Below are 72089 nucleotides of genomic sequence, written 5' to 3'. Positions count from 1 at the left end.
AGACCAGATGACCATGGTGAGGCAGGACAGGTGGAGACATCCCGTCTCTTGGTGAGGACGGGCTGGTGGGCATGTTCCATCCCTTGGTGAGGCAGACTGGGTGAGAGAGGGCTGACAAGCACTCCTTCCCTGCACCTCCAGCTCATGCCCACCCCTCTTTTTGGGCTGGGATGTCCCTAGAGGTGGGTGGCCCTAGTGAGGGGGGCAGTCACCCAGGCCATCACCCCACAGGGATTGTTCCCTGTGGCCTTAATGGTCTATCAACCCCTGAATACATTGAACAACATTAGTTTTTTGGGATACTCTGCAGGGCACCTGGAAAATTCCAGTAAATTACTTTTTTCACCACACAAATATGGAGGGGCAGGATCAGCTTACTTGCAGATCAGGCTAGTGCTTCCCTCTTTAGGTCTTTGCTAAAGGGCTTTACTAAAAGACCAAAGGCCTTTACATGGAGCCTTTTGTGCACCCCCACAAGGGTGCAAATGGAAATAATGGCTGAGGAGCATCTCCTCACTTAAAATGTTTTACGTGGGAGGACAAAAACACTTTTTAGAAGGGAGAAAATACTTTGTAACACTTTTGGGCAGGGGGTCAAACCATCAAAATTGGGTTCAATTCAAAGATATCAGTACACTAACTTTAAAAAAGTAGTTCAGTAACTGATACTGACACTTTGAACTGATTTTGAATTGGTTTAGATATATTTCATGAACAACATCACACTGTTGGCTTGCATTGAAACTCTATAGTAATACTTAACTTGAAGAAACTATTTTTAACTTTTTTAAAATGTTTAGCTATTTCTAGATTTTTCATTTTATATACATAGCACAATAAGCAGCATATTCTAATCCACTACAGAATACAGTTGGGGGCTGGTTGTATAGTGTGTCCCGAGGGTCCATTTTATCCCAAATTCTCTTTGTATGTAGGGATTCCAACCTCCAGGTAATAAGTGGAGATCTCCAGCTATTACAACTGATCTCCAGCCGGCAGAGATCAATTCACCTGGAGAAAATGGCTGCTTTAGCAATTCGACTCTATGGCATTGAAGTCCCTCCCCTTCCCAAACCGTCTGCCTCAAAAACCTCCCACCGGTGGCGAAGAGGGACCTGGCAACCGTTTCTGTATGCAAAACCATTGGGTAGGATCATCTGGAGTTTCAGAGCAGGCTGTCACCAATTTGTGGATGACACCCAGCTTTATATATCATTTTCTAAGCCTCCTGAAGTAGTTGTGGTGCTGAGCCAGTGTCTTGAGGCTATGGTCAAGTGGCTGAGGGTGAACAAACTGAAACTTAATCCAGACAAGATGAAGGCAATGCTGGCTGGGCAAGCAGAGTGCTTAACTGGGATCCTTAAACGGAGTCCACCTTTCTCTAGTAGATCAAGTCATGGGCCCGGAGCTTCTCCCAGACCCAACTTTTCCAATGGATAAGCAGGTCAATATTGTTTCTCCGTGTGCTTGGTTTCAGTGACATCTGGCTGTTGCTTGGAGTGCCTTGTTTCAATGACATCTTACTCTACTTACCTTGCCACACTGATCTACCCTACTGTAACCTCCAGACTGAATTACTGTAGCATATTGTATTTGGGGCTGCCTTTGAAGACGTCTTGTAAGCTTCAATTAGAACACATAATATCAGTGCTGCATTAACTGCATGGGTTGCCAATCTGGTTCCAGGTTCAATTCAAAGTTCTGATTATGGCCTTTAAAGCCCTTCAGTGCATCTCCCGGTATACTCCAGTTTGCCAGCTGCACTCCTCAGTTAGTCTTCTCTTAGTGGTAACCTACCCAGGAATGTCTGTTTGCTCATGGGCATGGTTAGTGAATATTTATTAATCTGGCCCTGAGCTGGATGATCAGGGGCTATGTGGTAGTGATTGTCATTTCCCAGAGTGCCCACATCCACATGTGAACAAGCAATTACAAATATCATTTGGAAGTACAATTAGAGATAAATACATGCATTTTAAATTATTACAGTGATGAAGAGCCAAACAGATCACTGGATAATTAATATAATCATCACCTCAACTCAATGTCTCTAGCAGATATCGTAACGGATTTTTTTTCTTTTCGCTCTTATTATTTCTATCCTATTGAATTCTGATGAATGTAAAACCAACTGGGATTAATTAACCACAAGCGCAGCTCTGCAAGCTGAGCACACTATTAAAAGTGGCTGCATATTGCTTTGATTCTTCTCGATAACAAGAAAGGTGTCAAATGATTTGAGACAAATGTATTTAAATGTATTCATGAACTCCTTATCAAATCTGTGGGTAAAAGGTTTATTAAAAGTCAGAGTCAATTAAACAAATGTGTGTGATTGCCAGATGTGTATGTCCTCAGGTACTTAGTAATATGTGTGAGACAGAGGACAACATGATGTGCTGAGTTGTTATCAGTGCTGAACGGACTAATACACAGGTCAATCATCTGAGCAATGAAAAAAGACCAATATGTTGGAAACAATTGCATTTTTTCTCACTGCAAATAGAAATATGATGATGCCAAGTGTAGAGGTATAACAAGGGCTAAAATAGACACACTGAAACAAGTTATAAATTGCAAATATAAGTATACAGTTCAATATTTCACAAAAGGGAACCTACAATGAATATATCAACTAAAAATGTAAAATTGACTATAAAATGTTTAAAATCTGTACACTTTCCATTTTGACTCTCAAAACAGAAAAAAAATCTGAGTGAAATGGTTTTTTTAAAAAAATCATTATTGTGTATGTGTGTTGGAGGAGTCCAAAAATGCAATTCAAAATATTAACTTCAGATATAAAGGATACAGTTTATGTGGCTATTTAAAACATTTAGTTTGTCTTCTGTCTTTTGTGCATCATGGGGAACCTTCCATTGGCGTGACTGGCCTGCACACGTGCCATTGTATTAAGTTTTGTGCATGCTCAAAAAGTTTTGGATTTTTTTTAAATATATTTTTTATTTTAATGAGGGGATACAGAAGGAAAAAAAAGGGAAGGAGGGAAAGAAAATCATCCAATATAGAAAAAGCATTTTTCCAAATATATAAATACATAAACTGCGTCGGATTTGAAGAATTATTAAACAAGCAAACGTAACAGTCCAATATGTTTATGGTTAACTAAATAAATGTTTATACTTCTTAAGATATATATGTTGATCATTTTATCATCCTATATATATTAAATGATTAGCTTTTCTTAGGAAAACAATTCACCATAGAAATCAACCAATTATCATTCTATGCAATTTACATATGTTTGTCTATATATTTTTTCTAGCTTTTTGTGTTACAATAATAATCAATCTGTTGACATATAGGTATAAAATGGTTCCCATTTCTCATTGAACTGTTCTATGGTTTCATTGTAAATAGGATTTGCCATAAAGGTCATTCTGGCCATGTTAGCATATTCAAGCATTTTATCTTTCCATTCTTCTATATCAGGAATTTGCGTTTGTTTCCAAGTTCTTGCCAATACTACCCTTGCAGCAGTTGTGGCATATTTAAAAACATCTTTAAGTTTCATTGGTAGTTCAGGTGGTAATATACGGAGTAAGTAATATTTAGGGTCCAATGTTATTTTAATTCGGGTTATTATCTGTAATTCTCGTTGAATCTTCTTCCAGTACTTTTGTAATCTGGGACAAGTCCACCAAACATGAAAATAAGAACCGTCTGTCTCCTGACATTTCCAACATTCACCTTTTTCCCCAGAAGAGGTCATCTTGGAAATCATGTTGGGCGTCAAATACCATCTGTAGAATGTTTTGTACCAGTTTTCTTTCACTTCTTGACTCGCGGTACATTTTAATTCAGAGTTACAGAGTTTTTCCCAGGTTTCCATCGTAACCATCTCACCGAAGTTTTGTATCCACTTAATCATATTAATCTTTACTTGTTCTTCTTCTGTATCGTATTTCAATAACAATTTATAAATTTTTCCTAGTAGATGGTCTTCAGTCTTAGTTATTGTCATCTCGAATTTAGTTAATTCTCGGAATGCTCCAGATTGCAGACAATCTTTTTTTAAATTGGATCTCCATTGAAGATATGTCAGCCAGTTTAATTTTTGGAGGTTATCTTGAAGTGATAATAAACTTTTAATCTCTCTTGTAGAATCCACCATGTCACAATATGTTATCAGCGATGTAGTTTTTAAGCTGATATCATCATGGTATGCTTCGATTGGAGACATTATAGATGGCGGTGAAGGACTGATCCTCCTTTTGTATCTTTTCCAGATTTTTAAAATAGCTGGTTTAACATCGCAGTCTTCGGGAGTTTTATCTGGTTGTGGTGTTAGTGAAGATATGTTAATACCCAAATATTTAAGCGAGTCTTTCATTATTTGACACCCGGTGATTTCATTGATGAGCTTGTCTTCATTATTTGTAGTATTAAATGTCATTATTTTCGTTTTTGCCTTATTCAATCTATAACCCGAATACGTTGCAAATTCCCTGATGTGGAGAGACACTGTCCTTTAGTGTTACTCCTCTGAAGATGCCTGCCACAGCTGCTGGCGAAACATGAGGAAAGAAAATACCAAGACCACGGTCACACAGCCTGGATAACCTACAAGAACAATGAATCCCTGATGTGTTGTTGTACAAATGGAAGGGTTTCAGTTGGGTTTTGGCAAATTAGTACCACATCATCTGCATAATTTTTGATTTTGATTACTGGATTTGAGATACTTGATGTTAGAATAATTTCTTACACAGTTTGCTAAGACCTCCATCGATAAATTAAAAAGAAGCGGTGAGAGTGGACAGCCTTGTCTGGTGCCTTTTGCAATGTTAAATTCTGTTGACAGACAACCGTTAACTAAGAGACGGGCCTTTTGAGCTGAGTAAATTGCATTAAATACTTTGAGGAAGATGTCTTCACAACCCATTTGCTCTAATGTCTTTGAAATAAAATGCCAAGAAACGTTGTCAAACACTTTTTCTGTGTCAAGGAAGATCAGAACAGCGTTTAATTATTTTGATTTAATGTGTTTAATTGCACTGAGAACCAATCGTACATTGTCTTTCATGAACCTCTTGGAAATAAACCCGGTTTGGTCTGGATGTACCAGTTTCGTGATGCATCTTTGAAATCTTTTAGTCAATATGGAGACAAACAATTTATAATCAGCATTCAACAAGGAGATTGATAGGCCTGAGGGAGATATGGGTCGGAACCTTCCTTCGGTAGCAGAGATATAGGTGCATCTTGCCAAGATACTGGAATTTTTCCACTGTCTATTGCATCATTAAATAATGATAACAAGGTGGATATAAGTTGTTGTTTGTAGAGCTTGTAGAACCTTGGTGTAATTCCATCTGGGCCTGGTGCTTTGTCAGGTTTCAAATTGTTAATAGCATCAACAATTGCTTGTGTTGTCACCTTCTATTTAAGAGATGCCTGTTCTTCTTCTGATAGCTTGGGTAATTTCCGGCGGAGGAGACTTCTGGCGGAGGATCCAACCTGCCTGATGCTGCTTCTGTCACAGGATCCCGATTGCTTCCGTGGAAACCCCCCTAGGCCTAGGGGGAGTGGGCTAAAGAGGAGAATCTGCTCCATAAAGCCCCCCCCATACCTATATGAGGGTCCGACTCCCAGCAAAACGCCCGTCCTGGCGTCTGGTGATGAAGGAAGCAATTGGGGGTGAGTTGGCCGAGATCATGGCGGCCCTTTGTCAAAACTTTCCTTCCCCCCCACTTCCGCCTGATGAAAACTTTTTAAAACTCCCGATAAAAGCATTTTTCAAAGACGGAATTAATAGAACGAACAAGCAAAATAAAACCACTTTGGCTGCTAAGAGGCTGCATAAGAGCGAAGATTGCAGAGCGAGTGAGACCGAGAAAGGGGGGGGGGAATCGTCCATGATGGCGCAGCTCTGAGTTTGTTGCTGACTGGAGTGCCCAGTGCCCTATTCCAGTGGAGAGCTCGGCGACACAGCCACTATCCACGGCCTCTGTGCAGCCTCCCTGGTCTGTTGGCCAATAAGAGCAGAGAGGGCTGTAGGAGTTCGGTTGCTCAAGGGTGGTGGTTGCGGCTGATTTTGAAGCGGCAGCGCGGGACATCCAGCAAGGCGCCAGGCTTACATTACTCTTCCAGACCTGCTATTGAGTCCTTCGCTTCTCACCCACCCCCTCCCAACGACTTCTGCTCCTAATTTGGATTAGCTCCGCGCCCCTTTTCTTTTTAACAATGGGACAAAAGACATTTGCTTTTGAATGGCACCGAGATCAAGATAAGCCGGCAGCAACCTAGGTACTTTTGCTTTTGCCCAGGGGAGAAAATCTTGAAAGGACGCCCTGCTGTTTCCCAAAGGCTTTTTGACTTTTTTTCCTCTTCTTTGGTTTGTCTTACTTTTTCCTACTCTCCACCCTTTTACAACTTTTACATCATTACATTGAAATTTATGTGCTCAACTGACATAATAGTAACGAGAAATTAACTACAGAGAAACAATATCACTTTTTTGCCTGTTTTTTTGTTCTGCTCTTCTTCTTTATTTATAATCAGCCAAGTACCATTTAATGAACTTTAAACCTCAACATTGATTTTTTAAATTGCTTATGACGGTTATTAACTGGTTTTAACATTGTAAATGAAATAACAACTGGTAATTGCAATTAATTTCTGCTATTGAGGTACATCAAAACAATTGATATTGTATTCTTTGTCTGAGAACAGTTTTAATTTGTTCTGCTTACTAATAATTTTGAATATTTTATAGTGTGCTCAAAGACAGGGTGTGAAAAATAATCCTTTAATATTTGACAACTTAACCATCATTTTCTCAAGGTTCTAATTAGCATGAGGAAAAGATTTACAAGGTTTGCACACCAACAATCTCAGAAAGATCTGGGAAAAGTGGAAGGTTACTTTTTACTCTGATCCAGAATGTAAAATTTTATATAACATGAAACTTTAGAATGAGATTAATACTAGGATCAGAATATGTTAACGAAGGATAATAACACTTTATTAAGAGGTAGATGGAGGTGATGGGGAAGTCAATTTATTTTTTATGTTTAATGGTAATCAAGACAACAATTAATGTAATTGTGATTGTGATATTATTTTTACATTGTTGTTAAAATTATGAAGAATTTATAGTTTTAAAAAACCAATAAAAATTTATAAAAAAAAAAACAAAGGGCGCCGCATCGCCCCTGTAAGCTGCGGCCCCAGGAACACCCTCAGGGAGGGCCACCCTGCGTCCCGCCTTCGTGGCAGGGCCCCAGAGCTTCCGAGGGCCACAAAAAATGTCCTTGGGGGCCACATATGGTCCCCGGGCCTGAAGTTCCCCATCCCTGATTTACAAGAACAAGGGTTACAAAGATATCTGTTATCTGCAAAAAAAAGTTTTGGATTTTTGACCAATATTTATATCTTCAAGGCACATTGCAGATTATGCACTTACTTTCCTATGAGTACCTTGTCAACATTAGTAAGGAAGTTGTTGAATCAATGCACAGAGAGAAAATCATGAAAAATGTCTTGCAATAGAAAATACTATTGTTCTATATACCTAGGACAAGGCTGCAGGAAAGCATTGACTTTATTTCTTTGTAAATGTCATTTGAGAAAATTTAGCTGAAGGAGTTGAGGTGCACAGTCTGAAATAACAAAGTTTATGGCTGCAATCCTATGCACACTTACCTGGGAGTAAATCTCATTAAGCACATTGGGGTTTGTTTCTGAGAAGACAAGCCTCGGCATGTCTTCTCAGAATAATAGAGATCTCCTGGAATTACAACTGGTTTTCTGATTAAACAGATCCGTTCCCCTGGAGAAAATGGCTGCTTTGGAGGGTGGACTCTGTGGCATTATACCTCACCAAGGTCCTTACTCTCCACAAATCTCACCCTCTCCAGGGTCTATCCCCAATTCTCCAGGAATATCCCCATCTGGAGCTGGCAACCCTAGGCTGAAGGAGGGTGAAAGGTGAGTTTAGAATACAAATTAAATCTCTACCCTAGTGGAACTTGAGGGTAGGCTGGCATTAGGAACTCTTTGACACCATAAACCCAATGGTTTTTAGAGGTATAACATGATGTCAGGTTTAATACACAGATGCAAGAAGCATAAATAGGTAGTATTGTGGGTATGGTGGGGAGAAGCTGGATTTTTTGATGTCCTAAAACCTCACAGATCCTGGTCCTGCTCCCAAGAATGGTGTAATGCTAGACTGGCAAAAAAGTGATGTAAGTTAAAACACTCAATTGAACACTGTAGAGTAAGGGTCCCCAACATTTTTGAGCCTACAGTCACATAGGGAACTGTGACACCGTATGGTGTGCAGAGCCACAAAATGTCTGCTGCCAGAGGGGAAGCCAGCCACAAAAGGGCTGTTGCAGCTTACCTTCAGTTGCACAGTGAAGATATATGTGCTGTGGTGGCAGCTGCCTTTTCCCTTAATCAGAGATGGGATCTCAGTTGTTATGTTGTTGGGAAATTCTCCTGCATTGGGTAAAACTGGGTAAACACCAATCATTTCCCCTGGGAACAACATGACCAATCCCTCCCCCCCCCTGCCCTGCAATGCTCACATTTTTCATAAACAAAACCCAGCTGTACAAGGTAATTTCACTCCTGATAATTCCTGTTCAGTATTTTTCTTGATCCCGGCAAATGCACTGTCCTTACTTTAAGCTTCCTTATACTGAATCAGACCATCATTCCATCAAGGTCAGTATTGTCTACTCAGACTGGCTGTGGCTCTCCAGGGTCTTAGGCGGAGGTCTTTCACATCATTTATTGCTGCCCTAGTCCATTTTAACTGGAAATAACAGCAATTGAACCTGGAAGCTTCTGCATGCAAAGCAGAGGCTCTTCTACTGAGCCACAACTCCTCCCCAAGGTCACTGCCTGTATTGCAAGTATATATTGCAAGTACTAGCATACACAATACTATCCAATTGTATGTCAATACATCAATCAACAAAAGTTTAAAGTCTGCCTCGATCCCAAATCGAAAGTTGGTCCTGTTCATACTTGTCACTTTGGATTTTTCTCCCCATGCCCATTCTCGCTTCTCCCTCCCACGTGTCTGTCCCCCTCATCCAACCCCTCCCCTCGAAGCCATTATCGAGCGCATCAGCGAGAGAATAATGCTGGAATACCATGAGGCTGCTTATTTGGTCAGTTTCACCGCGAGTGTGGGTCAGTTTTAGATTGAACAGTTGAGAGAATGCTGAAATAATCCCAAATGATTTATGCAGCTGCTTATTTAGTCAATTTCACAGTGAGTGTGGGTCAGTTTCAGTACTTGGCAGTTGCAACAGAGCCACGCATGTATAAGGGGAGGGAGGCAAATCAGCCTGACTCTGTTCCGTCCTGCTGAGACATGACCATGCAAGTGTTTTTATGTTCTTATGACCAGTGGCGGACCTACATTTTTGGGACCCTGAAGCTTGAACTGCTATGGGGCCCCCCTTCACAACCAGCAACAAATAGGGCCATATCCAACAAGGTCCAAAGGGCCTTGCTGCCCTTGCAAGGACCTCGAGGCCCAAATGGCGGAGAACAGGGTGGTGGGGTGGAGGCCGTGGAGCCCCTGAAAATGAGCCATACAGTGAGCCCCTTCGCACCAGCAATGAGGTCTGGGTAATGGCTGTTATCTTCTTCAGTGGGGTTGTTCTATGCCAGATAGGGTTGCCAGGTCCCTTCTATGCCACCAGCATGAGGGTTTTTTTGGGCGGAACCTGAGGAGGGCAGGGTTTGGGGAGGGACTTCAATGCCATAGAGTCCAATGGCCAAAGCAGCCATTTTCTCCAGGGGAACTGATCTCTAGCGGCTGGAGGTCAGTTGTAATAGAGGCGAAAATCTGATTTTTGGTGTTAAAATGCACAAGCAAGATGAATGCAGCCTAAATTGAGAATTCAGATGTCTTCTTATGGTTTTGATTGGCTCTAGCCTAAGGGCTGAGCTATAGAACTATTAAACCATGCACCAGTGAAGGATTCGAGGATCCAGCTGCTAAAATGTAGGCTATGACTAGATTCTGGTGAGCTCAGAGAGCCCATACAGCTGGGGGTTTGGGTGCTGCAAGCCCCCAAGAAAATTGTGAAATTTGACCAATTGCAGGGACATTTTGAGGCCATATGAAATGGGTATTAGAGCATATTCTAAAGTCAATATTAAGTACTTTAACCCACTGGCTTATGATTCTATCACTACAATAGTCTTATTTTTATAACACTTGTAAAAATCTCCACTGATTTTGTTGAAAAATTCACTCATTAAAAAAAAAATTGCTTCAGGACCCCTCCAGTATAAGGGGCCCTGAAGCTTAAGTTTCATTAGTTTCATAGTAGATCTGCCACTGCTTATGACCTCTGCATTGAGATAGCCAGAAATAAATTGGTTGTGGGGAGTTGTCCAGACCCTTCTCTGCTTTGGCTGTTGTGAGGGAGTGGGGAAGGAAGGAGGTTTCTGTTTTTCTTTCCCCACCTTTAGGACCCTCACAAATCTCCCCTCTGGTAGCTGAGGGGAGGATTTAATTCTTTCTACCCCAATAGAAACAGAAAGGCTTAGAGGCTGAACTCAAAAGGTGCATAAAAAGATGTTTATTATTTACAGAAAAGGTTTTTAGATTGTAGGTTGTTCTTTCAGAGAGGCACAGAGTTTAAATGGTTACAGGCAGTTCAAGGTGCAATTCTTAGTTCTCAGTTCAGTTACTTCAGATTACTCAGTAATATACTTAGATGTTGTTCAAATGTTCTTGGTCTCAAAATACTTAGTGTGGACTCAAACTAACCTAGCACACCGGTGAGTGGAGGTTCATCCACAACCTTTCCCACTCCTTAGATTTGCCCACCTCCTGTGGAAACAAATCTCTCTTCCTCCAAAACACTGAGTCAGGAGTCTCCCTGTTTCAGAAGCCCCCTCCCACCAAGTGACTGAAGAAAGGGCTTATCACATACAGCCACAATCTTCCCCTTGTCACTACTCAGGTTTATTTTGACATAAGCTAGGTGGTAGGTGAACAATCGTTCAGAGTCTCTCCACACCACACACAGATCAGGAGCTCAGAGCTATCTCCTTCTGAAATGCCTGCATTATTGTATTAATTTCCAATGACAATAACATAGTAGGAGGTTGAGAGTTCAAAGCAGTTTGTTTATTAGGCCCAATATACACACCGGGTGAGAACTGCCCAGATGCGCAGGACAATTCACACACACCAGAACAAAGGATTGCAACAACGTTTATAACTTTGGATCAGGGGTGTTACCATTACGTCAATTTACTGCACATTGGTTGTCTACTTCACTCTAATTAGCATAGCGTATTAGATATTGGCCGAAGTTGTCTCTAAGCAAGCACTAGGTCTAGAAACACATTTTTAAGGGTGTAGGTAAGATGCTGTTTTTCTCTACTGGTGAACGGCCGTACCAGGCAAGCAATGTAGTCTTTCATTCTGGCAGCTTATAATGGCGTCTGCCAGACTCATGCTAACTTAAATGATTACACATTAGGGCATCTGTTTCAAGGATCAATACTTTACCCCTTATACCTGGGGCTGCATGTCAATTACATATATGTGCTCTCACATGGTATTGTGCTAGATGCTAACCTTATATTCTGGGCTTAGCAAATTTATAAGTGCGAGTATGCGGACTGAGCATAAAAGCATACATTTCCAATACATTTCCCATAGCATATAATGATTTCAGGCATTACACTTCCCAAGAGCCAACTGCTCAAGATCTCCTCTCTCCCTCCAAAAAGAACCCTGTCCGCTCTCCCAACTCTGACCACTGCTTGCTGGCATTGGCTGACGGTTACTAAGTCTCTCTGTTTAACCCTTCATCCGGCACAGCTGTAAAATGGCCACTCGGTTCAGATCAAATGAGAGAATCCCGCTGCGGGGCTGGTGGGAGCTGCTGACGTATTTTTTTTTATAAAAAAAATACACTGCAGCCAATTACAAAACAGCGTTTCCGGGGGTAGGGACTCACACGTGGTTCACAAGCACCACATTTTCCCTAGGAATGCATAAATGATCACAAGGTACTCCTGGAATTTCTTTGGGGGGGCGGAGCCCTTGTGCATAATGTTTTGAGAATTCGACTGCAAATACTGTGCTGTTAGAGAGCAGCAGATCTAGTAGAAACAGACCATTCGGGGGGCATACCAGGTGTACATCTCCCAGTAGGGGGGGAGAGGCTAGGGTTGCCAGGTCTCCAGCCACCACCTGGAGGTTGGCAACCCCAGGGGAGGCCACACAGAGAAGGCCTGCAGGGCGCCCCCGCTCCCCTCTCCCAGGCGGGAGGGCAGCCAGCAGTGGGCCCGAGCAAACGAGGCGCCAGGGGGGTGCAGCCTGCAGTCGCCGTGCACGCTGGCCCCGCACGACTGGGCCCCAGCCCCCCCGCCTCCCCCCTCCCCCCCCACACACAGAGCCCCGTGCGACCAGGCCCCGGTCTCCATGCCCTCCCCCCCAGAGTCCACAAAAGGCCCCTCCGAAGCCCGATAGGCTCCCGCATGCATGCTCTGCCGCTGGGAGCCGCCGGCCTCCCCCCCCTCGCTGCTCAACAGCCAACAGGCAGCGAGAGGGGCTTACAATGTGCCCCTGGGACCCCCAGAAGTGTTCTGGGGTGGGGATGTCAGCCCCCAAGGGGATTGAAAGCCCCAGGGACCCCCAGAAGTGTTCTAGGGTTAGAAAGACAGCCCCTGGGACCCCCAGAAGTGTTCTGAAGTGGGGATGACAGCCCCCCAAAAGGATTGAAAGCCCCAGGGACCCCCAGAAGTGTTCTGAAGGGGGGATGACAGCCCCCCAAGGGGATTGAAAACGACTGGGACCCCCAGAGGTGTTCTGAAGGGGGGATGACAGCCCCCCCTAAGGGGATTGAAAGCGCCTGTGAGCCCCAGAAGTGTTCTTGGGGTCCCATTATCTTCAATGGGCTGGGCAGCCTCTCCCATTGCTTCCAGTGGGCTGTCTTGTCATTCGTTTTAGTACATCCCTTCATGGGGATGATTTTAGTTGGGAAAACAGCACAAATTACACAGATTAAATATTTGTTCACGGAGATCCCTGTTCACACCTTACAGCAACTGCATGGACGAGCATAGATTTGCTTGTAAGAAAGTGCCAACGGGCATTTTTTTTTTAGAAATAAAACCAAGGATCAGCACTTGGATACATGTGTGGTTTCAATCTCATATTAAACAATGCACGTTTGTACACGCATCCGCTGTAACTTGCAAACCGGGCCCTGCTTTCAGAGATTAAGGATGCAACCCTACATCTGCATGCAAGGAAGACATCGCCCCACCGCCCTGCCCCGAAACTCTCTTCAAAGTAACCGTGCCTGCAAATAACCCTTCCCCTTAGAAGCCACGCCTACGGAGAGAGAAATTATGGATGTATATGAGGATGGCCAAAATAACAGAATTCCTACATGGAAAAAATATGGAAAAATTCAAAGAAACTTGGGCAAAGGCCGTCACATATAGGGATAAACTGGCAGAAATGGATGTGACTATTTTAGTTAGTGAGTTATAGAAACGAGTTTTATTATTATTTTTTTATTATATTGTTGATGGAAATTTTTAAAACTGTTAAGACACTTCTTCGGAAGCCTGGTGATGGGTCACTTTCTAAGGTGGGAGAAGGGTCAAAAGGGTATTTTTTGAACTTTATATGAATGTACTAATAAGAGCCTATAGCTGATGCTCTTTTGTATTTTCTTTTTTATTATTATTATTAGTGTATTTGTTTGTTTTGTTTAATGTTTTTATTATTATTATTATTGTATTTGTTTGTTTTGTTTAATGTTTTTATTATTGTTGTTGTTTTTGTTTTGTTTAATGGTTTTTATTATTATTGTATTTGTATTTGTTTTGTTTAATGGTTTTATTATTGTATTTGTATTTGTTTTGTTTAATGTTTTTATTATTATTGTATTTGTCTTTGTTTTGTTTAATGGTTTTTATTATTATTGTATTTGTATTTGTTTTGTTTAATGTTTTTATTATTATTGTATTTGTATTTGTTTGTTTTGTTTAATGTTATAAAAATAAATATATATATATATTAAAAAAAACAAAGAAGCCTCGCCTACCACGTTTGCTTTTCCTTTGGCCCCGCCCCCCGCTGCGGCTGTCACTCGAGGAAAGGAGAGAGGCTCTTCCTCTTCCGGTAGTGACGCGCATGCGCCGTATCTGACAGTCGCGAACGGAACGGGCTGAGGAGTAAACAAGGCTCCGGAGTCTGCCTGGGTCGCCGCCGCCAACTGTAACGGCTGCCGCGCAACTCGCCCCCCTCCCGGGAGAAGATGGGGGCGGTTCTGGGCCTCTGCTCCATGGCCAGCTGGGTAACGGACGCCGCCGTCCTCTTCCCGAAGGGGGGAGGGTCGGGGGAGGGGGGGGCGCTAACGGCCGCTAACGGCCGCTGTACATGGGGGGGCGCGCGCAGGCGCGTTGAGGGGCTGGGTGGCTGCAGCCGCTCCAGACGCGCAGCGTCACGCCTTTATGCATTTGTGCATGCAAATGCAGGATGATGGCAATACAGCCTTAATGTGTAACCCACTGGTACCTGCAAGGGATCATTAGCAGATTCTATGCAGAATTTATATTTCGTTTCTGTAAAGCTGTTCCTCTTCCCCGCTCTTGATTATTGATTTAAGTGCCCACCTTGTCTGTTAACCACATCTTTCCAAACAGCTAGCGTAATAATAAGAAAAGGGCCAGAGTCCAGGAGCACCTTAAAGACTAACAAAAATATTTTCTGGCAGGGTATATTGTTGAATCTATGCTATATGGTAATTTATGGACCTAATAGAAAAGATAAAGATAATTCACAGTGGGTCGCCGTGTTAGTCTGTCTGCAGTAGTAGAAAGGGGCAAGAGTCCAGGAGCACCTTAAAGACTAACAAAAATATTTTCTGGCAGGGTATATTGTTGAATCTATGCTATATGGTAATTTATGGACCTAATAGAAAAGATAAAGATAATTCACTGTGGGTCGCCGTGTTAGTCTGTCTGCAGTAGTAGAAAGGGGCAAGAGTCCAGGAGCACCTTAAAGACTAACAACGATATTTTCTGGCAGGGTGTGAGCTTTCGTGAGCCACAGCTCGCTTCTTCAGATACAGCTAGAATGGGAATCCGTCTGTCTTTAATCCACAGTGGGTCGCCGTGTTAGTCTGTCTGCAGTAGTGAGATAAGGGCCAGAGTCCAGGAGCACCTTAAAGACTAACAAGGATATTTTCTGACATGGTGTGATGCTTGTCTGAATTCACTCTCCTCTACTTAAAGACAGATGGATTCACATTCTAGCTGTATCTGAAGAAGTGAGCTGTGGCTCTCGAAAGCTCCTACCCTGCCAGAAAATATTTTTGTTAGTCTTTAAGGTGCTCCTGGACTCTTGCCCTTTTCTACTACTGCAGACAGACTAACACGGCGACCCACTGCTTAATAATAAGAGTTAGAGTCAACCCCTTCCGCCCGTCCTTAACAATGAGAGTTAATAGATGGATGAAACTGCCACTTTTTATTTCATTTTTTGTCTCCCGACCACATCAGTCGCTTATCAAAGGGGTCAAGGTTGAGTTTTTCTTAGATTTGCCAGGTACTAAATTGATATGCAACTCTTATCTGGTGAGGTTAGTATGGCCTCTTATTTTTAACGCATTCCAAGATGTCTGGCAAAAACTGGTAACCTTTCCTGCTGCAGTACATATAGAGATATTATACATTTATGCATGCAAATGCAGGATGATGGAAATACAGTCTTAATGTGTAACCCACTGGTACCTGCAAGGGATAATTAGCAGATTCTATGCAGAATTATTCCAGCCTTCCCATTGATTTCCATTCACTTAGACTGTAGAAATTATGTATAGGATTGTACTGTCAGTGTAGTCTTTAACTCCTTTTTTGACTAGCCTTGCATTTAAAGTAGCATTGCCCAGGTGTGCCTCAGTCAAATGAATGTCAGGAAAATGTTGAGTTTAGGAAGAAAAAACCAGTTAAGTCACATCTGATCAATAGTGGGAAATCAGCTGAGTGAATTTGCTTCTTGTTTGCATCAGCGTATATTAAAAGGTTCTTTTATTTATTCTTGGGCAAATTGCTACTGCAGAATAATAAATGTATAATGAGTAGGATTGCACTGGGAAATTAATAAAGCATTGCTTAATTTTGCTGACTTTAGCATTGGCCCTGCTGTGGCTGCTCAAGTTGGTATTGATAGTTTATCTTGGGCCTGGAAAACGTAACAAATATTTCTACTCAAAATATGCATATTGTGCTGTATTGTGACTGCTGCATCTAGAATAACCCACAAAGTGTTGAGCAATGTACATATAAAATGTTGTGCAGATGCAACTGACATTGGCCCTTGTATTGGTCAGAATATAATAAGTGAATAATAGCACATAAAGAAGACAGGTTTCAGTTACTTTTCTGCAGGGAAAGAATTTTTGTACATTGTCAATCATTCAAAGATGTGAGTACGCTGCTTTCTGAAGCCATGTTACCCATTCATGGACTTCAGGAATCTACCACTTCATTCCCATCTCATTTGTCTGCGCACGTAGGCCGTACAATAAGTTTAAGACATTAATACTTACTGGCTCGGTTCAGACAACAGAATCAACAGGAGCTTGTTTGTGACGGACATAAAACTAGTTAATTGGTGTGCTCATGTTCCCCTCCCTCCAAGTAGTGTGGTATGCCAAGATTGAAGATGGCTGTTTTCAGCTAAGTTCAGTATGTTGTGATGCAGATGCTTTAACAAATTGAGTTTCTTTCCCTCCCCCTTGATTACTGGTATTCTTAACCAACTGAATCACAGTTACTGGCAAAGAAACAAACCTCAGAGTATTAAGGTACCCCAACCAAATTGACGTTAGTGGGAAATATCCACCTTCAATGTGCCAGGGGGAGGGAAGGAGGAAGGGATCACAGGAGCTCCACAGTTAACTAGATTTGTGCCTGTCAAAAACAAACTCCATTTGCTTTATGATGTCTGAATGCAGCCAGTAACAGACTGACTTTCTAAAGTTCTTGTTTGTAATAGCAACTGAAAGAACACTATTTTTTAAATGTTTCTGTGTTCTAGCTGATATAAACACTGAATGAAAATACCTAATGGGGCTGTCTTGTTAGATGTAATTGGGTTTCCAGTTGTGTCTCTTGCTGGTACTATGAGAAGCTCAGGCTTCCTGTAATCCTTTGGTACTAGCTGCAGTCAGTAAAACCTTAACTGGCTTAGGCTGTACACAGCTTAGAGACCTCTTGTTCCCAGTGCTGTAACTCGAATAATATTGTTAAAAGGGCTGCTATTCTCAGCCAGCGATTGCTATATTTGAATGGCCAGAGAATATATACAGGCATGCTTTGAGATGGGGATGGTAGTCTCCTATCACACCAGACTCAGTGTTTTCCCGAAACAGACTTCATTCTTGTTGTCTGGAGGTTATTTTAATTATTTTACATATTTTTTCTCTCATCATAAATATCTTCCATTAATATTTGAAATAGGATTAGTTACAGATAAAAACAAAGTGTTTTAATAGTAAAAGTTAAATGTGTGCTTAGCCCTGCCTTCTGGAATCTAAAGTTGAGACTTGCTTTGATTGAAGTTGGGTTTAAATAAGATAAAATATTATTAAGGTTGAAGTACAAGGTTTCCGTTTTATTTTACTGTCCTTCATGGTACACTCTCTGGCTTTGGAGCTATTAATGCATTTTCTGTGTTTAATAGAAATATTTTTGAAGACAGGTGTTAAATACCGTATATACTCGTGTATAAGCCGAGTTTTTCAGCCCCCCCAAAAGGCTGAAAAATCCCAACTCGGCTTATACACGGGTCAATATGGTAATTGGGCGATTTCTCCTTCGGAGCCGCCTGAATCGCGCTCCCGCTGGCCAGCTGATTCCCCCCCCCAGCACGCTCCCACCGGCCAGCTGATTCCCACCCCCACCCCCACAGCGCGCTCCCGCCGGCCAGCTGATTTGGCCGCCATTTTAGAGCGCAGCATTACCGGTAAAGGGAATTTCTTATTGACCTTCTGCTTATACGCGGGTCAATAAGAAATTCCCTTTTCTGGCCTCAAATTTGGGGGGTCGGCTTATACCCGAGTATATACGGTAATAAACCTGTGTCAGATTGGAAGTCACAAAGTGAATGGGTTGCCATGTGGTGTTTGCTGGTGGTTTATGTCTCCTTGAGCCCAACGTGCTGTGGGAAAATGACTAATCACTTTTTATAAACAGTCTCTTGGCTGTCTTCATTTTAGATGGCACAATCAAAGTAAGTTAAGATGCAATGTTTATGGGGGTCTGCTGTGCAATATCATGTATTTACCTTTTCAGAAGATATCTTCAATGTTTCAGTACAAGTATACCAAATCAGGACCGTTGTAAGCTCAGAAGTGCATAAATTTCAATATGGCCTACATCCTTTGAAATAAAGGCCAGGCAGACCAAAACAGTATGGTTTGTTCTATTGCAAATAATATGGGGACATGATCCTCAAATGCTGAAAAACCAACAGCACCATCTTAAGCTGTCATGCCCTTCCAAGGCTCAGAAGAGTGTAACGGCTTAAGGTGGCACTGTAAAGGCAGTAGTTAAGCACATATTCTAACCATGTGCTATTATCACAGTCACAATTATTGCATCATTCCCAAACTGGTTCTCAGAGTTCTTTTTAATGTCTTTCCATCAGATACCGTGTTTGTGTGGCAGTGCACCCTGTCTGCTGTGCCGATGCTGCCCCAGTGGTAATAATTCCACTATAACGAGGGTGATATATGCACTCTTCTTGCTGCTTGGAGTGAGTGTAGCATGTGTGATGCTAATACCAGGAATGGAAGAACAGCTGAAGAAGGTCAGTTTACTCTTATGAGAGCTGATGACACAAACACAGCAGTTCAGATTTCCTTGGACTCTTCTGTCTTTTCCAGAAAACGGTTTGTTGCTCTGTAGCTTCCTATGTAGCAGCAACTCCTCCATAAAAGAAAACTCAAGAATATTGTTTGTATTTTGAATATGTAGGTTGAGAGAGCTAAGTGTGGACTAGATTTCTCATTCTGTATTCTGATGAAGTTTTTTAAATAACTACTATAATGGCTGCCACTGACTGTCTGCTTCCAGCACCAAGTTTGTCAAACCAGGAATAATGGACAATGGGTTGAATCCAACCAGTTTTTTCCACTGATGAGAGCCCATTTTGACCACAAAAGGCTATGCTGGGGATTATTGGATTTGTGTAGACAAAAGCTGTGTATGACAAAAGTTGTAATAAGACAGTTGAGTGAGACTGAATCTAACTCATTATTTATTTAGATATTTCTGTCCAGCTGTTCTCCCCAATTCAGACCCAAAGAGGCTTACAATATTGTTCTCCCTTCCTCCATTTTATTCTCACAGCAACAACACTATGTGGTAGGTTAGGCTGAGAGAATAACTGGCCCACGGTCATCCTGTGAGTTTCCATGACAGAGTGGCGATTCAAGCCCAGGTCTCCCAGATTCCTGTCCATTGTGCCACAGTGGCTCTCAATGTAGTATATGTGTGGCTTTGTGGAATAGCTGGGGTCTACATTTTGTGTGGGTTTTTTTAATACTTAAAATTGAAGTATTAACTTTTGTGCGTACTTTTGGCTTAATGTAACATATGACTGCATCCCTAGTCTGCATTGTTTATGCAGCTGTTCAGGGTTTTTTTCTTAATAAACATTTACTGAAACAATAGCAATAACAAAATGTTCTGTTTATTTGTGAGCACATGTTGAATCTTTTTTTGGGGGGGGCTTTGGGTACAGATTCCAGGATTCTGTGATGAAGGCCACGTGAATTGTGATGTTCTAGTAGGGTACAAAGCAGTGTATCGAGTGTGCTTCGGTATGGCCATGTTCTTTCTCCTGTTCGCCTTATTGATGATCAAAGTAAAGAGCAGCAGTGATCCAAGGGCATCAGTGCATAATGGGTAAGAGAAAATAACTGATTGTACAGTATATTGCTATAGGCTCTTAAGCAAGTATGCCACAAGGGTTAACGGAGGGGACCTTGGAAGCTGTGGGGGGGGGGGTCACAAAACAAAGTGGAATGTTCTAGTAGGCTATGAGACTTTAAGAATTTACATAAACTTGATACAATACAGAACCAGTATAAGCGACAAACGTAAGCATCTTGCAGACTTATCTCAACGAGACTGAAAGTCTAAATTTACTTTAATTTTATGTTTATTTTACATTTTATCTCACCTTTCCTCCAAGGATCTCAAGGTGGTGTAAATGGTTGTCTGTTTTCTTTCTTTTATTTTATTTTCTGTTCTTTGAAGTAATGCCAGCAAATCAGAACAAAAACCTTCAGAGATTTTTATTTTATAAAATTCTCTTTAATAAGCAAGACAATAGAAAGTACAGGCATGTGAAAATTACACATTGTGTGTCCTAATGTGCTCATGTACCCTCATAGACCGTCTCCTTTCTCATACTGGGTGTAGAGATGTGAAGACCCAAGGGGGGAAAAGCCTAGAAAAATCATGGAAAAGGTTTTTTCCCCATTTTATTTAATCCTCCCCCCTTTTTTTCCAACAGAAAAATCGGAAATTTTGGGGAGTACTGAAAACTCCTATGAATTATTTTCTCTTTTTTAAATGAGTGAAATACTATTAGAGACAAGGTGGGCATAGTGTACACATATACAGCTCTTGAATCCAAGATGCATTTATGTACCTAGAAGGATACCTAATCTTCATGAGGGGAGCATGCAGGGCTCTTGTTGCTTTTCAGCTGTTGCATGCCTTCTGTTGTCCTTTTGACCTGATTTTTGGTTGATCATTTCATCTTTCCCTCAAATCACTGTGACACATATATCCACAGATTGGGTAGAAAGTAGCTTATTGTTCTACCTTGAAGGAGGGAGAAAAAAGATCAGAAGGAGGTGGGGCAGAAATTGCTCCAGAGCCTCAAACTAAAAGTTTCATTGAGAACTTAGCTGTCTCTAACCAGATAGCAAAAATTAAGGTACATGTGCTAAGATAGGATATTTCCAGTTTTGCTTGTACAGACTAAGGCATTTATAACTTTTGCTTTCCATAAATATGTCAAATATTGCAATTTTATATGCTATGTTATAAAAGATGCATTTTATGCTGTTAAAGCAGAAATATTAGTTTAGGTTTGATAGGATAATAAGTATTGCATGTAATGAAATGTTTCCCAAAATGTCTGGGTCCCCCCACCCCTAGTGGCTTCAACATTTTTGTAAATTTTACATCTCTCTGTGTAATTTCATCCTTTGGAAACAATTCTATTTTAGAGGTGGAGTACTGGATTAAATTAATTGTCCAAGGCAGTCAATTGTACCATAGTGGCACCACAAGATCTTTAAGGCCCAATTCTCAAATTCTTTCAGTAGATCATGTTTACAGCCCAGTAGACGGCAACTCAGAGGCTCTAACTGAAATACAGCCTGCAAGGCAGGCTCTGTCAACATTTACTTCTATTATCTTTGAATATTCATTGTTTTAGGGGTGTGGTTTTATTGGACTTTCTGCATGCTATATAAAGGACATTCCTTCAAATGCTATTACTTCAAGAAATACAAATGAGCGTATCTATATATATAGTTCCCATGTGTGCCCCCTATCTGCAGATAGCTAAATCCGTGCATCAAGGCCACACTTACCCCGACAGATGTTTCTGTAGACTTGGGGAATTCCCTGCAAAAGGTCTGCAAAAACAAATCTGACATAAAAAAAATTGGGCAATTAAATTCCTCCCCAAATAAAAAAGCGTTCTCTGCACTTGTGTGCTTACTTCAGATAGGGCAGCCAGGAGCCACGATGTGCCTGGCGGCATCAACTTAGCAACAGCTGGCGTGGTGAGATGGCAGGGGGAGGCCTCAGAGGGCCCACTGTAGCAGCTCTGGGTGAGCTGCCAAGAGCGGGGCTGTGGAGGGGGAGGCCGTTGGAGCAGCTTCAGGTGAGCTGCCGAGAGTGGGGCTGTGGAAAGAGAGAGAGAAGGAATGATGGGGTGGGGATCAGAAAGAGAGTGAAAGAAAGAGCGATGGGGTGGGGGCAGAAAGTGAAGGTGTGGTAGTAGATGGACAGAAAGTAAGAGGGGGTGGGGGAATGAACGAGAGAGACTGGGAGAAGTGGGGGAAGGGAGGAGTCAAAGGTGGGGGAATGGCATGGCTGCTCCCACAAGTTTCTTGCAGGACCCCGCTTGTATTTTATATTTGTGAAACAATAGGCATAAGTGCATTTTAAAATGCTTGTATGGCCCTGACTTTGATGGTTCTCTGTGTTGAATTTTTCAGGTTCTGGTTCTTTAAATTTGCCATAGCAGTTGCAATCACAGTTGGTGCATTTTTCATTCCAGAGGGACCCTTTACAACCGGTATGATTGCATCAAGTCATTTTAAATGTGACGTAATGGTTTTATATTTCAAACAGAAACAGTTTCCAGTTTCCATCTTCAGCTGTAACTGAAATGCTTTTTAGTTGTTTTTGCGTAAAGACTTGTCATGTGGAGGAAGCAAATAGGCCTCTAAGTAAATGCCTTAATTCTCCTTCCCAGCTGTAATCAAAGGCTCAGTTCAAGCAATTACATTCATCCCTTCTGCCTTTTGTTCTTGTATGTTTACATTGTATACTCCTTGGGGAAAACCCTAGTTTTTGTTCTTTTGCTTGTTAAGCTCTTTAAGGTGACACTTCGATGGCACTGTTATCTGTCAGTTAGTAATACAAATTTGGACTAAGGAAACATTTTGTTATGGCAAAGTTAACATGTCTCCCTCCCACCCCAACTCCCCAGTATGGTTTTATGTAGGCATGGCTGGCGCTTTCTGCTTCATTCTTATCCAGCTGGTTTTATTAATTGACTTTGCCCACTCCTGGAATGAATCGTGGGTTGAAAAAATGGAGGAAGGAAACTCAAGATGCTGGTATGCAGGTAGGCAACTATTTTATCTAGCACGTTGGTCAAATTTGATCAAAGGACATGTGAGTGCAGGGAACTATACTTCTGCTCTTTGAAGATAAGCCACGTAGGAAGTAGAGATACTGGCATTCTCAGACATGTTGAGCAGTTCTTTGGCAATGGAGGAATTAGTCCGGTTATACTTGGGCAAAGAATACGCCTTCCTTCCCCCCCAGTTCCTGCACCCCTTGTATTCTGGAAGATACATACTTCGTAACTCTTAATCTGTGGAAGATGAGAATGTATTCTACCCATGACCAGTAATGCTGGAGTCACATTCTTGCATACAGCTGCTCATTTCTGGTTTTCCCACACCAAGGAAAGCATCCAGTGATCTATCAGTGGAAAGCATTGATAGTCATGAATCTTCTCCAGGAGCCATTTCCAACCCTAGGAAAGTTGATTACCGGGTTTTTGGGACCCATGTGGATTAAGAGTCATGTGGGTCAGGAGGCTTCAGTGAGAGGGGGGAAGATTTTTTTCTTCTTTTTCCTTCTTCCCTGAGTGCAGCATTGCTGGCGGAAGAGAAGGGAGGGAGCTGTTCACCGTCTCCCCACTACAGCCTCCTGACTTGCATTGTTGTTACTCCAAGTGGGTCTCTAAGCAGAAATGGTTGCCGGAGAGAGGAAAAGAACCACACTCATTTCATGGTCCTTGTGAGGGTCCAACCCCAAAGAGGCAGCATGCCCTTAATCTGCAGATGGAATTGATTATTACTGGAGGGAGGCAATAGTTCAGAATTATATTGCTTTGATTAGGTGATTCTACTAAGGACTGTTATCAGCTAACAAGCCCTTGATTCAGAGAGGATCTTGGCTATTGAACTTAATGGACTGGTCATTTTTTTGTGATCTAATTATTCTCTACTCTAGGACTCCTTTCAAAATGACACACTAGTGTTTCAAACATACTCATCAACTGAATCTAGCTTTGTTTGCTTATCCACAGCTTTGCTATCTGCCACAGTCCTGAACTACCTTCTGTCCTTGGTGGCAATTGTCCTGTTTTATGTTTATTATACTCGCCCAGATGGCTGCTCTGAAAATAAGGCATTCATCAGTGTCAATATGTTGCTGTGTATTGGAGCATCTGTCATGTCAATTTTGCCTAAAATCCAGGTGTGACGTTTTCTCTCAGTATTTTCTTGAGAATTGGCTTAATTGAGAATAGACTATTTCGTGAAGTGTGTGGTTTATTATACTGTGTTCTCTCTACATGCAGGAATCACAACCAAGATCTGGGTTGTTGCAGTCATCTGTGATCACAGCTTATACAATGTATCTAACCTGGGCAGCAATGACCAATGAGCCAGGTAAGAGTTGGCTGTGTAATATTTATTTACCTCATTTCTACCCTGTACCTATCCACAGTGGAGACTCAAAGTGGCTTACAACATTTTATGAAGTCCTGTAATTATGTGCATAATGTGCAGGAACTGTTTTGACTGAAACCCTGAGCTTATTTTGCTCTGGCATGCCTCGGGGTGATATTTTTTGTGTTCATGGTCAAGATTAGTACAGCCAAAACTTACTCATATCTGGGAATTGACACAGGATTATGCAAATCATGGGTGGGTGTCAGTTAGAGGGAAGTGGCATTTGACTCACCCCTTACCATATTCATGTCATCTAATGGACTGCAGATAAATTATGGGAGTGGGGGGTACTTGATGTGTTTTAAATTTTAATTTGTAAGCTACCTTGAGCCACAAGGAAAGGTGGGATATGAATATTGTCGAAGGCTTTCACGGTCAGAGTTCATTGGTTCTTGTAGGTTATCCGGGCTGTGTGACCGTGGTCTTGGTATTTTCTTTCCTGACGTTTCGCCAGCAGCTGTGGCAGGCATCTTCAGAGGAGTAACACTGAAGGACAGTGTCTCTCAGTGTCAAAGTGTGTTGGAAGAGTAATATATATAGTCAGAAGGGGGTTGGGTTAAACTGAGTCCTTGTCCTGCAAAAGAATCAAAGGTAATGTGCTAATCATTGTCCTGTAAGTATCAAGGTAATGTGCTAATTAGGGTGTGGTATGTTAATGTGGAACCATTGTATCCTGAAGTGACCTGTTAACATGTGGAATCCAAAGCTTTTGCAGGACAATGACTCAGCTCAAACCCTTCCGACTAGTAACCCTTCCGACACAGTCTGCCTAGTAAACGTCGGAACGTGGTGACATCCTATGGATCAGTAATGACCTGGTGCTTGCACAGGGTGTTACGCCAAGCACAGGGGTCTCCTGTATTGGGGGAAATTAGCTGGAGACTAGATAGAGCTATGCAAGAGGCTGGCATGGAGACCTTTTAACCAATTCTGCCCTAGGTGAGCGATCCAGATGGAGAGCAACCCAATACCGAGGAGGCTTTTATTAATTGTAAGGGTTTTATTAAAAGTAATCAAATAGGGCTGGGGCAGCCTCCCTGCAGCTGCAGGAGGCCGCCCCAGGCGGCAGGAAGCGGCGGCGCGGCCGGCGGCAGTGGTAAGTTCCCCCCTCCCCCCGTATTGACCCGCGTATAAGCCGAGGCCGGCTTTTTCTGCCCTTTTTCTGTGCTGAAAAACCCGGCTTATACGCGAGTATATACGGTAGCTGCGGGCCTGTGAGGGTGCCATAACAAGGGGACTACCTTTACCTTTTTAAACAAAGCACTACACGAAATCAGTATTATTCCCATGAGAGGCAGCCTTTGGCTGGAAAGGCCTTGCATGTGGCTGTTCGTAGTTAGTCAGCCACCAAATGAGTAGCTCAAGAATTACAGCTTTAGGCTACGTAACAGGTAGCACCTCCTTTGTCTATTTTAAGGGATGTGAATAGTATTTACATGAAATGACCTTAATTATCAGCTTACATTTATTTGCGAGAACAGATTCATGCTCAGTGAGATAAAAGGTATTGACCAGAATAATCTGACTTTCACTTTTCTGTCTCTGCCAACACAGACAGACAATGCAATCCAAGCTTGCTGAGCATAATTGGCTATAATTCCACAAGCATTCCAAGCCAGGGCCAATTTGTCCATTGGTGGGATGCCCAAGGGATTGTGGGGCTTATTCTGTTCTTGCTCTGTGTGCTGTACTCAAGGTGAGAACTTTTGAATAAATATTTTTACTATTTCATTTGTTAGAAATGATTAAAAATGGGCATTCGGTAACAATGCCTTCTTTTCTGATTGCAGCATCCGGACATCCAATAACAGCCAGGTTAATAAACTGACACTGACTAGCGATGAATCGACACTGATAGAAGATGGACTTCCCAGGAGCGATGGCTCCCTTGATGAGGGAGATGATTTCCACCGTGCTGTCGATAACGAGAGAGACGGAGTTACCTACAGTTATTCATTCTTTCACTTCATGCTTTTTCTTGCTTCGCTTTACATCATGATGACTCTAACCAACTGGTATAGGTGTGTGAATCTTATGGGGAATTGTGGCACTTAAAAAAAATTCAAACTATACTGACAGATTCTCAGTGATGTTGGTACCAGTAGTGATAATCATTTGTAAATTTAAAAGTGGACCAAATGGTGGACTCCAGGTCTTGTCTTCCCCCTCTTCCACCCATTACAAATTCTTTGGCATAATTAAAATCTTCTTAATTTACTTAAAATTAGTCAAAATATAGTTTTTAAAAAATAAAATTTAGTTTAAAATAGAAAATAACATTCTTGACAGAAAAGAGGTTGCTTTATCAGAAACACTGACACCTCCCTTCTCTTTCAGTCCTGATCCTGCTTCTGAGGCAATGACCAGTAAGTGGCCATCTGTCTGGGTGAAGATGTCTTCCAGCTGGATTGGCATTGTCCTCTACGTGTGGACTCTGGTGGCTCCACTAGTTCTAACAAACCGTGACTTTGACTAAGCCAAGCATCTCATCTGAAGGAAGTTGTTTTCGTTGCTTACTTGAAGCTAACAGTATTCCTTACGAAGATGTAACTGTAAATATGTGTGTGTTGTGTACTATCAGTGCATTTTTTCCTGTCTTGTTCTGCATGGTTACCTTTGAATCATGTTAACCTGCCATTTCAGTGACTGTTCCCTAGCTGAGTTCACTGATGATTACTACTAGATTGACAGCCATGCTAAATGTGATGGTGGCTGTTCTGGGTATTTCTGGTATAGGAAAAGATGGGGAACTGTTGGCTTAGATCATCAACAGTAGGGCAGAGTTCTGCTTCCCTGCTGCCCCCTCTTGTGGGGAGCAAATTGAAAGTCTGTAGCAGGAGAGGGGAAACCCCAAAAATCTCCCCTTCTTCAGTCAGAAAAGCCATTCCATGGGAAGAGTCGCTGTGGTAATGGACCAGCACCCTTGGATCTCAGGCACTGTTCTGAAAGCAAGATCAGAAGCTCACTTGCCTGTGGCTTATCTCCTTGCAAACACCTGACTCGGTACTTTTCTTCCAGTTTGGCTTCAATACTCAGAGATGCTGGCTGAAAGAAAGAGGGGGCTGCAAGGATGTAAACTATGGGAGGGAGGGGAGACGGCTTGGCTCCCCTCACCTGTACACCCCTTTTACTTTGGTTCCTCATCCTGTCCTCGTAGATTAGGGCTGCTCTGGGTTTAATACACGCCATGGCCATTGTCACACCTAGTCTGGATCTTTCGACGAGAAATACTGTGCGTGGAAATTAGGAGGTTTTTTTTTCATGAAACTGTTTTAGCGCTTTGAAAAGATATTTCCGGTTTGTCAAAGTTCAGGGGTGTGGAAGGCATGGCCATTTAACATGGTTAAAAATATTCTTTGACTTTGCGACTGCAGTATAATCCTCCTCCTCTTGGAAACTGTAGGAGTAGAATCCACATATTGCAAGGGGGATTCCTTCCTTCAGTGTTCTGAAGCATATATTTTAAAGAAAGCAGTTCCTAGGGCAATGCAGAGTTGATCTCAGTCTGCAATGAAAGGCAGTATTTTGTAGCGCTGTTTTTTTTTTTTTACAAAGACTTTGCATCTACAAAATGTCAACTTATGCTTTGAAAAAATAACTCCATGAGAATTTGGCTGAACCCTACTACTCTTATGCTGAGTGACATAGGAATTTAAAAAATTAATAAATGAAAAGTATTTGTAATATGTGTAAATTGGCCAAGAATGAAGCCAAATATTTGCAGCTATAATTAAATGGGGAACCACAAAGTGTGTTGGAAAATTACAAGGAAGCTGGGGCTGCCTTTGACAATTCTCTTGGCCTTCTTTGATTTTCAGGGCAATTTCAGTGCATTTCACGTATTGGTTATTTGATCCTTCCTTTGTGTTGCTCCCACAATCTTGCAACCATGACGTGTGCACTGGAAAGGTGAAGATGTTAAGGCCATGCCAAAGAGCTGATGGCTGCTAGGCTTTGAGTCTACCAGTTACTTGGGAGTTCCTGGGTTGAGGTGTGACATTTGGAGCCGATTAGATGCCTCATCTTAGTTTACAGCTGACCTGTGAAAGTTGGAAGCCTGAGCTTCCTGAGTGAACTGACTGCATACTGGCAGGAGCCAAAGAATGTCCTGTCTGCTAACAAGCTGTTGCTGAAAGAAAAGAGGAAGCCATGGACTGTTTTTGATCTGGGAGGGCAAGAACAGTGATCCAGCTGCCAATTTAATGAAATTCTGGGTTTAAAAATGCTGACTGAAAAAGGCATTTTTACTGGGAGTATGCTGTTGGAGGGAAAGTTGAGCTGCCCAGGCCCTTGCATTCTGTTGATGGTGATGACTTCTGTACCTCAGTATAGGACTGGTATTAGAGGGATGGAGAGTTAAAAGTTTAAGGTTGTACAACAGCTTTTAATGACACACTCACATGAGGTTTCTGGATGTGAGAAACAGCTGCCACGTTCTGGGGTTTTTAAAGAAAATGAAGTGTGTTGCAGTGTAGTATTAGACATATTAAAAGTGCATGTTACAAGCTTGTTTATTTTTGCATCAGTTTGATAGAATGCATTTTTTAACTTAATCAGTGTTTGAACATGTGTAGCATAAGTGATAATTGCCAGAACTGAGGCCTCAAATAAGTTAGTGTTCCTCCAGTACTGTTAACCATAGTGGTATCCCGTACTTGCAATAAAACACACCAAGAAAGTATACTTCTAGTGTTATAATTTGATATTGGGAGGGGGGTGCTGACAAATTAACTAGATGCTTTTTATGCTATTCTTTCTAAACTGTGCTCCTTGAGGGGTGTTATGTAGCTTAATTTTCAAAGTTATGCTCCTTTCAGAAATATTTTACTAGATAAGCTGATGTGATTCATATTAATTTGCATTTAAAGCAATTGCATTCTATTGGTGTTCATAGCAAGGATGCTACTGCTTCTTCTGCTTGTCTATCATTGCTGGCAGCGGGCACAGGGATTTATATTTGGGAAATGTTGTGTCTGCGACTCCAGTAACTGCTATATCTGTTTGTATAGTTTAGTGTACTTGGGAAATTTAAATATCTTGCTTGTTGCTTTAACTGGAAATACAATGATAGCTTATTCCAGTTTAAGGTTGTCCAGTTGGAAGTGAACTGTTTTTCGGTTTCTGCAGCATTCCTTATACTGCTGTGCACTTATTGCTTATTAAATTTAATTAAATTTATTCAAAACACGTTGTGATGTAAACTGACACACTGATTAAGTTCAATATGAAAAATGCAATTTGAAGACAGATTTAATATTAAATGTGTAGATAAGACACTTTGAATGTGAATGTATGCTGTACCAATCAATAAATGTTCAGATAAGACATCTGTCTCCTCTGCTGCAGGATGAATCCAGTAAATGTTCAAAGATAGATGAGCAACCTCAAATAGGGCTGACGTCTAAGCTTCCCTCATCTAGAGTTGAAGGCAGGACTGAAGAGCTGCTGGTACTGGAATTGTACAGGTCTTTTTTTCATTAGGATGCCATGGCCTCTGCAGTACTTTATATAAACACTGGAGGAAAAGCTGAATTCAAATCCCAGGACATATTCTAAAGATGAGTAAATACTTCTACCCCACCTTTCAACGACTTGTTCCCAAGATGGCTTACACAGAACTGGGCCCAATATATCATTTAATATGCTTTCCTGAGTGACACCTAGTAGCTGAATATTTTGCTGTGCAGCTGCCCACTGTCACAGAAGAAGGATGCCCATTACTAGATATCATTTTAGAATTCTGTGAAGAGTGGTGGCTGTCAAATGGAAGGGCAGGCAAAATTCCTTAAGCATAACAGTACTGAGGCCACAGTGAGAAGTTTCCGTTTTCACTACCTTCCTATTAATGTACCTGAGACTGGCTGGATCCCATCAGTGGCCCACCTAGTCCAGCATCCTGTCTCACAGAGGCCAGTTATTCTGGAGGTTCAATAACAGGGCAGAGGCCAAGGCCTTCCTGATTGATACTACCTCCAGTACTGGTATTGAGGTTTACTGCCTCTGCGTGTAATAGTTCCGTTTACTCACCATGGCTGGGAGCCAGTGTTAGATATTTATGAATCTGCCTAATCCCCTTTTAAAGCTGCCTATGGCTATCAATTCGTCTTCTAGCATCACATTTTATCACTTTATACATTTTAATCACTTGTGTAAAGAAGTATTTTCTTTTATCCCTCCTGAATTAACTACCCATCACCTTCATTGGATACCTTCAAATTCTGTTTTGAGAGTAGAAAAATTCTTTGTCCCAATTTTTTACCCCATGCATAATTATATAAACCTCAATCATGTCTGCCCTGACCTGGATGGCCCAGGCTAGCCTGATCTCGTCAGATCTCAGAAGCTAAGCAGGGTCAGCCGTGGTTAGTATTTGGAGGGGAGACCAAGAAATACCAGGGTTGCTGTGCAGAGGAAGGCACTGGCAAACCACCTGTTAGTCTCTTGCCATGAAAACCCCAAAAGGGGTCACCATAAGTCGGCTGCGACTTGAAGGCACTTTACACACACACAATCATGTCTCCCCTAAGTTGTTTCTTTTCTAAACTGAAAAGTCCCTTTCCTCCATTTATTCCTACTTGCTGCTTCCTGTCATTAACCAATTTTTACTCCAAAAGAGGACCCGTCTTCTTATCCCATGACTGACAAGCTTTCTCAGGAGTCTTTGGTGAGATACCTCGTGAAAAATCCTTTTGAAAATCCAAGTATATAATGTCTGTTGGGTCACCATTATCTACATGCTTGTTTACTTTCTCAAAGAACTCCAAAAGATTGGTGAGGCAGGACTTCCCTTTGCAAAAGCCGAGCTGATTTTCCCTCAGTAGGTTTTGTTCTTCTATGCGCCTAATAATTGTTTTTGATTAGTTTCTATTAATTTCTCTGGGGCATACATTAGCCAGCCTGTAATTTCCTGGTTCCCTCTGGACTCTTTAAAAATTGGTGTAACATTTGTTCTGGTACAGTGGCTAATTTTACTGATAAGCTACATGTGTGAGTAGGTCAAGAATCTTACATTTCAATTCCTTAAGAGCTCTCAAGTGCATGCCATCGTGACCTGGAGACTTACTGGTTTTTTATAGTGTAGAATGTCATCTCTCATCACCTCACTCAGTTCTTCAGTCTCCCTTTCTAAAAACTGGTTGTGGCCTGGGTACGTGCCCCTCACTTTCCATAGTGAACACCGATGCATAAATTCATTTAGCTTCTCTGGTTGGTTTCTTGTTCTGGATATGTTTAAAGAAATGCTAATTGTTTGTCATGATGCCTTTAGCAATTCACTCAAATTCTTTCCCCATACCTACTTAACTTACACTTTTTGCCAGACCCTGTTCGCCTTTTTGCTTTTTAGATTTTCCCTCACTTGTTAACCATGCAGGCATTCTTTTAGACTTTCCTAACCTGTCCTACCTAGGCTTCAATTAATGTGATTTTAAATAGATTCCAAGCATCCTGTAGGAGTTTGTGACTTTCTTGTGTTTCCTGTTCAACTTCCTATTACCTATTCATCTCATTTTTGTGAAGTTCCCTCTTTGAAATCATATGTTACTATTTTGGACTTCAGGGGTAACTTTCTACTGGCATGAAGGCGGAACTTAATAGCAGTGTGGTCACTGTTCCAATAACATCTCACCTGCTCTTGAGCCCTGCTCCGAACCAAGTCCAAGATCACTACCCCTTTCGTTGGCTTTGTGACCAACTGTTCCAGTGTACAGTAGTTTATGATGTCTAGGAATCATTTCTACAGCATGATTTGAGCATGTTTACCCAGTTAATGTAAGTGTAGCTGACGTTACCAAGTATATATCTACCTTAGTCATCTCCTTTCTTTCCATCACAAGATCAGCCTCAAGGGTTTGATCTGGTGGGCAATTGTACACCCCCAAATTTAAGTACCACTTAGGGTCCACTGTCTCCACCCACACTTCTAGTGAGGAATTCATTCCCCTAATGTCTTATAATTTATTAGATTGTAAGGTCTCTGATGTACAATGCATGTCCTTCCTTATAGAGCTTATACCCAGGGATGACCATATCTTATTGATTTTCCCCATTCCACCATGTTTCTGAGACATTCATGCTATATCAGGTCATTTAGCACCACACACACCACCTCCTCCACCTTGGCTCAGAGGCATTGGCATACACATCTATATTTCCCCCCAGAAATTTTTGCTTCCTTCGGCCCATTCATCTCCACCCATGACCCTCCTTTCCCATCCTACTCTCATTCCCAAGTTCTATTGTGGTCCTACCAATGTTAAGATAACACTCAAGATGTTTACATCCTTTGGATGGAGTTGTCCTGAACCGGGGGAGTGGGGAGAAGGCATGGAGTATGTGTTTTCCAGAACAGTAAATTAATTACAGCAGAAGCTGTTTGATCAAAACTGTTTCAGTGTTCCTTTGGTTTATACAAGACTTGGAAAGGGGACTACAAATAATTCATGTTGTGTAACTTAAGCTAACAATGCTGGAGCAAAGTATCGGGGATTGTTCCATTTTCAGAAATTGTTGTATATAGCATTGCCCATTATTTTTGCCTGCCAAATATTTTCCTCTCCCATTCCAGATAAGCATAAATAGAAGAGTTAGATTTTTGAATTGAAATACAGTGTCATTTTGAGCACAGTTATTCAATATCACTGTGCCCCAATCTAGGTATTCTGAACAACCCATACAAATTCAAGTAGGCATGAGGCAGTTTAGAGTATCAAGTTCCTGTTATACTCAGACTATCTGCTAATACATGCCTAAGATCATGGAGAGGTGCTTAATTATCTACTGATTTTCTTCCAAAGACAAAGTCTGTTTCCATTGTAATGCAAGTACCATGCTCCAGCAGCCTTTTCCCCATCTTGCCTAAATCAAGCACAACACTAGGTTTTAAAATGTACAAATGTAGACCTACAGAAAAGAAATGACTTCCTTGGACTGAAATAGAGAAATGCTTGAAAAAGGTAGTGCTGGGTCAAAGCAAAGTGATCCATGAGATAAGGACTGAAGATCTTTCCCCCCCTCCTTCATCAACCTTCTCACTTCTTTTAGCTTAATCCAGCATAGGTTCTACACTCCCCAGACATCTACTTCCCTTGAGTGGGGGGGGGAACTACTGAGGGAAGAGGAACAACAGAAAGATCTAACAGTAGTGATGCTGATCACTGGATACAAACCTTCATGGATGCAGAACTGAAGATGTGTCAATGACACACCATAACGTATTCTGATTCCCTAACAGTTTTATTTAAACAAAGTTGTAAAAATAGAAAAAACGAAGTACAGAAGAATAAAACCTGGAGTGCTATATCACCCCTTTCCCCTCACGGTTACACTAATGAATTACTAGAGTCGTACGTTAGGACCAAAAGCAAACAAAAAACTAACAAGTTAATCAAGCATATTTGATAACCTGGTATATTCTGAATACATATAGTTCCAAATAGCACTAGAAGGGTACTAATGTGAACAAACTATTGGTTTGTATAAACACTTAAATTGCTCTGACTGAATTTGCGGAAAAGCGAATTAGCTGTTTTAGATTCCACATTATATGCTCTCAAAATTTCATTTACAAAAGATCCAAATAAATACTTCCATGTCATGTCTTTATGTTAGTTGCTCAATAGTGGCATATCAGTGTCCATTGGCACAGGAGCAAGTTCACACAGATAAAATAGCGTAGCTTCACTGGCTTCTGCTTCTGTCAGTGGTTCCAGACGGACAAGTTTGCTTTGGGTTGGCTGAGGATCTAGACTGCTTTCCAGGAGTTCATCTACTTCTAATGGTTTATCTACAGAAGACACCCCTTCAGATGTCGAATTTGCACTCTCAACTGCTGAACTGGGATTTCCATCAAGGAATGCAAGAAGGGGGAACGCAGTATACTGGATGAGCTGTTTATCTAGAAAAAGAATTTAAAAAGCCAAAAGAATTACTTGTTTTTTACTTCATAGGAACGCTTTGTAGTTGACAACACCTGAATGAAGCACCCCCCATATTACAATTCCTTGTCCTGACAGGGTGTGTTGCACAAATGGCATGTCAGCAAGTTGCCTGGTCCTGATGAATCCTCTCAGGGATAGGATCAGGGGTGAACTGGGAGTCAAAATAAGCCCTAAAAAGGGCCCTGCCCTCTGCCTACACACTGAATTCATCGAAGATGGAGGTCCTGTGGCTTGGCTAGGGCAGCTCTGGGGTGGGGTGCCAGCTCCCAGCTCTTGGTGTGAAATTAACACCTATGCCCGCTGTCAGGAGCCTGGGTGTGATCCTTGATGCCTCCTTGTCATTGGAGGCTCAGGTCACAGCCATGGCCCTGGCACCCTTTTCCCCTCTCCAGCGGCCCTGGCAGCTGGTGCCTCACCTCTCCAGCCCCGACCTAGTTACGGTGATCCATGCAACAGCCACCTCTAGGCTAAATTACTGTAACACTCTGTGTAGGGCTGCCCTTGAGACTGACCCAGAAACTCCAGCTGGTACAGAATGCCGCAGCGAGGCTTATGCCCCCTCCCCTGCTGCGCCGCACATTCAGACAGTGCTCCGTCATCTGCACTGGCTCCAGCTGGATCACCGGATCAGATTCATGGTGCTGGTTTTGACCTTTAATATCTTAAAGGTCTGAGACCTTCGTATCTGTGGAACCACCTCTGCTGGTATCCCCCCTTCTTCAAATAACAATCTGCTGGTGGTCCCTGGCCCAAAGGATGTCTGGCTGTCCTCAGCCAGGGCTTTCTCTGCCCTGGCACATCTGGTGGAATAGTCTCTAATGAGAGCAGGGCCCTTAAGAAATTCTGCAGGATCTGCAAGATAGAGCTATTCCACCAGTGCTATGGTTGAGGACAGCTACGATATTCCATCAGTGTTGGCCTTCCTACCCCCCTCTTCCTCCTCCATCTAGTTCTGCACATTTATCACTGACCATTATATTGGGGGACCTGACTGCTCGCAGGCCCTGCAGCAGTATATATACTACAAATGAGAGCCGTCTTATGTATCATATATTTATTGATGAAGTTTATGGGGCTGGATTTTATTTATTATAGGCATCATTTTAATGTGATTTTATTGTAACTTTTATTATGCGGTTTTATTGTGAGCTGTATTTTAAAACCAGGGAAGGCGGGATATAAGAATAAATCATGAATAAATAGATTTTAATGATAGAAATCAGTTTCTAGCTTGGCAATCACCACAACAGCCACTGACATTTCAGAGGGCATCTATTTCTTAACGGTACAGAAGCTGCCTCTCTTATGGGGGGTGGTTCATCCCCCACTATACATGTACGTGCATATATATATATACACACACACACACATATTTCAGCTTTCTCGGCCTTTTCTCAGGCTTAGAAAGATCTGTATTGTCTATTCATGACTCCAGCCTTTGGATTTAAGTATCCACAGATGGGGCCCTGCTAAGCATTGGATATATGAATTCTATCTGGGTTTCAATTATTGTGTACCGACCTGATTTAGGATTAGAATCAGGCACATCTTCATCAGCTGGGTGACTGCCATTTGTCTTCATAGTTTCAATTCCCTTTGTCTCCAACTATAAAGAGATCATTACAGAACTTGGACTTTAGTAATCCATGGACAACCAGCACAAATCCAAATGTGCAATGACTATAACATACAACCTATGTCTAAACAAAGGAACTGCAATAAGCCACACTCAGAAGCTTATTTAGGAGTTAAGGCACAGAAATACCCTTTGTTCCCACCTCCACTATAGGTATTTACTTGTTAGATAACAGACAAGTTCAAATAAGAGGCAAGGTATTTAAAATAATGCAGTTTTGAAATCAGTTCTCACTGGAGCATTTCTCTGATACTAATAGTTCACATACTTTGAAAAGAATTACTGATGTGTAAAACAGTGTTATGCTTCTACAAGAATGACTCAGTCTCCAGCTACAGACCATGAAGACTGTTTAAATGTAGATGGGTCATTATTTGAAACAAATTTCTAGTACTGGAAAGCAGCATTAAACATCTTGTCTGTAACATATTTCCTTGCTAAAACATACAAAAATACATTAATGCCATTTTAACTGAGACAATTTATCATTGGCCCATTAATGTGCTCGTCAAACTTACTTTTGTACTACTAATATGACCTGTAGGATTCATCTGCACGGAACTTGAAAAAAGCTGAAGATAAAACACAAATTTCTATATTACAGATCTAAACTCAGTTTAATGACAACCTGATCTTTTATTCCTCAAAATGCAAGGTGGCAGATCAAGTACAAACCAGTATTTTGCAAAAATTCTTCCAAACTCTCAAGGTTGCAGTTAATATTTATACAGATACTCCTTCAAGGATAAAAGTTACAAAATGCTAACATCTATATTTGCCACAACGAAGGCGTGTCACAAGAAAAAAAAAAGAAGCCAAAAGAAAATAGTGTTAAGTATTTACATCTACTAGAAGATCTGGGTCTATGCTGAACTGGCGTCCTGAGAGCATGGCCTGGAAATCCTCTAAACTGCAATCAATGCTCTCAAGGTAGTCGAGAAGCTCAACCCTAAGACAGTACAAGAAAACGTCATAAGATTCTAGCTTTAATGAAAAAATTTGCACCAATGAATCAAAATAAGGTGTAGAGCAAGTTATCTTAAGATTCTCAAATGTTAGGATCAGATCAGGAACACCAGGTACCTCTTTTCCATTTAAAGTTGGTGATAAGAAATCCAAAAACACTTTCCAAACCCCATAAATCAATGTCTAAAATTTCACACCTCAAATTGTGATCCCCACACCCTATTGGAACTAGGACTGAAATATTTAGGACCAGCTGCTCAGAAGGCAGCCATGAAGTACTTGAAATACAATTCTCATAGCAGAATGAGAGACATCCAAGGGACGATCCATGTTGGTCATCAGAAGTGGGAGACATGATTTTGGTGATCTTTGTTATGCTTTTTCACAACACAAAACCTAAAAATATGCACTACATGGAAATTTCTCACTAAACAAATTACAGCAAGTAGTCCAATTACTTTGAAATTACCTCTTACCACTGAATTCCTACCTGGAAAAAAGACAGATTTAAAGCCAGCCTTCAAATCACACACATTTCAGAAAAAGTACAAACTACCTTTTCACAGTTCAACCTGAAATTCTTAAACAAGGAGTACCATGAACTTTAGAACTATAAATGTCAAGAAAATTACTCACTTTCCAAGAAGATTGATATTTTGTGAAATCACACCATTCTCGCTGAGTATGGAATCCATCATTGAGACTGGGTCTTCTGCAGTTAAAGCTGACTGACTGTTTAACTGCACAGCACTGGACATTAATGGGCTTGAACTATCAGTGGAAGAACCGACAGAACCACTGGATGGAACAGTTACTGATGCAGCACTTGTATTTTCTTGAATTATAGGACCATAGTCGTCCTCCTCATCATCCTCTACTATTACAATATCAGGAGAATGGCTACAGCTGCAGTACAAAGCAGAAAAAGGGGTAATGAAGAAACCACTGAATTGTAAATGTAGAGCTAACTAGCTATTTCCTGTGTTAGAAGCTACTGAGTTCTTACAGAGGTTTACCACACTTGTATTCCCAGCGATGTATTAAGAGTTTGAAAATGTTATTTAAAAACACTGTTCGCACTTTGTTTGGCCCCTTTAGCTGTGAAGACGTCTTCCAACCATTTATAAGCCGTGGTATCCAAAAACCCTTTTCAAGCGATGTTTTTTATAACGTTTTCAAACTCTCAATACATCGCTGGGAATACAAAGTGCGGTAACCCTCTCAGTTAGTCTTCTTCTCTGAAGTTCAAGTTACCCTAATAATAATTCCTTTCTTTGGAACAAGGAGACTAGAGACTGAAAATAGTATTTATAGTGAAAACCAAGTGTTCACATATAGTACTTTGAATAAAAAACTCATGGATATATTAGTAGAAGAGAGCAAGAGTCCAGTAGCACCTTAGAGACTAACAAAAATATTTTCTGGCAGGGTATGAGCTTTCGTGAGCCACAGCTCACTTCTTCAGATACAGCTAGAATGTATCTGAAGAAGTGAGCTGTGGCTCACGAAAGCTCATACCCTGCCAGAAAATAATTTTGTTAGTCTTTAAGGTGCTACTGGACTCTTGCTCTTTTCTACTACTGCAGACAGACTAACATGGCTACCCACTGTCAATTACCTTCATGGATATATGAAATACATAAAAGTAGATTAGAATGAATTTAATATCTTTCTGTGTATTAGAAAGCTAACCAATTAGAGAAGGAGGGAAAACAGAGCTGTTGTATTGGCCCCTTAGCCTGGTAAGAGAATAATGAATCAGACAGCAGGGAGAACGTAGCAATCCTATTGGCCCCTTTAGCAAACTTTGATAAGAGCCAATCACTAGTTAAGAGTTTTTAAACCCCCTTCGAACCAGCCATGGAATTGGGGGAAGGAGCACCCAAGGTGGGAGGGAGGAAGGGGACATGCCGCGCGCACTCTGGAGCCAGGCACCGGTAGCCCTGTTGCCTGCTGGCATTCATGTTGTATAAATGCAGACTATCTACAATAAACAGCAACACTGGCCATGTATATATGAACCTAACAATTTACTGTTCAATATAACCGTGACAAAACTATCAAAGTCTATCTATAACGCCTATCTATACTTTTATCTATAAAAATAGTGTGATATGGAAAAATGACATTATACAATTGTTAAACAGTAGCAAAAAGCTCATACAATTTCAGTAGCCTGTATAAAGTTACAAAGTATACTGTTCTGCAGTGATGTTTCAAGTCTATTCAAAGCACCAGTCCTTATTGTGTCCTTATAATAACAAATATATGTTTTTCAAATTAATCTTGAGTAGCGAGATAGGTCATCTGGTAATTCCTATTTAAATATTATTTTTCTTCAGTCGCATATAGATTAATTGGTGCTGCACTGTTATATGCAGCGTTTTAGGTGGCCTTCCAGCTTCCCCAGGCTGAAATTGATATGAATAGCTGCTGCGCTGTTGCCCTTAGCATTTCGGATAACGTTCCAGCTTTTGAAATGCCTTAACGTGATATCCAGAGGTGCATAGTAGCTATCCTTCTATGGATCGGGCAAAGGAGCTCCTGCTGATGCAGGAGGCGGCTGGGCAGGCCCTGCCGGAGGACAAGTAGGAACCGGCACAGCTTGCTGCTGTGGTGATCCTGCACCCCGTGGCAGCCAGCCCTGAACGAGGAGCTCCAGGTGGCCTCTTCTCTGTAGCAGCCACAGCCTCCAACCAATGACTGCTGCCACGGCCCATGCTGCCCTGATTCTGCCCCCGCCGGAGGCTGCCGCTCCCTCCAGCTTCCCTCTAGATCTGGCCCTGATTTAAACTATAAGTAGAACGAGCAGAAAGGGCCTGTGGCACAGAGTGTTAAGCTGCAGTACTGCAGTCAAAAGCTATGCTCACGACCCGAGTTCAATCCCGGCGGAAGTTGGTTTCAGGTAGCTGGCTCAAGGTTGACTCAGCCTTCCATCCCTCCGAGGTCGGTAAATGAATACCCAGCTTGCTGGGGGTAAAGGGGAGATGACTGGGGAAGGCACTGGCAAACCACCCGTAAACAAAGTCTGCCTAGGAAACATCGGGATGTGACGTCACCCCATGGGTCAGGAATTACCGGTGCTTGCACAGGGGACCGTTATCTTTTTAGAACGAGCTTAGTTACCAAGATATCAGACAGAGGAAGAACTCTGATGGACTTCAGAAGACAAGTCTGGGTCTACAAGCAGAGTTCTGCTTGGAATACACTGGCTCCAACCCACAGTCCTTTGTAATGAATTGCATAGAACTACATGCTGTACAGGTATTAGTATGAAGCAGTAATAAGATTTATTTCTATCCATGTCCGCAAACCTCTATCACCTGTCATTCACGCAATATATTGCTGCTACTCCTTTACCGATTTCTTTACAACTGGCCAGAAACAACTAATTTCAGACCTCGCTATTCCCATAGCCATGTGTAAATCAAAGCACATTTTAAAGTAACTTAACAAAGATGAGCCCAACTGTTTCTTAAAAAGGGACCTGTTTTCACTACTAACTGCTGCGCTATACAAAACAGTGTCCAGGAAATATTTTTATGCTGGCTATAACAATATTGAGACATCTGTTCCAGGGAAATCTCTAATTTAACTAATAATTAGTAAAAAGAACATGGCAGCTATGAATAGAAAAAAGTATTACACAAAAATTGGGTTGATAAGAGGGTCTCCATTCAAACAAGGTATACAAACTTGTCTAAGTAGTATCATAGAAGGAGATGACACCCCTCCACACACCTTTCCAGTAACTGAATTATGGGCTCCACACAGATCTTGTTTTTAAATTTAAGATTACAACAGCCCTTTTCTGGAACAGTTTAAGCCTATTTTTATTATAGACAGAGAAGGCAGTGAGGTTCAGCATTGTAAAACAGGGTTACACATTTTATTGACAAAAATAATCGCTAGTGTTTCATTTCAACTATGTATCTCTTCCTACTCCACTCCTATAGGAAGTTATCTGTTGATGATTCTCCCCTACTCCTGTATCATGCTAATGTTAAAGTGATCCCACCCTGGCCGCCTCCCTGAAACAGTTTCAAGGATGTCTCTTAGCACTTCAGTCGTTATCTAAAGATGTGTAAAAGAAAGCCTGGCCAACTTGCTCCTCACCCCACACCATAAATTTTTGCGAGATAGACAGACTCCACGGTGTTGTCTTTTCCACCTACTCTTCAACCAGGTTGAACTACTGCAATATTATAAGAGCTGTCTTTGAAGACAGCTCAGAATATGGATTGACAAGGTTGTTTACCAGCATTAGTTACAAGATCATTCTACCTCCTGACTCGAAAGCTCTACTTTCACTAAGCTTCCAGGCAAGATTTCAAAGACCTGGTAAATACCTATAAAGCTCTACTCAGTCTTGAACCCTTCTGAAGTGCCATCTTCTCACATACAAGCCTGCCTTCCAGCTGGGACCATGGTCAGGGACTCTACTGACCACTGCCACTCAACAGGAACAAATTAGGTAAGAACCAGCGATACAGCTTTCTTTATCATGGGGCTCAAATTGTCCCTTTTCCACAAAGGGCCTCTCTAGACTTTCTTTTTATGCTTTATTTTAGTAAGTCATCTACAAACACTTCTTACTTTGAATCTGAAGCCATATCCTCACTGGTTTCTGGCGTAACTGGAGCCTTTTCTTCATCAACATCATCATCAGTGATATCATAAATAATTACATCATCTAATAACTGTTCTCTTTGCTTTAGGCCATCAGTCCTGTTGAGTGGTACCTGCACAATTAACAGGAACAAAAATAGTTTCTTAGGAAGAGAACTCCCCAAATAGACGTACTCCAAAACAAATCAGAAACTGATTACAACATAGCAAACTTTGTAAACTTTAAAGCAGGGGATCAGCAAGGACTCATGGGGGGGGGGATCTCACTGCATCCATCCGGATCCCCCTCTCCACACTATCTTAACTTTTCCTCTTGCCCTTCATGGGGCATCTCCACAGCCTCTCCCTTTTCTCCCACTCATCACAGAAAAGTCATGAATCAAGGAAAGCAGCTTTAATTCTGGAAAGGCAAAAAAAAAAAAGCAGGGAAGGGTTGGGTAGCAGAAGGTTCAATCTAGTGCATCAACCCAAAGCCACACGTAGGCGCCAAAGGAGAGATGCCTGTTAAAATTCATCAGAAGTAATGTATGATTGAGAGCCAAATACAAGTAATAATGTCCTGAACTCACTTCTTCACTGTAGCCCTAAGAAGAATATTCTCAACAGTGAACTGAACTGATGGGTCAAATGTTTCTGCATGACGATGCTTATCTATTTAACATGAGCTGCAGTATAAAGTGATTACTTGTGTTTGAGCCACCATAGACATCATGGGTACAACTCTGATATTACTCTATGTCAAAATCAAAAAACAGCTTGGTTCAACCAAGCCATAATTAATGAGTCTCAACTACAGTTTGGTGTGATGTCTGAATTGATAAGTCATGGTTTTCATCAGAAACAATCATGTGAACTGGGTTCTCAAATCAGAAATATCGAATATGGTAAATCTAATCAGACAAGCAACTCTATACCATGGTTTGCCTGCATGTTTAAAACCCCAACCATGGTTTGACGTGACGTGGATTAAGCCAATATGTTTTAATGAAGACAGCTGACATACTTGGCTGAGAGTCATCAAGTGATGAGGGAACTGACTGACATACATGTAAGCTGAGGACCAATCTGAGTGATCAAGAGACCATATCATAGGTCATGGGATATAAATATTTTCTTCACAAACTGTCTCATTATGACATGAATTTCTATCCTGGATTTCACTCAATATGTTCTTCCTTGGGTAACATGAAAAGAGAAGGATAGATGCATGGTCCTCATTTTGTACTATTCTGTATTTGTCAAAACAGCTCTGCTGAAGTTATTTGTTCCACTGGGCTATGACTTCTGCCAGCACTCTGCTACTTAGAATAAATATACTTCAAAATTAACTCACGTGATGTTTGTTTTCCGCAGGTTCTTTGACTATATGCTGGAACAAGTTGGACTTTGGAGCCCCATTGGTATTCAGAAGCAATGGGCTAGCACAGAAAAATACATATTTAGTGAAGAAAACTAGGAATATAGCTTCTGAAAGTTGCAGTTTAATGAAAAACTCATTTTAAAATTCAAAAAGTCACCCAATGTTATACTTACCGCTTGCGTTTCAAACTGACAAGCTGGTTATTCTGAACAAGGGTAACAATGAACTGTACAATCTGCAGAGAAAAAATATAAATAATGCTTAAGTGTACTATATCCATGAACACAAACTGCCATTGTTTTTCAAGACTAAGGTGAAATTAAGTTAACATTTTAAAATAAAAAGTTAGAATAGAAAAGTAGAATAGAAAGAACCATAAATCAGATCTTTGATGAACAAGCACTTCTTATTAAGTGAACTGAATTTATCACCATTGCCTGTCCAAATCATGTGGGTCATTTTAAAACTATCTTCAACTCCTCCAGCTTCTAGTACTGGCTGATGCTTTGTTCTTTAATCTACTAGTTTGTTCTGAAACCATCTCCTGTTTACATTCCCTAATCTTTTTCTGGCAAAGACAGTACAGATTTAAACCCCTCTCCCCAATCCTACACTTCTGCTATAGATAAATTTTAATTCTGAATCACAGAAAACAAGGGTTATAGTTACCTTCCGAATAACTTGCTGCTGCTGCAAATGTTTTGCTCTCAGTTCTGCTACTTCACGCCAAAGAGATTCATTTTCTCTGTTTAAAAATGTTAATGATTAGTCTGAGGATTGAAAATTGGCATACTTTGAATTCTACCTTTTAAATTATATTTCCTTGCAAACCACTACCAATGACAGTTATAGAGTTGAACTAGAAGCTGTTCTGATTTAATACTCCTCGTCTAAAAATCAAGTTATGCAAGCACAAGCCCCAACATTTACATCAAATGTACCTTTTCAGAGCAGAGAGTCTGGATTCAATAGTCTCTTGTTTAATCTGAACTTTCTGAGCACTACTTATGATTTTAGACAGGTCTTCCTGACGAATTTTGTTTTCTTCCGGTCTTGAAGAAGAAACCTGTACAAATGAACACTGCAAATGTCAGCTGTTCAACTACTTGAGGATTATCTGTTAAATATTTGATAACATTTATGGCTACACAGTTGTGAAGTTGCCAAATACTGACGTGAACTTACCCGTCATACTCCATGTATGTCCGCATCCTCTTTCTAGGTAAGAAACAGTACAGTTTGCATAAGAGTAAAACTACTATGTACAAAATTAAGATGAACGGTCACCAATCTATGAGCCGCTGTTAAGGCAGTAATGGTAACACTTGAAAAATATTTTTAAATGCTATTGCACTCTAACTTCTACTACTCACAACGAAGGATATCAGGAGGAATATATGCATATTTGACTGCCTAAAAATCAGCAGGAGTTGCTAGAGTTAGTCAAGAGCATCTTATTTTATTTTTTAAATAAAAAGCTGAAGTGCTTTGATGGCTATGAGAATCTTTTTTAATGATTTGAACGCGCAGATACAGGGGTCAAATGGTTCTGTAGAATTTGTCACTAACCTTTCTTTTAATGTGTTCTAATAAATCTTCCCGTCCTTGCTTGAAATAAGGGTGCTGGAACTCAACAGGGCCATCCCGCTCCAATTTGACAATACCAGAGTCAACATGGACTACCTTACGGAAACCATCTGAAAACAAACAAACAAACAAACTATGCAGACATTACTGGATACTTGAGGCTTCACCGCTCATTCATCAGAACAAAAGATTTCCAAATTCTGCAATAATACAACAACAAGATCTGCCATCTTTGTTTCACTCTCACTATCCCTCCTTTCTCTAATAATCAACCCCACTCTGCTAGAAGCTATCTTTCACCCATGGAACTATTCCAGGTGGATGCCGAGTCACATACACAGGAGAACAGAAGTCCATGCACAGACTCTGCAGTGGTGCCCTCTTTGGTCCTAGCTTCACAATCCATGTAGTTAGCACCACATTGCTGTTTGCCATGGAGAAACATAACGACAGTTGCAAGCATGGCACATTTTCCCCCTTCTAAGCTAAACTAAAAGCCAAGTTACTGTAAAGCTGGATAAAAGTATGAAAGTCATGCATAGCCTTTATGTGCTCAAGTGAGTACAAACATGGAAGATACACACTGAGTTCTCCATCTCCTACCCTGCAGTACCAGAAATTTTAAGGCAGGACCAACTTTAACAACTTCCTGTCTCCCAGGTGGGAGTCACCCAAGCTCAGTTTGATTTCTTCATGAGCTAATGAATCCCGGGACAAGAATAGAACAGAGATAAAAACAACAACCAGAACAGGTAAGACACTGTCAGAAACAAAACAATTCATAACCAGAGGAACAATAGCAGTGGGATTAAGGAGGGGATAGCGAAAGCAAGCATCTTCCCCATAGCTTGAGCATGTAGGGCTGATCAGACTCAGGACTCCACTTTTCATAGACTTTCCTCTCCTTTCTGTCTCTTGCACTCTCTCTTTTTTTGGGTGAGTGGGGCAAGTCTCCTAACTTCAGAGAAGAAGGAACCCTCACAGTGAGTATCCAAGGTTCCATTTTCACTCTGAGGAGGAGAGCATCTTGATATGAGATCTGCAATAGCAGTGTCCTAAGTGACAGCTGGGAATTACCTATCATCCACTACATGCTGCAGCACTCTACATCCGAAGGCAGCATCGGCCAAGGAGGAGTTAAGTTTGTAGCGTCTAATAAATGTCAAAAGTGAAGACCACGTGGCTGCACTTTTCATGGAGCATGCTGTGATCCTTGTTGGAGCCAGAATGTCACTTGCCTCATAGGCATGGGAGATGTGTTGTTGAATGACATAGCTGATGGCCGATCAGGACATCTTTTTCTTATTTGGGGCTGTTAATTAAATGAAAAGAGTCCATTGGAGTTTGATTCAGAGGACACTCTGGAGGTCTAAGGAGAGTCACTCTCTCCCCTTGGGGTGACGAGGATGTGAGCAGGATGAGAGATGAATCTCTTGACTCCTGTTTAACTCTCTTGAGTTCACCATAGGAATAAAGGTGAGGTTCGGCTGGAGCACCACCTTGTCCTTATGGAAGATACATAGGCCTTTCTTGGCTGACAGGACTTCCTGTTCCAACATTTGAAGGGAGGGTTTGTGAAAGCCGAAAGAACTGCGTACAGTCTCCATGAGGGGAATCTTATGAATCACAAGAGTTGATCTGCACAACCCCTTTGAGGAAGCATATGGTATGAGGATGTCTAGGTAAGGGGGCGTTGGCTATCTGTGGCAGGACCACAGATAGTATCTGTGGCTATAGCTGCTACCTGGCAATGAAGGGTGGACGCTTTTAGCTTTTGATGAGCTCCCTCTTCTAAGAAGGCCACAACAGGTGGCCCACAGGAGAGTTGACGGGATTGACATGCTTCCATTGGCACCACCTCCCGAAGGCTTTCCAGGTAGTACTGTAGATGTGTCTTGTAGAGCCCTTCTTGAAAGCCATGATGGGCACCATGACCCCTGAAGAGTAGCCTTGGTTCAGGAGCCCTTTCCTTTTAAGAGCCACAGGTCATATGGAGCCACTCTGGATCCGGGTGCCAAACCAGGCCCTGCTGCAACATATCCAGGCTCAGCGGAATCTTCCAAGAGCTCCACTACAGATGGAAACCATGGCCTGTGGGGCCAATCTGGCACCACAAAGATCATGTTCACCACTGCTTGACGTATCTTGGCTTGGACCATTTCTTCGGCTAAGCTCAATATTCTGGAGGCCTAGTCTTCCAGGAGGAACATCATGTTCTTGTGCATGTCTAGGATGACACCAAGGTGGTGTACTCTCTGCAATGGGGTAAGCCTGTTCTTCTCCTTGTTCAGAACGAACCTGTGAGTCTCCAGGTTCTGAGGGTGCCCCAAGATGCTCGAACCCAAGTGGGAGAGCAAATCAGGATGTTGCCCAGATCAGGGAGGATTTATATTCACCGCCAATAGATCAGAGCCACTAGCACTATGAGGACCTTGGAAAAGAGCCGATGCCAGACCGAAGGGGAGAGCCTTGAACTGGAAATTCCAGTCATTGTAAGTAAACCGGAGAAACCCGCGATGCCCTGGAAATGTGCAAATAGGCTTCCGTGAGGTCAATGGAGGCCATGAAGGCCTTGGGGAGTAAGGTTTCTGTGAAAGATTGTAGGGTCTCAATGTGAGGAGATTGTAGGGGCCACTTGTGGACCACATATCTGTTCACATACTTCAAGTCAAGGATGGCTCTCCAATCCCCATTTCTCTTGGGCACCATGAAAAATATGGAGTAAACTCCAAAGTGATGCTCACAGGAAGGAACTGGCTGTATTGCCCATACCTTCAGTAAGTGACTGATGATGGCTGAAGTCCTTAGGTGTTTTTCCTTTTGGATAGATCTGGGGAACTGAAGGAAGCAGTTTGGGGTGAAGCTATGAAACTCTATGGTGTAGACAGACTGGACAGTTTGCAGAACCCAGCGGTTTTGTTGGGATTGAAACCACTGGGTTCAGAATTCCTGCAGCTGGCCCCCCACCAGAAGGTCCCAGACATCATGATTTGCTTTTCTTGGCCAGCCGATCGGATCTGTAAGACTGAAACTGGGATAATCTATTGGTGTAGGAGCCTCCTTTGAAAGGAGCCTCTGGTGAAAGGCCACTGGGCCCTCCTTTGGTCTGGTCTGAGATAAGGTGTGGTGGGAACAAAACGAACAAGAGGGGAAGGTTCTCCTATTGTCCCTCCACAGACCTCTGGGCATGGCCTTCTTTTTATCTCTAATCTCAACCAGGAACTTGTCAAGACAGTCCCTGAGCAGCCTACCACCCTGGAATGGGTACACTATTACTATGGACTTAGAATGTAGTTCCGCTTACCTTGCACAAAGCCATAAAGTGTAGTAACAGCCACCACAGAGTGGGATGTGAAGGTAATTGTGTTGAGTGAAACATCCACCAGGAAGGTGATTGCCTTAAGAATGCGGTTGGCACTCTCTATTGCCCAATGAGTGGGACCAGCTTCGGGGACCACACAATGGCTGCTCTAGAGATTAAGGCAGAGGTAGCCACTGCCCTGATGGTCCCTGCCATGGCTTTCTGCAAAGCATCATCCACTTTTCTGTTCAATCCATCCTTTATGGAGCCAATGCCATCCTCAGAGACCAGGCCAGTAGACTGTAATGCTAAGACCAGAGCATTCACTAGGGGACCCTGCAACTATTCCACAGCTTGATGAGCCAAGGAATAACGCTTTTGGGTAATGTTTGGAAATGACCTGTTAGCTATAGGCTTGGCCCACTCTCCCTTCATCAGCCTTTTGAAGAAATTGGGGAAGGGAACCAACCTTTTTGAGGGAGCCTTGAGAAAAAAATTCCTTGTTCTGAGGCTTGGATTTACTCCTTGAAGGTTCCTCCCTAGGGTTAGAGGTTTCAGTGAGGTCTAGGTTCAGGATGGCTTTGAATAATAGGGACTGGTAGTCATCCATGTTGAACAGGTGCATGGGTTGCTCAGCCACTATGGACTCCTCTGAGGAGAACGTTCCCTCCTCCCTCTTGGGTTTTGACTGTGATGAGAGGCTTTCCATCTCTGATGAGCTGCCCTGGATCCTGGAAGGTGTAGAAGTGGAGGAAGAGGTTTGGCAGGCTGCCTTGGGTCACTGAGAGCAGGGGTCCCAATAGAATGAGGCATGTCCCTCTCTGCTCCTGGACCTTTTCTTGGGGACGGGCGAGGGTAATCTTGGCTAGGAGCATTTGGACTCCCAAGATGGGATAGGAAAGAAGCGTTCCCTCATTCCTTGCAGCACTTCCCTCAAGCCTCTCCTTAAAAAATTCCATAAGCTCAGTCAAGCAAGGTTTCCACCCACCCACTACCTTGGAAGGGAGTGGGAAGCCTGTAAATTAATCACTTGAAGATCCATTCTGGTGCTCAGGGAGTCCATCTGGGTCAGGGGGATTCCAATTATGGAGCCTGCCATGGCATCGCAGCCCTCTGGGGCAGAACTGGTAGCCGAAAGAGCCATTTGCCCCAGAGGCACCATTTCATGCCTTTTTAATGGTGTGTTTTTAAGTGCTTTTGCATCATGGCCTTCCTGTTTTGATCTGGGCTTGACTGGCTAGGCAAGCTCTCTCCTTGGAGAAGAAACCCTGCCAATTCCCTCCAAAACCTCCAGGGCCAGTCATAGGGCCTTGAGAGGAAAGGAAGGAGAGGGGGGAATGGAGAAAAGTCTTGAACACAACAGAAGCAGCAGAGCCAAGAGAAGGTGTGAAGACAAACAGAGACAGACTGGAGAGGTTAGGAGACTCTCCTCCAGGTCTGACACCACTCTAGGAGAAAGGCAAGTAAAAAAGGGTGAAGAGCTTTTCTCCAAAGCCACCCTTCCCTATCAAGTCAGGAAGCAAACTGATCTGGGGTGACTCCCACCCGGGAGACAGGAAGTTGTTAAAGTTGGTCCTGCCTCCCTGAGCAATTGCTGAGAATCACCCATATCAAGATGCTCTCTTCCTTAGAGAAGATGAAAGTCAAACATGTAGTTGTCATAACATACCCATGTAAACTCACAGAGCAGCACTACAGCAGTTACGCAGGTCTCCATCTGAGCAGCAGTGCGCTCTTGGCATACTGCATTTACAAAATTTAGCTATTAAATTCATATTTTTGATACTCCTCTTAGACCAGGATATGAACTTGCCCTGCTACAACAGAGCAAAATCTGCCCACTCTGGGAGATATCATCGTGACATTTGTTAATAATAACAGTCTCGCTCATCTGCTCAAATCTTATATATTTTCACTTGTCCAAACTCAAAACAGATCTGTGCATGGGTGCAGCTGTCCCATTTTGAATTCATTCTTGGACAGCATCAACTGTCCTTCCCCTTGAATTCTCTTTTTGACAGAAAGCATAAGTAGTTCTGAGCTTGTATTTTGCTTGCTTTCATCATATGCCATCTGAGTGAAAGACTGCAACTGCAACTGAGGGCAACTGAGCCCTCAGTTTGCCTCAGTGATCACAGGAATGAATTGATTTGAGTGACAGGTAGAAGCTATTATTGTAAGAGATAAAACCTGTCTTGGAATGTTTATTATATTCCCCTTGGTTCTAGTTTAAGTTAGGCAAGACATCTATATGTAATACTGCACACTGTTATAGAACTCACACATATTTAGTTGTCTCACAAAGCTTGCCATGTTGTTGTGCTTGAAGTACTTTGGAAGAATCTCTTTTGCAAACCTTTGTTCATCCAACACAAGGAAACTCTGGCCATTCTGAAATTAAGATTACACACAATTATACTAGTTCAGCTACAAGCAAACAATTTCTTAACCCTAACCGATCAGACTACAAAAAAATGCCTTTAAATACAACCAGAATTCAATTGGTGTCTAGGATAAAGGGCATAATTTATTAAAGTTGGAACAACCACAAATTGAAGTGTTTGTAGATTCCTGTGGGAATATTATTGAGTAGTTTGTAACTGGAAAAAGATACCACTACCAGTCTGAAAAGTCAAACCTTTGAAACAGAAATAATCAGGACATAGTAGAATAATCCTATAGTTGAAAGCAAGAAAAACAAATGAACAATTCAACACAGCAGCAGAAGTCAAGCCAAAGAATGCTTCTATAAGAATTTCTTCAAGTGCCCAATACTATACTTGTTGCTTTCTCTATAAAATCGGTTAAAACCCTTTAATCTGTAAATCTTATCTGCAGAACAATGGCAGGAAATGAAGAAACACAATATTAACTCCTGAAAACCGGAAAAATCACAATTTTTTTTTTAAACTCCACTTGGGTTAACTGATACAGAAATGTAGAAATACTGTCTACTAAGTTGGACACGGTGATGTGAAAATATTGTCAAAATTGCTGGAAGTTATTGCAGCACATTTATTTTGCCCTGTTAAAACCCCCTAAATACGTTTAATAGTATTTTTTACTGACTACCACATTTTTCTTTAGCTCTTCCCAGTTGAGTCTGCAGGGTCCCCTTTTGACTCACTTCTTGTTCAAAATGCTTGGGACCACTAGAAGAGTTTTGCAGATACTATTGGATCCAGTGACCTGTGGCTTCAAGAATCATGGTTCCTTCCTGCATCCTCCCTCCTTGCTGGACTTTCCAACCAGTGTGGAAAGGGGGGGATAACAGGTGCCCATTGGCATGGATCACAGCCTATACACATTCAATGAACATTCTGAGGATTAGAAACAACTGTGGGAGGGGAGAGAGAAGAATGTGGGAAGATTCACAACCATCAACATCATCCCATTACAGATAATTAAATCCAACCTAGAATTCTGAAGGGCACCAACATATAGAAAATCGGAGATTGTTTTACATCATTTTCATACCACACTGAGAAAATAATAAACCAATTTCCTGGCTGTAGACTTCTAGTATATATTTAGCAGGCTGACACATGTGAACATTCCTTTTTATCTACCATACTAGAAAGGGTGCCCTGACCTTGATGGCCCATCTCAGAAGCTAAGCAGGTCTGCCCTAGTTAGTATTTGGATGGCAGGCCACCAAGGAAGTCCAGGATTGCTACCAGAGGCAGGCAATGGCAAACCACCTCTGAACATCTGTTGCCTTGAAAACCCTACGGGGTTGCCATAATTTCACTTTGACTTAGACAGCAAAAAAAGGGGGAGGGGTAAATACATGTCATCACTATTGATAAATTATCCTTCTAACCAACCACCACAACCAGTCACCATAGTGCAATATTTATTATAAACACTTCAGACAAACTGTATCACACACCTTAACTTTGTAATCGCTTTGTAGCTTTGTAATACCTTTCAAAGACAGATCGATATTATCTTCTGATTGAGAAGAATGATTGTCTGCAGTTCAGGTTATGGAATGTTTAAACTAGGAACTCCTAGTCTTGTTCACAATTCACTTTCTTGGCCAATAAAGGACACTAGCTTGAAAGCATTAATCCTACAGTTGCTATAACCATTTTATTTTATGTAGCAGTTAATACTATGCTGTCTCAGCTTTGCATCCAACACAAATAGTAGAAACAAGAGTCAACATGGCTATCACAGCCACTCCTATCATATTCTTACCCTGTGTTCCTCAAAAGAGCTCAGGGCAACATACTGTGGTTCTCCCCACCTACGTTTTACCTTAATCCTATGAAGTAGAATGGGCTGACTGAAGAGGACTACTGAAATCACCAAGTAAACTTCACAGCTGAGTAGAGAATTGAAACCAAGTCTCCCCAGTCTGTCTAACAATCTGATTACTATTCCACACTGGATCTCCCTGTCCCTAGCAATTTCACCACCATCCACTAATCACAGCATTGCATACCAATGCCCCCAACTTGAGCCATGCACAGAAGTAAATATATATAGTACTGACAGGAATGCTACCCAGAAAAATCCTATCTGGCAAGGAGTCTTAAAAATATTCTAAATAAAACGCCATGTAATCACCCCATCCACTTAAAAAAATGCACAAGCTGCTAGAATTAGTCCAAAGCCCCTTCAGCATCAGAAACCCAGCGTCCAGGATGGCTATACCCAAACAATATATGGGGAAGAGGAACAGAAAAAAAGGAAGAGGCTTTGTTTTTATTTGATTTCCTTCATTTAGCACCCACCTTTCTTACTGAGACTCAAAGCGGATTACAAAAGAGAAAAAACTGAATCATTCTCAGGCTACAACAGGGGTGTTGTGAAGTGCAACACCTTTTACAGGCATTCAGTTATGATTATTCAAGAGATGGGAGCAAGGCCTGAGTTCATACCTGCACAATGGCTCCTAGATGGTCGTCCACGCACAAGTGCAGCCACATCATCAAATAGATCCACTGTTCCAGAATTTCACTAGCGCAATGAGAATTTAAAAATCCTATCCTTACTCAGCAGGTTAAGGGATTGGATTGTGTTGTAAACCCTTTTCCCTATATTTATTAGAATGATTTAACAATTGTTTTACTTTATCAAATACCCTTGAGTTCCTAACAAAAAATTAGCAGTGAGACTATTATGGACTCAAATCGTTATACGCTAAAAATAAAGTGTCCCTGTTGCCTGACTGACAATGCAAAATATGAGTGTCTCCTAGATTCCTGACGCCATTTGCTTTAGTCATACAAACTGTATGTGTGAAAATTGATCTCCATAGCTCCTCTTCGCACCATTCCATTCATACAAGCCCCCAAACAATCACGATAATAACATTTAAGTGTTTCAATGCAAGACAAATGCAAAACAAAATTGCACTCTACTATTCTGCTTACTGAAGCACAGCTATACTCATCTAACAGTGAAAAAACTTGCAGCTTGATCCTGTACTTTGTTACTCAGAAGTAAATCCCACTGTTCAATACAGCTTATTCCCAAACAAGAGCAACCAGCCTGGATCCAACAGATAATTTCTGAGACCAGAAGGATGTCTGTCTGCAAAGTGCAACTTTCTCTTCTCTCCCTCCTGCTATGCAGAAAGATCTCCATTGGCTACCCGCTACTTTAATGATTACCTCCTCCTGTACTATCTACCTTGCCTGTTAAAATCCTCTTTCCAAGGCTTGCTCCCTGTGCATCCACCTGCGGATTCAAGGCAGGTAGCAACCAGACACAGAGTTTTTAGCCCTGTAGCGCAGTGCTGCAGTCAAAAGCTCTGCTCACAACCTGAGTTCGATCCCAACGGAAGTCGGTTTCAGGTTGCCGGCTCAAGGTTGACTCAGCCTTCCATCCTTCCGAGGTCGGTGAAATGAGTACCCAGCTTGCTGGGGGTAAAGGAAAGATGACTGGGGAAGGCACTGGCAAACCATCCTGCAAAGTCTGCCTTGGAAACGTAGGGATGTGACGTCACCCCATGGGTCAGGAATGACCTTGTGCTTGCACAGGGGACCTTTATCTTATCTACTTCCCTTTTGGTATGCCATCCCCACAGTCTCACGGGGCATCTACTTATATTTTGTATTTCAGTCATCAGACCAAAGTATTTCTCCTTAGGCATGCTTTTAATTTGCATATTTATTTTTAAAACTGTTTTATAGTTTGTTTTTATGTTGCTTACTTTTTTACAAAGTTGTTTTTATATCTATAAGTTTTGGACAGCGTGGATAAAAATCAATGATTTTTTAAAATAAAATGCTTTTGGAGGGAAAATCTTATCTAAATATAGTTTTCTATTTAAGATACATTATAGTCCAAAGGCTACTCATCAGGAAATAAGGATTAGTTTTTAATTATGTAGCATGAGGCTTTATATTTATGCAATGTTTAAATTTTTTGGTAAGATTTCTGTAAGATTATTTGGGGCAGTTTTTCTAACGAGAAGATATTATCACTATTGCTTGTTTTTGCAGTTCTCAAAAGTGTGAATTTGTGTCTGCAGAGATAACATGCCTTCTTCACAGCAAAAACGTTATAAAATAAACATACAGAGTTGAGGAAAAACCTTAATCCCATTGTTCCTTTGCAAATCTATATATACTTAATCAACCACTTACCTCTTAAATGCTAAATTCCAAGAGGTTCAATGAATAGATTGTTTGGAGTGGAATAGATCTGCACAAGTAGTTAAGTGTGAAGAGGGAGAGGCAAGCAGTAAACATTAAAGTACAACCTTGTGAGCAAAATACTCCACAAGTCTCAGGATCTTTGTGTAATAATTGTGCAAGTCTGTGCAACTCAGACTTGAGGCAAGTGCTGAAGGAACTTCACGGCTAGCGACCTCTTCCCAACCCCACTGGGTTCCAACAACTGCATTAACACTTAACTGTACAGAATAGGCACTTGAATGTAGAAGCAAATCCAAAGGTGGTGAAATAGTAAGTCCTTGGCGAGGCTTGAAGTGCTTGCCAGTCAACTAGTAAGAGTTGACTGGTTCCAGGCCCTTCTTCCCAGGGCTCGCCTGACACTGTCCAAACAATAAAGTCTCTACCTGGAACTTCAGTCCTGCAGCAGGAATCCCTGAATCTCTGCTCCAGTCCTTGGCTCCCCTTTTCCAGCTTTCCACCAGCCTGTTTCTCCTCCTTGGCCTGTTCTTCCTGCCAGCCTGCTCCAGCCTAGGCCCACCAACTGTATATCTCCTCCTCCCTCCTCCCCTCTGGAAAAATGAAGGCCAGCCTCTCCAGAGCCAGGGCTGCTAGGAGATATAGCCTCTTTGACATTCCATTACATTTTTGTGTATAGCCTGAGGTTTATCACAATATTCTCTCCCTGGAAGAGAAAACCTATAATGGCAGCAGGCTGTAAAAGAGACCCAGTTTGGGAATATTTTAATGACGTTCCTCTTCCTCACAATAATTTCATAATTATCTGTTTATGTATTTCTAGTAGTATAAGCAAATCAGTAACTTTTGATATAACTGTAAAAACTACTCTGAAAATTTATTATTCAAAAAATGAAACCTTCATCTGGTTGTAAATATCATTATACCAGCAAGAATGAGTCTTTCTGTAAAAAAACATGATTTAAATCACTAGTCAGGAAGACTTGATTTAAATCAAATGCACCTTGGTTTGGGTTTATGATTTTGTATGTGTATCTCAAAAAAGTACATGCTGCCTCTCTAAATAAGAACCCTTGGTATTTATACTAGGTATTTAGTCTTTCACATTCAGCGTACACAAAATATTACCTATTATACTGGGTAAGTAGGTCTAAAACCAAAGAAACAGCTGCTCTCTAGGACCAGATAGAAAGTTTGTGGCCAAGACAAGATGCTGGCTAGAGAATCCCCAACTCGCAGTACTACCTACTTCCCAGCTGTAAACCCAACCAGCCGCATCTCTCTATGAACCGGTGGCTGCCTTTAGCTCTATCTGCACGCGAGGGCAATATGCTCGCCCAGAAGTTACACGACGGGGCCGTATAGTACAGCTCCTAGATAATCTGTGCAAGAAAACACGGCACAAATAAAGACCCAAGTACAGACCTGCCGCCTGCACGCCCGAAGTCGCGCGTCACAGACACATCCTGCCCCCCCCCAAACGGTACCTATTCAAGGACTCTCGGGGGGCCCGGCTAACTCATTAGTCAAAAGACCCAAATATCAACAGTACAACGATTGAGATTTCTTTTGAGAGCCAAATTTCTTAAACTTGAATTATATAGGCAGGTACTCTGTTTATTAACTTAACAAACTTTAATTAAAGTTTTAAGTCTTAATTAAACTATAGGTACACTGAATAAAGCTTGATATCATACTTAATAGTGATCTTATTTATTGATAAAAATTAAATTGTAAGTCCCTGCCATTTACCCTTCCCCGTCCGGAGTCCTCGTCTGGAGGCCTGGTCTAACAAAAATATAATAGCTGCTATTCCAGTTACTTATAGAAACTAGTTTTCTATATATACCTTATATTCACCGTACTCCGGCATACCTCATTTTATTCATATCTATTGCTACAGATTGCGATATTGATGTTTTATCATTTGCCAAATTCTGGAATACCTTGTACGATTTGTTATGCCAATAAAGGTTTTTGAATTTGAATTTTGCCTGGTCTACCGCCATAAAAGCCTATAGGTCGACCTGGCCTCCGGCTGAGTCCCATTGGGAGGCCAGGTCTACCCATTGGCTTTCTTGGCAGTTGACCTGGCCTCCGGAGGCCCTTCGAAGCCGATGGGTACCCCTGCTCTAGAGCACCAGCACCAAGAACGGCCGTAGCGTCTCACCTGCCAGCCCAGTGAGTCTTTCCTCCCCCTTCCCAGGTAGGCGCGGGATAGTGGGGGGCTTTCATGAAACCCCGCCCCCCGGTCCCAGGCGCTTCTCCCTCCTCCCATTCCCGCCAGGAAACAGAGGCCTGACCACGCCCCCTCTCCCCCCAGCCCCGCCCGGAGGGCGAAGAGATCGTTCCTCCCCTCAGGCCGCGCCACGGAAAGGGAAGCCTGGGCCGGCCGCGGCCTTCCGAGGAGGCGCTCACCTGGCTCCAGGTGATGAGCTGGTTGCTCGGCGCGTCGCCCACCAGCGCCCAGAGCTTACTAAGGAAGGCCGGGACCGCAGTGCCGGCGCCACCGGGGCTCGTCGCCATCGCCGCCGCAGCCGGCTGCTGCTTCATCGTTGCTCGCAAGCGAGCCTAGGCCGCCGCCGCCGCCTCCTCGTCGGCCACCGTCCCCGCCAGGGCCCGCCCCGCGCAGGCGCAGTAGGGCGCGGGCAGCGAGCCCTTCGCTCCTCCTTTCGCGTCACGGGAGCACGTGCGCCGCCCTCACGTGCCACAACAGCGCGAGCGCTCCCCTTCTGCGGGATGCCCATTGGCTGGGAAGGCCGGAGGGCGGGGAAGGCGGAAATGTCCGCCCGACGTGGGATGCAAAATAGCGAACGGGCCTAGCCAATCAAGAAACGTCTCCTAAAGCGACGGGAAGAAGGGGTGCGTGCGCGCATGCGTGAGGGCGGAGAAGAGGGGCGGGCGGGAGGGAAACGGACGCTGTTGCCTAGGAGAGCAGTTCAAAAAACAGCAACGGAGGTCAAGGAGAGGTCAGGGTATAAACAGACATTTAGGTTCCTTCTGAAGCCAAACCTGCGTGCAACAATGCATGCTTAAGCATGCTTGCATGTTGTCATAGAAAAGGGCCAGAGTCCAGTAGCACCTGAAAGACTACCAAAAATATTTTCTGGCAGGGTAGGAGCTTTCGTGAGCTGTGATATTAATATTAACTTGAGTATTAATGTTAAATATTTAAAAAGGGCCAGAGTCCAGTAGCACCTTAAAGACTAACAAAATATTTTCTGGTAGGGTAGGAGCTTTCATGAGCCGTGATATTAATATTAACTTGAGTATTAATGTTAAATATTTAAAAAGGGCCAGAGTCCAGTAGCACCTTAAAGACTAACAAAAGTATTTTCTGGCAGGGTAGGAGCTTTTGTGAGCCAGCGGCTCACGAAAGCTCCTACCCTACCAGAAAATATTTTTGTTAGTCTTTAAGGTGCTACTGGACTCTTGCCCTTTTCTACTACTCTTCTACTACTGCAGAACAGACTAACACGGCTACCCGCTGTGCATTATCTTACATGTTGTTATTTATGTATGAATTTGGCCTAGCTGCTTCAGGTGTATTGTTCACCTGCAGGCAGCATTGGTGCTGGACGGGGGGAGCATCTACTTCCATCAATATAACGTTATTTTTACAAAGCCCTTCACTCCCTTATCGTTCCAAGGTTGAATGCCTCAGGAGGACAATAAAGCAGGGCCTTCTAGGTCTTTACTGGCACTAGCTTAACTATAGGAACAGTCTCTATGGTTCTTGATCTGAAAAAGTGATCTGTGGCTCAGGAAGGCTCATGTAAAGGTAAAGGTCCCCTGTGCAAGCACCGGGTCATTCGTGACCCATGGGGTGACATCACATCCCGATGTTTACAAGGCAGTCTTTGTTTACGGGGTGGTTTGCCAGTGTCTTCCCCAGTCATCTTCCCTTTACCCCCAGCGAGCTGCGTACTCATTTTACCGACCTCGGACGGATGGAAGGCTGAGTCAACCTTGAGCTGGCTACCTGAAACCGACTTCCGTTGGGATCGAACTCGGGTCGTGAGCAGAGCTTTTGACATTGATTCATAGGGTTGTCATGAGTTGGAAGCAACTAGCCTGGGCCATCCAGGTCAGGGTGGTGTGGGGGTAGACGTTTATAAAATTATGAATAGTCTCCTCCCATAGTATGAGAACAGAGTCATGCAATGAAATTGGTTGATTCATGCAATGAAATTGGTTGTAACAAATGCTTCTTCGCATAAAATATAATTAACTGATGGAATTTGCTATCATATGATGTGGTGGTGGCCATTGGCTTGGATAACTTTAAAAGAGATTAACCAATTTTCTGGAAGATAGATCTATCAGTGGTTATCACTTATATTGAATATCTAGCTCTTGAGGCACTATGCAGCTGCATACTGGTTGCTGGAAAGCAAACCAGAGCGATGCTATTGTCTTTGTGTTTTGCTTATGGGTTTTTCAGGGGAATCGGGCTGGTTACTGTTAGAAATGCTGGACTACATGGGCCTTTGAATTGGTCCAGCAGAACTCTCTGTATGCTATTAAGGATTTTAAGTGTATGCAACAGCCACCAGCTTTCCCAAAAGCATCTTGATTATGCCATCACTTGCTCTCTACCCCCCAATTCTTCCCAGCAAATAAATTCACTTTAAGGGAGCTTTAACTCTCGAAAGCTTATACCCCAAATATCTTGTTGGTCTCTAAAGTGCCACTGGACTTGAATCTAGCTGTTCTGCTGCCGACCAACACAGCTACCTGCTTCTTTCACTTAAGAACCATGCGTGATTACTTACTTAGAGGTTATGCACATCATGCAATTTCAGATGCAAAATAAAGGAATAGGAAGAGTCCATATTCAATCTCTGGCCACAGACATCTGAGGAAAAAATGGATGGGAAAAGGCACCTGCTCTTACAGCACAGCACTGTGGAATCCCATCAGCCTCGCTCATGTTAGCTATTCTCCTTCGGATTACTTTTGGGATACCTTTCGTTTTGCTCAGTCATTTTATCCATGCTTGCAAGAGCCAAGTGTGGTAGTCATTAGAGAGCTGGGGTAGGATGTGGGAGATCCAGGTTTGAATCCCTATTTTGCCATGGAAGGTTGCTGGGTGACCCTGGGCCAGTTAAACACTCTCAGCCTAACCTGCCTCACAGGGCTGCTGTGAGGAGACAACGGAGGAGAAGGGAATGATGTAAGCTGCTCCGGGTCCCCATCGGTGCAGAGAGGCAGTATAAATGAAGTAAACAAATAAACTGCCCCATGTTCTTTGGTTGGTCCAACAGATCTTGTTGTGCATTCTTCCCCAAGACATACCTCATGCAGTCCAGCTGAAGTTGTGAAATAGAGCCAATATCAGCTCCTTGGGGCAAGCAGAGGGTTCAAAAATGGCACGGAGGACAGGGGACTGAAGCTGCTTCACAAGCAGAAAAGGGCCAGTGTACATCTGGGAGACACAGCACTCCTGTTCTGTGTCTGATAATAAAGTCCTCATGCCACGCCCCCCCCCCAACAAAAACAAGGACTTTGTAATGTGAAGGTAGGCCCTCGGCAGCTGCACGCCTGCATGGTGCAGCAGTTGTAGCCCTGACATGTTTGTTGCCACTTCTTGAAGTAGGGTTGTCAGTCTCCAGGTGGTGGCAGGAGATCTCATGGTATTACACCTCATCTCCAGGCAACAGAGATAATTTCCCCTGTAGAAAATGGCTGCTTTGGAAAGTGGATTCTATGGCATTACATCCCACTGAGGTGCCTCCCCTCCCCAATCGAGAAATCCGGCTTAATTACTAGAGATACAGGGCAAAGATAGTACTTCTCATGGTGGCGAATGGCAATCTGTGAGCAGACCTTGGTGGGATTTCAACGAATGGTCATGGTGAGGGGAAAGAATTCCCCAAATCGTGGCGCCTGTCATTTCATGAGCGGATTGACATGGGGGATGGTGGTGATATTGGAGCCAGCCAAAGTCACGACCAAGGTATCTTTTTTGAGGAAGACTGCCCATCTGCACGGGTGAGAAGTCCTCCTCAAAAGGTGTCATAGCAGTGGTAAAAGCTGCTGTTTTTAGGTGGAGGGTTTACCCCCCTGGATGGGACTGGGTTAACCCCGTCTTTTAAATGGTCAACCACTCATCCAGATCAATCCACTGAATGGAAATGGATAGTTGGTCTGACCAAGTTAGCTCCAATAGCACAATCCCAACCTCGCCAGGGCCCCAATTATGAGCCCAACCTAAACCTGTCAAAAATAGAAAAGAGGCCACGACCTTTGAGCCGACCAAGCGGCTAGAGGCAAGGTATGGACGATCAATCTAGAGCCTCATTGGGAATCCCTGGTGTGCCATCGGTCAGATTCCCAGATGCTAGCACAGGGCCTTCAGTGGTTCTGGATACTTCTGTTACAGCCAATTGCAGGGTTTTAGGAGGCTTGCTGAAAATGGGATGGCCAGGCCAGGTCCAGCGGGTGTTGAGCATGGACCATGGGGCTACCCGGGCCACACGATCCACCACCCATTGAGGATTGGAATTCACCTAGGCCCTTTCCCGCCAAATGGCACTCTTGGCATCCGTGAGGCCATTCTGGGCCCCACGCCCCCAATTGCGCTTGTGGGGGCCGCCCAATGGTGGGTGCCTAGGGGGCTTCCTGGGGACATGGGGGGGAGGGCCCTGGAGGAGTGGGGCCTAAGACAGGACGTAGCAGGGGTTGGGGCCTGATGGTGCTCTCAGAGTGGTGGTGTGGCATTCGCCGGTTGTGGCCTGGGAAACACTTTGTGGGAGGGTGGGCACCTTGCCATCCCAGCAACGCTCTCTGCTAACACTATCCTGGCATCCTCCGTACCAGGGGCCTGACCTTCCTCAATCTCCACCCACCCATCCTGGGAGACATGGACTTGAGACCTTGAGGTGGAAGGGATTTATTAAGGGGGGGGGAGAGAGCTGACATCTCCAGGCCAATGGAGCCGGGTATGGGGGCAGCTGAATGGTCTGGATGGAGCTCCAGAGGTGGTCAGGACGTCGTGGCCTTGTCGCCGCATCCTCCAGGACACTGACGGCACCCCCTCTGGGTTGCCGCGATGGCTGGCTGTGTGGGTTCACCGGCCGTCAGCCTTGACCGAGATCTCTCCAGGGTGGTGGATGGAGGCAGCGGGATGATGTGTGGGATGGTTGGCTCTCAGTGATGGCGGTCTGACCCGTAGCGTTCCTGGTTACGGCCTCCGCATGGGGTGGTGGCGCTCCCGCGATCCCTTGGGACTGGTTCCGCGGCCATAGGCAGCTTGGAGATCAGTCCCTTGGGGCCCAGCTCTGCTCCTCTAGAGGTTGTGATGTTCCTACATTGTCTGCATCCCTGGCGGTACGAACATCGAGGCCTGGCTGGCCGTCCCTTCCAAGGTGGAAGTGATGACCTGAAAACGGAGCTGAGGGTAGGTTTGTGGGGCCAGAGAGGAGTGCCTTGTGCTAGCAAGGGTTGGGACCCCAGGACCCCAACTGCCAATCCCAGGGAGCTCGTTGCCTCTCTGCCACCTTCCATGTTGCTGAATTGGGGATCGACCAGTCTGGGAATCCTATTGAGGATGAGCGGTTAATGGGGAGGGATCCTGCACCCCTGGGATCCCAGGCTTCCCATGGCCCTCATAGTTGGCCCAGTTTCGGGAGCCATGACTGCTGGGTGAGAGAGGGTCGAGGCTGGCTTCTTACATGCAATAGGGAGCCCAGGACCCTGGGGTTCCAGAGAGTCACCTCAGTATAACCTGCAAGAGAATCTGCCCAGGAGAGCTCATCCACACGTCTTGTGGACCTGAGTCTCTTGGCTGGGTGTTAGTTTGATGTTAAAGCTTAGGTAAGGAGGGGGTCAGCCCTGGTATCTTACCCCCAACGTGAGAGTGGCCAGCTTCACACCAAGTCCCATGGGTGGACTCGGGCATGGGGCAAGGAATCCCCACCAGAGGCAGAGAGATGCAAAAGCGCTAAGTCTGCACCTTGGGGAGCGGTCTGACAGCATCTCAAGCCATGTGAGCCTTGCCTATCAGAAGTGGTGCTTGAGGAATTACCCTTCAAGGCAGGGGCTGCCTCCATGGAGGTATGGCCATTTCTGGCCCTGGCCCATTGGCCAGGCACTTGGTTGGATTCCACAGCCTCTGTGGTGCCATTTCAAGGTGAGCAGTCCCCTCGGGAGGGCGATTGCATGGGGCTCTATGGGCTGCATGAAGTAAATACCTGACATAACTGTACACCTTCAAAAGTGGGTGTTCCTTTGCTGAAAGCCCTCAGGAACTGAACTAGTGCTGGGAATGCCCCCGGGGCCATCCCCTTAGAAGCCAGCAGCCGCTCCCACACTGTTCTGGCACTGGTGCCACAGTTATGCCACCACTCCTGTGACGGCGCTCACCACCACCCCATTGCGCTGGCCTAACTTCTTTTGCCAGCTCCCGTGCCAGTTTAGATGGCGCAAGTGGCACTGGCGCCAGCGTAAGCCCTTCCCCACCTCCTAAGCCCATTCAGCCCCCAGACTAAGGAATGAGCTGTAAGCTGGCTACTCCTCCAGTTCTTTCCCACCACAGCCCCAACTTCTACCCTTTCCCCTTTTATGATAGTGCATTTACAGTAATATACCCTGACCTGGATGGCTCAGGCTAGCTAAATCTCATCCGATCTCAGAAGCTAAGCAGGGACAGCCGTGGTTAATATTTTGATGGGAGATGACCAAGTAAGTCAAGGGTTGCCACACAGAAGCAGGCAATGGCAAATCACCTCTGAACGTCTCTTGCCTTGAAAACCCTATGGTGTTGCCATAAGTCAGCTGTGACTTGATGGCCCTTTCCACCACCCACCATCTACAATAATATAGCACTCACAGACTTCCGGTTGGACAAGATGGCGGGATGAACGCACCTCTATCGGAGCGGGAGTGGAATACCTGTTTGTGGCTAAAAAACCACACTTTAGCCCTGGGTAAGAAGAATTTTCTTCATAATACCCAATCCTCAACCGAGGGGAGGAACGTCGCTACCCCAACAAGGGCGTGAGGACGCATCAGCAGGCAGGTCCTGTATAATCCCGACCTTCCAGCCGACTACCCTTCCCCCCCCCCAATGCTACCCCCGTGCAACTTGGAAGAGAAAAGGAGATAATATAACCAGAGCCTTGCTGACTATTGTTCTACGAAACCTCTTGTGGGATACCGGAGTTGTTAGCTGCATGAATAGAATTCGGGGAGGCAAAGGAGAGGGGGTAGCGGCTTTGGTGGCGGCGGCGCATGACATGGAGGTGGTGTAATAGAGGGAAGACGGAAGAGTCCGCTGCACACAGCTAGACAACGGACGGCTTGGTGGCTGAGACAATAAAGGGAGACCCTCGATTTGGGCCACTACAGACGAGTAGCGAATAAAGCTGACAGCTCCTTTAACAACGACAAGGCTAAGACTCCTCGGACGTGACATTTCGGGCTTCCGGTTATGAAGCTACGTAATCCCGACAACCACCAGACCTGAACTACAATTCCCAGAAAGCATCGCGGACAATTTGGGAAGACGCAAAGGCTCTGAGGCAACAATATATACAACCGTTATTCTACAGTCTGGCACTTAGCTGTTTGACTCCAAATCTGGAGGTTTGCTTAGTATTTATAGGTGTTTCTGGATAATAAGCTGTTGCAATTAATTGGATCGTTTGATTGTTGACTATATATTGTTAAACTACATGAATTCTGCATATGATTTAAATTAGCTGTAATTATCGCATTAAAGAAAAGTAGAATAAGGCTAAACGGAGGATAAGCATAGAGAGGAATAATTTAGAGTAGTGACATAAGATAGGGTAGAGAATAATAGAAATTATTGACATACATATTTATATATTAGAGAAGTTTATAAGACATAGCAATATTGTAAATCAAGGTCATAGAGAAAAATAGATTATATTCTGTGTATGTCAGATTCCTATAAAGAATTACAAACTAGAAGAAGAATCTATAGGTACAACCTAATGAAAAAAAATAGAAAGACGGGAAAAAACCCCACAGCTTTTGGAAAAGAATCAGAAGAATCAGGAAAGGAAGAAGAGGCAGAAATAGATGAAGAAGACCAACAATTGCCTACTGAGATGAAAAGTACTATGGAAAAGACGTTGGAAAAATTAGCAAACCAGTTGGCGCTGACATCCCAATTAGTGGGAACTGAAGAATGGTTAAATGCCAAAGTAGACCAAATGAATAAAAAATGGACGAAGTAAATAGAGAATTAGAAATGCTGACAAAAGAATGCACCTCAGTCAGAGTAGATATGCAGAACGTGCAATCAGAAATGAAAAAAGTTAAACAAGAACTGATCACCGGCTTTCTGGATATAAAACAAAAATTAGAGGAAAATACTAAAGAAATATTGGAAAATAAGGAAGATATTAAAAAAATGAAAGATAGGCAAACACGATTAGAGAGAGTACAACTAGATCAACAATCCTGGAAAACGGGAACAGAGACCAGGATAGCTATAACTGAAATGCAATCAAAAGAATGCAATCTTCGTTTTCAAGGGATTTCAGAAGATATGGACACAGATAATTTAGAGGAAGCTATGACCCAAATTTTGCTGAATTACTTGGAGATAGAAGAGGAAAACTTGGATATAAGAGAAATCTACCGTGTAAATTCTGCATATGCAATGCATAAAAAAATACCCAGAGAAGTTTTAATAAGATTCGCAGATAAAAGAATAAAAGACTAAATACTAGCCAAGCAAAGAAAGGAAACTCTCGTTTATAAAGGAAAAGAAATTGCAATTTATCCGGATCTCCCATTGGAGGCCAGGAAAAACGACGTGAATTTGATTCACTAAGAAAATTGTTTTGTGAAATGTAAATAAGATGTCGATGGATCGGACCATACTCTTTAAATGCACAACTATCAACAGGAAGGAGGCTAATAAGGAATATAGAGGAGGCATATGAGCTAGAAGAGGAACTAAGAGCGGAAAGATGAAAGAGAGGAGAAAAGAACGCTAGACCGAGCCCATCACGAAAAAATAATAAGAATTACTCATCGGAACAAGAAAAAGATTTACTAGGAGAAGCAGCAGCCTATAAATAAGAACATTAAAAATGGAGAGACTAGAAATAGTTTCAATAAACATTAATGGCCTGAATATACCACAAAAGAGAAAAAAGATATTTCATGCACTTTCAAAATATAAGGCAAATAATATATGCCTACAAGAAACACATATAAAAAGAAAACACAACTATTTACTCAATGACAAAAGACTCGGCAAAGTTTATATTTCCTCGGCAATGGAAAAGAAAAGAGGAGTAGCAATATATATTAGAGATTCCACCATCAAAGTCCTAGAAGTAATAAAAGATAAAGACGGCAGACAACTAAAACTTAAACTACAATTATCATCGGATGAAGTGAAAATACTTGCTTCAAAGGAAGAATTCTTTTTAGATTTTTTTCTCGACACTAGAAGATTAGCAAGGACATGAGATTATAATTATGGGAGATGTGAATGGGGTCTTTGATGGTGGGCTAGACCGTTCCAAAAATCAGAAAAGTGGCAAACTACCAAAATGTGTAAAGCAAGGTATGCAAAATCTTAACCTGCAAGACATCTGGAGGATCAAAAATCAGAAAGTCAAAGACTACACATTCTACTCTGACAGACATCAAACTTACTCAAGGATCAATATGTGTTGGATCTCGGCGACTCTTATAAGAAATCTGGAACATGTCAAAATACTACCAAAGATACTATCCAACCACAATCCAATCTAAGTAAAATATAAAATATATCAGAGAGCAGTTTAAAACATGCAATATCAAGCAAGCTTCACCCAAAATCTGACAGCCTATTTACTTGCTGAAACTCCTCAGAACTGATTATTGAAATAGAAAGTATAATTCCTGAAGAGGTTAAAATAAGGTGCAAAACTTTAATCCCGAGTTAACAGAATAACAAACTAGGATCTTTACAACCTATCTTTAAAGACAGCCTTTCATGCAGATACATGCAGAGTAATCCTAAAAAAAAGTAGGTCCCCTTGAGCTCAGTAGAGATCCAGCGTGGTGTAGTGATTAAGAGCCATGGTCTCTAATCTGGAGAACCATGGTTGATTCCCCACTCCTCCACATGAACAGCAGACTCTAATCTGGTGAACCGGGTTGGTTTCCCCACTACTACATATGAGGCCAGCTGGGTGACCTTGGGCTAGTCACAGTTCTCTTAGCGCTTCCTCAGCCTCACCTACTACACAATGTGTCTACTGTGGAGAGAGGAAGGGAAGGAGATTGTAAACCAGTTTGATTCTCCTTAAAAAAGGTAGAGAAAATCGGCATATAAAAACCAACTCTTCTCCTCCCTAGCACATGTGCTTTTGATCCCTGCCTTTTGCTTACAGGACCATGCGATGCAGAGCTACTCCAGTGGGCTTAGACTGGAGTAACACTTCATAGGCTTGCACTAATACTCTCCACTAGGGTTGCCAGGTCCCTCTTCTCCATCGGCAGGAGGTTTTTTAGGTGGAGCCTGAGGAGGGCGGGGTTTGGGGAGGGGAGGGGCTTCAAAGCCATAGAGTCCAATTGCCAAAGCAGCCATTTTCTCCAGGTGAACTGATCTCTATCGGCTGGAGATCAGTTGTAATAGTAGGAGATCTCCAGCTAGTACCTGGTGGTTGGCAAACCTACTCTCCAGCCATCTAATTTTTGTAATGACTTTCAAAATGCGGTAGTTTTTCTACATCGCTCAAGAAGAAAGGGGTCAAATTTCACTCTTCCCATCTGTCCCTTTGCAATGTGCTTTATAGCCTTTATAAATTAGGCCTCGGCCCAGTGTTTGTCCACTACAGAAGCAGCATCAGCCAGTGATGGCATTTCTCAGGGATATAGACTATTTCAGGTAATGAGTCATATATTTCCCTTAGCAACTGTTTCCTGACAGGGTATTCTGTATAGCTTCAGAATATTATGACTCCACCAGGCGGTGCCAGTTGGATCATAAAACTGCAGCAGGATTAAAAAGAACATGTAAAACTGAATTGCTCTTTTCACCTGGCAACACTGGTATTAAAAAAGGTCAACGTTGGATGTTAGTTGTTTTGTTCCTAATTACCCCTGTTTGTATTAGTTATAATAAGTATACCTCCTTGCCATGGTTGCCAACTCTAGCTCAGGAAATTTCTGGAGATTTGGTGGTAGTGTGCCTGGAGAGGGCTGCATTTTGGGATGGGAGGGAAATCAGTGGGGAAGAGATGCTATAGAGTCTGCCCTCTGAAGGTGCCATTTTCTCCAGATAAAGTGGTCCTTGTCGCCTAGAGTTTGGTTGTGGTTCTAGGAAAACTCCAAGGCCCTGCTGGAAATTGGCAAGCTTTCCCCCTCCTCTGGTCAGACGTAGGTTTTTTTGTTTTGTTTTGAATTTTTGATTCACTTAAATTGGATTAAATGGGAAATATATTTCTAGGTGTAACTTTTTGTTTATTGGTTCTTGTAGGTTATCCGGGCTGTGTGACCGTGGTCTTGGTATTTTCTTTCCTGACGTTTCGCCAGCAGCTGTGGCAGGCATCTTCAGAGGAGTAACACTGAAGGACAGTGTCTCTCAGTGTCAAGTGTGTAGGAAGAGTAATATATAGTCAGAAAGGGGTTTGAGCTGAATCATTGTCCTGCAAAAAGTATCAAAGGTAATGTGCTAATCATTGTCCTGTAAGTATCAAGATAATGTGCTAATGAGGGTGTGGTATGTTAATATGGAACCACAAATAAAAGCTGGGAATTCACAGAACCTGCTTGGGCTGTCGTTACACTACACCAATATATTGATATTTTAGGACCTTTAAAAAAACTCATCTTGCAAGGGAGTGGTTTAATTATGATAGTCTAGTCATTGAAAAGGGGTCTGGAGGTAGGGCTGCCAACCACCAGGTGGTGGCAGGAGATCGCTTACTATTACAACTGATCTCCAGGTGATAAAGATCAGTTCCCCTGGAGAAAATGGCCACTTTGGCCATTGGAATCTATGTCATTGAAATCCCTCCCTTCTCCAAACCCCACTCTCCTCAGGCTCCACCCCCAAAATCTCCAGGTAATTCCCAACCTGGAGCTGGCAACCCTAGCTGGAGATGAGTGGGACAAAGAAAATCAACAGAAACATTATGGACTAGGAAAATGCTAGTTCAAAATTGATTTCCAGAAAATCATTGGGGTAAAAGTGGTCTCAAAAGAGGTGGAAAAAACCTAGGAGTGGAACTGAAATGAAAACTAAAGGCAGAAAAATACATGCAGAAATCAGGGGATAAACTGAAGCAGTATGGGGCCAGAACTGACAAAAATCATGCAGAAAAGGTCTCCCTGTTGCTCCTGCTGGATTTATCTGCTGCCTTTGACACAGAGGTTTTGGGGGTTGGCTGACATCAATATGCAGATGATACACAGCTATATATATCCTTATCCAAATCTCCTGGTGATGAGGTAAAGGTCCTAAATAGCTGCCTCCCAAAGTGGCCAAAAAAGTTCTACCAATCGGATTGAATTAAGGTGAGCCAACATAAAGACTCATCGGTATTTGGGAACTGTCAAGTAGTCAAGATAGAGTGGGGTGGAGTTTGGTTACGCCAATCCCAAATAAAGAGGAGAACATCCCATCAGCAGCTGACCCGGGAATGCAGCTGAAGAGCCTTCTGAGCCAGATGCTGAATTAAAGGGGTCATCAGATGCTTCTACATCTAGCCAGGCTGAGGAATTCCTGTCCCCCTTGGAGGCCCGCCTCCCAGAGCCAACCAGAGACTCAGAAGAAGAATCCTCCCCCATAATTCACTGAAGACAGAAACTCCGGACTCTGATGAATGAAAAAAGACGATCGGCCCAGCTACAAAGCCCGAGAGGCATTCCATCTGTAGAGAATGACAGTGAGTGATGACAGGACCAACCTCACTCTGATAGCTGGCCAGATTTAAAGAACGATGAAAATCAGCCTAGGCGTGGAAGCAACTTACTGAATTCCGGTTTCAGCCAAGCTCCACTTCGTTTGCTATCTTGCCTGAGAACGACCTTGGACTGTTTAAAGATGACGCATACCGCCTTGCCTGTGACACAGACCTTGGACTGATTAACAACGACCCTTGCTGCCTAGCCTGTGATATGTAAGAGACCCTGGCCTGATTTCTTGGACTGCTTCCTAGACTTTATCTTACCACTGCTGACCCCACTGTTTCTGTGCAGCCGCCAGGGCTGCAGAAGTCTTGGCTTCTGTACCCTCCACCGCTTCCTGCCATGCCCACTTTCAGCTCCCTCTGCACCGTGCTGCAGTAGCAGCCCCCGCCAGCCTGCCTGGCCAGTACACTCAGTTTTGATGGGTTGATTTTACAGTCATTGGAGCTTCTGTCGTAAAAGAAGGGATAACCTGTCTCCAAAGGATCACAGTTTTCTATCCCTCCTTTCAGCAACCAATCTTCATCCCGAGTACCAATATGTGCATTAAAATCCCCAGCAATTACTAAATTAGCCTTTGGGAAGAATCGACCTAAAGAGTTTAAGAAATTCCTCAGACTAGTCCAACAATTTTCCAGCCTATCGTTACTTGAGAAAGGGGGGAAATAGGTTGACACTACAATAAAGGGCAGTTCTGGGAATTCAAGGTATACTGCAAGTGCCAAAGGTGGGAGTTAAAAAACCTGAATATTTTCTGGGTTTTTTTTTCCTTTTAGCATTTTATTAAACTTATTGTTAACAAAATTACAATAAAATTGGTGCAGAGGCTGGTATGTCTGATTCAATTCATAGATTCACTGGCACATCAGAGAGAGCAGCTTCACATGTTATTTTTTTCCTTTCTCCTTACAAACAGCGTGCGGACCCCCTGGTGTGCCAACGAGTGAGTCTGGCTAGTTTCCAATAGAGAGGATCACCATCTTCAAGGCATGCATATCGATTTGAATGGGGAGTCAAAGGAAGTGGGCCTCCAAAAAAATCTACAGTTCTACTTTGTTTTGTGGATGGAGCCATGGTGTCCTCAAATGGCCTTTCCCTTTTGATCCCCATGTCAAAAGCTAAAAGCACCAGCCCACAAAAGAGTGCTGTGAATCCTGATAGTTATTCCAAAGGCCCAAAGGAGTAATTAAATATAAGGTTCTTGGCCAGTACAATATAAATAATATATATAAAAGAAAAAAATAAACTGTCAAAGCAAAGGATTTTCCTTCTCAAATAAATTAAAAGACCAGCTATACTTTTAATATCAACCTGTAGGTGGTGCAAGTGTTGTTCCCATGTTCAAAAATGGTTGATGAAATAAATATTTCATGACAAAGAATATGTCTGCTGGCAATACATTTATTCAGTGGACCTAACGTTTATAGCCTGAGTAATGAAAAAGCTCACATATATAATATCTGTTGATTGATGTATTTCAAAAATATATGTTCAGAAAAATACTGAAAAGCTATACTGGGAGAATTGTGCTGGAGCTTTTATCTGCTTGCATTGCACCATAATTTACATCATGGTGCAGAGGCTGGTATGTCTGATTCAATTCATAGCTTCACTGGCACATCAGAGAGAGCAGCTTCACATTTTGTTTTTTTCCTTTCTCCTTACAAACAGCGTGCGGACCCCCTGGTGTGCCATACTAGGGTTCCATGAGAATACCTGATCTAGTTTATTTATTAGCTGCCTTCCGATAACAAGTGCTAGAGATGGCTTATAACAGTTTGCCCCTTAGATGTTTTTCATCATTCATATAATTTTACTAGCGAACTGTATAGCTGTGTTTCCTTTTTTGGAGGCCCCTCAGTCCTTTCTAGTCCTTAGTACTTTGTAAAGGAGTTTTTTTCCCCTTCAAGTGAGATGTTTTCTAAAAGATATACCTATATAAATCATCATGATCAGTAATTTAGCTTGTGATTTAGACCTCTTTCTCACATCTACTAAACCTTGTCATACCAGCTGCTACAGCCAGCTTGCTTTGGCATTTTCTCATCAAATATTTTCTTTTCTTTTCTCTTCACCCTGATAATAATGTTCAGACTGCAGATGACTTGCCACACAGTGGCAGCATGGGACTGTGTGAGCCAAATAAAATGTGAACTTCATTTAAGGCAGTGTTTCCCAGCCTGTGGGTCATGAAGCCTCTGAAAGTGGGTCACAGGCCAGTCCTCCCTAATGGCTGCTCCTGCCCATTGCATCCTTTGCTTTCTTTCCTCCTTGCCAACTTCTCACATTCTCATCTCCCCCTCTGTATTTAGTACAAGAATGAGGGGAAAGCTGTTCTCCAGCAACTAGTAACTTCATGTGAAGAAGAGTCGGTTTTTATATCCTGCTTTTTCTCTCCCGTAAAGAGTCTCAAAGCAGCTTATGATCAATCACCTTCCCCCCCCCAACAGGAACCATGTGAGGTAGGTAGGGCTGAGACCGTTCTGAGAAAACTGTGACTGGCCCAAGGTCATCCAGCAGGCTTCATGTGGAGGAGTGGGGGATCAAAGCTGGTTCTCCAGGTGAGAGTCCATCCCTCATGTGGAGGAGCAGGGAATCAAACCCAGTTTTCCAGATTAGAGTCCACCTCTCTTAACCACTACAGCACACTGGTCCCTGGTAGTAGCTGAAAGAAGGGGGGAAAGTTAGAGAATAGGTGGAAGCTGTTCAGCATGCCATAGAAAAACCAGAGAAGGACAGAAAGAGGCATGTGTGTATGAGCTCTGTCTTGGTGCTGTTCCTTCAGAAGCCCAACCTCTTGTCCAGCCCCTGTGCAGTGGCTCACTGTTCTCTGCTTGTGGGAGATGTACTAC

The 72089-nt window shown here is 42.8% G+C and overlaps 2 protein-coding genes across 2 annotated transcripts; one reads left to right on the top strand and one right to left on the bottom strand.

The window, feature by feature from the left end:
* The first annotated feature begins 14288 nt into the window (after window positions 1-14288).
* SERINC1 (serine incorporator 1) lies at window positions 14289-27046 on the top strand. The gene is made up of 10 exons (XM_056856259.1): window positions 14289-14327; window positions 18686-18847; window positions 19784-19947; window positions 22287-22366; window positions 22784-22921; window positions 23897-24066; window positions 24170-24260; window positions 25878-26019; window positions 26114-26344; window positions 26661-27046. Exons 1-10 carry the CDS (start codon window positions 14289-14291, stop codon window positions 26797-26799), a joined length of 1356 nt encoding a protein of 451 aa, XP_056712237.1. The 3' UTR covers window positions 26800-27046.
* A 6882-nt stretch (window positions 27047-33928) lies between these two features.
* On the bottom strand, window positions 33929-56901 carry HSF2 (heat shock transcription factor 2). Its single transcript, XM_056856258.1, has 13 exons — window positions 56767-56901; window positions 50023-50131; window positions 44422-44549; window positions 43794-43918; window positions 43522-43597; window positions 43026-43087; window positions 42826-42910; window positions 41460-41605; window positions 37500-37769; window positions 36741-36846; window positions 36416-36469; window positions 35783-35867; window positions 33929-34218 (listed from the first exon to the last, which is right to left on the bottom strand). The coding sequence occupies exons 1-13, from the start codon at window positions 56899-56901 to the stop codon at window positions 33929-33931; spliced, it is 1671 nt and encodes a 556-aa protein (XP_056712236.1).
* Window positions 56902-72089: the final 15188 nt, after the last annotated feature.

This window comes from Euleptes europaea, chromosome 10 (genome assembly GCF_029931775.1).
Source record: "Euleptes europaea isolate rEulEur1 chromosome 10, rEulEur1.hap1, whole genome shotgun sequence".
NCBI lineage: Eukaryota > Metazoa > Chordata > Lepidosauria > Squamata > Sphaerodactylidae > Euleptes > Euleptes europaea.
The sequence above is the reverse complement of the archived record's forward strand: the minus strand, read 5'-3'. Positions and strand labels throughout refer to the sequence as shown.

Bases quoted from the DNA above. Each gene is read 5' to 3' on its own strand.
- SERINC1 (XM_056856259.1), top strand. From the start codon at position 14,289: ATGGGGGCGGTTCTGGGCCTCTGCTCCATGGCCAGCTGG. The intron at 14,328-18,685 runs GTAACGGACGCC...TCTTTCCATCAG, and splicing joins TCTGCTCCATGGCCAGCTGG to ATACCGTGTTTGTGTGGCAG. The intron at 22,922-23,896 runs GTAGGCAACTAT...GCTTATCCACAG, and splicing joins CTCAAGATGCTGGTATGCAG to CTTTGCTATCTGCCACAGTC.
- HSF2 (XM_056856258.1), bottom strand. From the start codon at position 56,901: ATGAAGCAGCAGCCGGCTGCGGCGGCGATGGCGACGAGCCCCGGTGGC. The intron at 50,132-56,766 runs GTGAGCGCCTCC...TCTTAATTTCAG, and splicing joins AGCTCATCACCTGGAGCCAG to AATGGCCAGAGTTTCCTTGT. The intron at 43,598-43,793 runs GTACATTTGATG...ATTTTTAAACAG, and splicing joins AGACTCTCTGCTCTGAAAAG to AGAAAATGAATCTCTTTGGC.